This window comes from Corythoichthys intestinalis, chromosome 13 (assembly GCF_030265065.1).
Source record: "Corythoichthys intestinalis isolate RoL2023-P3 chromosome 13, ASM3026506v1, whole genome shotgun sequence".
Classification (NCBI taxonomy): domain Eukaryota; kingdom Metazoa; phylum Chordata; class Actinopteri; order Syngnathiformes; family Syngnathidae; genus Corythoichthys; species Corythoichthys intestinalis.
Genome location: NC_080407.1, coordinates 23,967,711 through 24,023,299, shown reverse-complemented (window position 1 = coordinate 24,023,299; position 55,589 = coordinate 23,967,711). Strand labels below are relative to the sequence as shown.

Genomic DNA, 55,589 nt, shown 5'->3' with positions numbered 1-55,589 from the left:
AAATTTCACACACCTTTGTCACACCCCTATGAGTAAATGTTCCACTTGATTTGGTGTGGTTGGAGTGACCAGATGTTTGCCGTCAGAGTGTATGACAAAGCGTTACGCACTTGTTTGTGCAACTCAGTGTGTCTGTTGTACACTTGTAATTGTGTGTTATATACCTTATCTAATTACTTCAAACAAAGCAAATTTGTTAACATAGAAAGCAATCTTTCAGTCTGCAAACAATAGTCAAGTCAATGCCGTGGCGCAAACCTTACGTAGTTCGCAAGTCAATTGCACAGCTACTAAGAAAGAAAATCCACTTTATTAGACTGAAAGACACTTTTATACAGATGAGAAGGTATCATATTTGATTTTTGCCTCATCTAAAGAAAAAAACAATACTTCGGATGACCTTTAAAGCTGTAGTGTGAACTAATTTCTTCACATGCCAAATAGGCTCACAAGTAAAGTAATTAAACATTGTCCACCAAATAAAGCATGAAAAAATAATTTATATGTTGTATATTTGACAAAATAATCGCGTTTCCGAAGTTCGAGCCTGAAAGGGGACGAACCCGGAAGTGATACGTCACACCGAGAACAGCGATGGGAGCGCTCCATACGGCCGCCCTACAAAGCCCTTCAAACAATGCTTCAAACAGCGATATAAGTGATAGATCAAGCGCAAGTGAGGAGACCCAAGTTTTTGAAGAGTTGGAGGAAGAAGAGGAGCTTGGAATTTTATGTTGGATCTAACATGTATTAGCCAGACGCCAATCAGAATGCAAACAATGTGCCTAGACGACCTGACATGGAATGGATACAAGACCCATCGAGATTACAACATTGGTAAGATATAGGCTGTTATTATTTTCATGATTTGAAGAGGCAGGCATTTGCACATAATTTTGTTTTTGTCTATCTGATGACATTGTTAAAAAAAAAATAATAATGAGACTTCATGTTCATTTTGGCAGATCCGGCAGCTCTCGTGCATATAAAATAATGATATAAAAACGTTGGGGGGAAAGAAGGAGATGAGTCTTCGATGGCTTTCTCCACTTTATTGTGGCAACAATAAGAAAACAAAATAATAGCGGACTGTCGCCACATTCGACCGCAAAGTTTTGCTTCTCGCCGATCTCCTCCTCGCCTCCCACTCCAGCGTCTCTTAAACGGATTGTGCATAGTGTCTTGTTATGAGCTTTTTGTTTACAAATGTATCAAACACACGACGCACTGACAAACTTGTCTCTTTATAAACACATGGAGCAGTTCTTATGGAAAAGTTAGAACACAGCTCGGCACAGCTCTCGGCAGGAATTGGCGTCTAATGGTGTGAGGAAATGTAGTTTTTTCACACAAGCGAACAGATTACAAAGCACCACTTCAGTGTTGTCCCGAGACTACATTTCCCATGATTTACTGCGTGACCTGCGCGCTCGCTGATTTGCTGCGAGATTGACTCAATGGCTACGCTAAACCAACACGCTATTTGTCATCTGTCACCTGTCAGTGGCTCTCATAAAACACAAACTAGAAGCCTATCATGCGATCACCGTGAACGCTGAACCGTCCAAAAGCAATGCAATGCTTGAAGCATGAAGGTGGAAATACATAATACAAATACAAATAAATGTGCACAAACTCAATGGCGGTGTGTGTCTCTTACAGCAACGTGACCGTGAATTACCGCGACGCCGACCCGTTTATATGCACATCCACACCAGTTTCCCGATTGACAGTGGATTAACCCTTTCGGACACGATCGTAGATGACGCACAATTTAAACACGCTTAACCTACATAGGCGTGGCCACAAGGGTGGCCGGGGGTGGCATTTGCCACCCCTGAAATTTGGTTGGCCACCCTAAGTGCCCCCCCAACCAACCACCACCTCAGCAAAGCTACGTTCACACCGGCCGCTTAATTTGCTTGTCGCGCCGCGGGTTCCCATGAAAGTCAATGTGAACGTGTCACGCATGTCGCGTCGGGGCGATGCGATGACGCCAAATTGACTGTAGCTCGTCAAATTTAACGCACCGCCAAGGAGATGGTTTGGTTGAACTTTCTGCGACTGAGTTCGGCGTCGAGGAGGAAGCAGCCAATCAAATACTTTTTCCTCATTCACGTGACTTTAGGCGAATAGGATGCACGGGAACGTCAATACCATGCATTCACAACAGACCAAGTTGGACAATTTGGTGTTTATATTGTTCTTGAGAACACTACTACCACGGCGGTGGTTAAACACCATTCATAATTGAGGTAAGTGAGAATGTCCAAACTGTGAAAAAAATGTGAATGTTGATGTTTAATGTATAGGCATGTCACAGGTGGTTGGGTAACGTTTGTGTAGCTGAAGTTAAGAAGCTAATGTTAGCAACACTAGCTCAAATCGTTTGAAAGAATTTAACTGATTAGAACTTGGTAGTTTTTTTCCTTTTTCTTTTTGCCTTTTTCTTGGTTGGGGTAATTTTCACTTGAGTTTGTTTGCGTTTGCTGTGATTTTAGTTTTTTTTCAACTTGACACATGATAAATGCCTGAGCATTATGGCCTCATTTTCTCGGGCAGATTAGGGAAAGAACAATGAAGAGATCTCAAAACATTGAGACATTCTTTATTGTCAAGAAGAAAAAAAGATCAGCTGCTGGAGACAGTGGGGCTACAGCATCCTCCTCAGGACAGCATTCAGCAGGTAAATATATCATAAAATTAATAGTTCTCAATGTGTACTTATCTGTAAGACAACAAGTTGAAATATATTCCTTATGTTTATGCATTAATTGAATATTTCTTTGTGTGGTCAGAGATTCTCATCAGTGAGGGTGACAGCCATTCAGATGAGGATCCACAAGCGTCTATATGTGAAAGTGGCAGCGAGACATACGAGGCTCCACATTCTCCGCTCCCCACATCATCCCAGTCATCAGGTATTTTTAACTTCTAGTTTTGTTTGAAGATTAAGGAAAACTTGTACAAAAAATATGGATGAAGCAGTTGGGTGCATTATTTAATTGCTGACCCAGGATTAGGTCACAACAACACTTACAATTTATTATCATTGCATAAAAACGTTCAGTAATTAAAAAAATAATATTTTTGCTTTATTTATTTGAGCTTTGATACTTGATTAAAAGTTCTTTAAGTATCCTCTGTTTACATTTTTTGCACTTTATACTTGAAAGAAGCTTTTAGTTAGTAAGTTGGTCATTACTTCTGTTTGTGCAATTCATTTGTTTCAATATATGTACAATATCTGACTCTCTATATACTTTATTTGTTGTTTGCTGTTGTGATATTTGACTTTCACTTTATACAACAGTTGTGTACTGTTGTACTGGTTGTGACTGTACAGTACATTGTGAGACTGTGAAATTGTTTAATTTATATTCTATTTTGTTTACTACAGTTTGCTTTATTTGACTTTTGTGAGTATTGATCCTTGATTAAAAGCTTAAAAAATAAAAGTTCTTCCTTAACTTCTTTCTGTTCCTCTTTTAGAAAAACGTTTTGCGCCATCTACTGTAAGTACTGACAATCATTTGGGGTGAGAGGTTTGAAGTATGCAGTGTAACAAAATCTGATTAATATACAAAATATGGACGTATGGGTTGGATTGCATGTATGGGTTTCACAGTACACTGTGATGAAATGGTGGGACAAAAATATGGGCCCCTTGGCATTATTTTGCTAAGGGCCCCCAAAAGGCCTCGGCCGGACCTGATGAAGTCATTACTTGTAATCTAGTTTACTGGTTATTATTGTCATCACCTAAAATCAGAAGCTGTCATTGGAAACTTTAAACCATTTTATGTCAATACAATAGGGGTGTAAAAGTACATGTATATTTACCAAACCGCTCGCAATCGAATGTTAGGTTCAATACAGTGCTGTATTGAACGCTGGCCTGCAGTCAGTTTACATAGGCTATGACTGCATGCTGCCACTACATTTGCAGTAATATTGGGTATTCATTCATGATTGGAGTGATTAGGTAAGGATTTTAATCAATCATGAGGAAGCAAATCCTTGATTTGTGCTACTGTGATCATGTGAGTTTTGTTTTAATAAACAACATGCTGAGCAAGCAAATGGTTTAACATGTCATTCCTGTACTTTACTGAAACGAATTGTGACCCCAAAACCGAGGTAATCGTGACTTTTTTTTTGTATCGTTACACCCCTACAGTAAAATATGCCACCCCTCTACAGATTGTGACCCTGTTTGGCCCCCCCAAGAAAAAAATCCTAGACAAGCCCCTGTTAACCTAGCGAACGCAACAACAACTATGATCGGGGATTGCCACAAGTTAACTTTCGGCTAACGTCGCTAGCTTATACTGTTCAATTCAGCAACAGTAGGCAGCTATGCTTTGACAAAGTCATCAGTCATCTATCCAAAAATCACACTTACTTTTTGGCAAATCCTTGATCATAAGCAGACCGGTTAAGGAAGCAGGCATCTTCGAAGTGTTTGCAGCAGAGAACACTACTCGATGATGGCGTTAAATTCATTTGCTTCCTGCGAACGAAAGATGTCCATTTACGTGCCCTGCTATCCTTTGGCCACTCATAGAACTTTTCGTTTGAGCGAGAACAAAACATCGCCACACACCACTGTGGCATCTTACCAAGAAGCAATGCAACAAAAAATACTGTTCTATGGTGGACTTCCCTCGCACGTCTAGGTGTGACGTAATTTCCGAAGATTGCCGAAGAAAAGCATTTTCGTTGTCAAGGGCGTTGCTATGGGTTAAACAAAGAATCTGGAAGGGTTGCGTTAAAAAAAATAATGAAAATATGCTTATAATTGTTTAGCCATTGATATTATTCAAAAACATGGTTGGCCAACCTTACTTCAACCTTACTTCAAAGTTTCCCTTTAATGTGAACGGACTCTTCCTCCTCCCCCTTGATGCATGCAGACTCCTGGTTCTCAAGACGATGGGCATGGCTGACATATAGATCTGAAAGACCGCAAACACACGGGCCAAATCTTATTTCTTCATTTTCAAACTTGTTCAAACTTGATAAACTCAAACCTCGTCCATTGAGTTTGATGAGCCAATGACAGATAAAATTATTTTATGCAGTTACAAGGGGAACGAGAGTGCAAGAATGAAATAAATGTTGAAATAAATGAAAAAAATATTGAAATACAAATTTAAATCAATGAATAAATGTTAAAACAAATGACTAATCTGACTAGTGATTTGTGTATGTCGTCCTCTAGTGGTTGACTGCCATTACAGGGATGTTTGCACACCTAAACCACTCCAACGTCAGTCAATGAAGTCACCGCCATACCATAATAAAAGCCGCCACGTCTTGCAAATGAGATGGTAGTTTTTTTCTAGATTTATAAGATACATTAATTAATCATTTTTAATTTGTATAGTTGAACATGACGTCTATCTGAATATACACTCACCGGCCACTTTATTAGGTACACCATGCGAGTAACGGGTTGGACCCCCTTTTGCCTTCAGAACTGCCTCAATTCTTCGTGGCACAGATTCAACAAGGTGCTGGAAGCATTCCTCAGAGAGTTTGGTCCATATTGACATGATGGCATCACACAGTTGGTGCAGATTTGTCGGCTGCACATCCATGATGCGAATCTCCCGTTCCACCACATCCCAAAGATGCTCTATTGGATTGAGATCTGGTGTCTGTGGAGGCCATTTGAGTAAAGTGAACTCATTGTCATGTTCAAAAAACCAGTCTGAGATGATTCCAGCTTTATGACATGGCGCATTATCCTGCTGAAAGTAGCCATCAGAAGTTGGGTACATTGTGGTCATAAAGGGATGGACATGGTCAGCAGCAATACTCAGGTAGGCTGTGGCGTTCCAACGATACTCAATTGGTACCAAGGGGCCCAAAGAGTGCCAAGAAAATATTCCCCACACCGTTACACCACCACCACCAGCCTGAACCGTTGATACAAGGCAGGATAGATCCATGGTTTCATGTTGTTGACGCCAAATTCTGACCCTACCATCCGAATGTCGCAGCAGAAATCGAGACTCATCAGACCAGGCAACGTTTTTCCAATCTTCTATTGTCCAATTTCGATGAGCTTGTGCAAATTGTAGCCTCAGTTTACTGTTCTTAGCTGAAAGGAGTGGCACCCGGCGTGGTCTTCTGCTGCTTTAGCCCATCTGCCTCAAAGTTCGACATACTGTGCGTTCATAGATGCTCTTCTGCTTACCTTGGTTGTAACGGGTGGTTATTTGAGTCACCAATGCCTTTCTATCAGCTCAAACCAGTCTGGTCATTGTCCTCTGACCTCTGGTATCAACAAGGCATTTCCGCCCACAGAACTGCCGCTCACTGGATATTTTTTTCTTTTTTGGACCATTCTCTGTAAACCCTAGAGATGGTTGTGCGTGAAAATACCAGTAGATCAGCAGTTTCTGAAATACTCAGATCAGCCCTTCTGGCACCAACAACCATGCCACGTTCAAAGTCACTCAAATCACCTTTCTTCCCCATACTGATGCTCGGTTTGAACTGCAGGAGATTGTCTTAAACCATGTCTACATGCCTAAATGCACTGATTTGCCGCCATATGATTGGCTGATTAGAAATTAAGTGTTAACGAGCAGTTGGACAGGTGTACCTAATGAAGTGGCCATGAGTGTATTTAGCTCATTATTTATGCACTATTTGCCGGAAGTTGTCTGAAATAGCACATCAAATACAAATACCTTTTTCCTGCTCAGTTTATGGCGCGTCTTTAACCCGAATCGTCGCGTGCTATTAAAGCATTTGTTTTAGCCATTCCGACGGAAAAAAAGACGGCAAATAAGACGAAAGTTCAATGTGTTTGAATTAGGCTCGAGCGTATGACGTGGCACTCGCGAGGTTTCCGCCCCTATCGCCACGTTGGAAGCAGGAAGTTCAGTGTCAGAACTCCGGGAAACATAAACAGTGAGGCATTTTGACTCAGGTCGCTCTTTAAAAATAATTGGAAATTATTGTTCGGTAAAGGATTGCAACAACCGATCGAATAGAAAGGAGATTGTACAGCTCGACGGAACCCCATTGAGTTTCTTCCGGATCCCTACATGGAGAAAAGGCGAGGGAAAGCTCATATCGGAACTTACCAAATGTCGAAGAATGACATGGGTGGCCTCGATCAGAAGGAAGGGCATAACGTTTGATTCTCCAGTTACACACAGAGTTTGCTCAATGCACTTCCACTCTGGTAAGTTAATTTCGTTTGTCTACGCAAATTTCGGTAACTTCATGCCCTAAGTCGGCCTGTTGTAAGCTATAGCTACAGCTAAACAACTAGCATGCATACATGTGCATTGTCTTCATAAGACATAATTCCTGTTGTTTCTAAATGAAAAAGCTGTAACATGTTGCCGTGAGAATTTGTACACAGGCTACATTATCTGCAACAAATCTGTTTTCTAAAACACAGTATTGATTTGTCACTTAACTATCACAGCTCAGCACAGCACAAATTCAGATGTTCATGACAATGAAAATGTAAACAGACATTGCCTACCTTTGCAAGAACGATGGTGTTGCCGTTTGCTACGGTCATAATGTGCAGGTCCTGCACCCATCCGCAGCAAAACTGTCCGTTGCTTTGTAGCGATTTGTAGTTTTGGAATTGCTGATGAGTGTAGTAACTTACACCAAACATTAAATACAGCATGATGTCCATTTCGTGTAGTGGTGGAAGCTTGTCGACATCTTTATTCCATTTGTGTTCGGCTTGCTCGTAAGGGTCAACATTGTTCACATCCTTAAATTTGCTCACATATCTGTTCTTCGCGGTGGTAACAACTTTGTCTCTGTATCGAAGTGGCATGTTTTCCTTACTTTTTTCCATCTTTGGCACTCGTAGTTGAATTGTATTTGCCGTTAAGTTTAAATGTCCCGTGATGCAGACGTGCTTCCAATATAGCTGCGTTGTCCCAAATCTCGCATGATCCCGTGTTGCTGTGACGTAAACGCTCGAGCCTAATGGCGTACCGCAAGCAACACGTCACTTATTCATTAATATTCATGACATTAGCTACTGTTGCTAATGAAGGACAAGCCACCGTTTGTCCCTAATAGGAAATGAATGGAAATCGTGTACGAAGGAGATGTTTACAGAGCTAAACCTTCCAATTCTCTCCGAAAATGATGTGCCTGGTGCCAAATTCACTGGCAAAGTGAAGAAAGGAAGAACATAAAAATGTTCAGTTAAAGAGATGGCTTGAGTGTCGAAGGCTGAAAAAGACGAAAAAAACGAGCCGACCTAAGCTTAGCTTTAGCTTTTTTATCGACGCGACTGACAATGACATTCTCCTGTTTCAACGAGCTATCCTTTACCATCAGCCCTGTCTTTCTTATATATCCTCTGGTTGTCCTACGTCTCTTACCGTTCTTGGGGGTAATTTAGTTAGCTTTGTGTAGTGATCGCAAATGCTACTCAGTGACAGCCAACGAACACTTTTAATTTTTTCATTGATAACACATCTTAATTCTGTAATTTATTTACACTTCCCCCTTACTAAAGTTGTTATATATATATATACAGTATATATAACAGAAACGGTAACAGTGGCAGTCAGATACCATTGTAATTCTTTTCAGGTCATTCGTTGTCAGAAAGAAGCAGTACAGCACAACGTTACGCTAAAACAATAAGTTAAAAATATAAAAATGGCTTACCTCGTTGTCCTATGAAAGACCATGCCAACCCAACATAATGTTTACTGCATATGAAATGTGAATGGATTCACCGAGCTGTTGTTAAAGTCCGCGCAAGTTGATTCGGTCTTCACATTTTTTCCTCCCGAGTTTTTGGTTTCCAGAAACGTAAGAAGAAACATCCTTCATGTGTCGTAATGTCTAGAGTCGTTTCTCCAAGTTCCAAAAAAGCAATGCGTGATCGGCATGTTCGTTTTTGAAAGATTACCGGCGAAAAGTAGCACAAATTACGTTAAGTCTATGCTATAATGTCCCACTTCGGCATTACTTTCACTTTACGATGCAACGTCACGGTCTAAAAATAGCCTGCGTGCGGTACGCCATTTAAAAAAAAAAAAAAAAAAAAAAAAAGACTCGTCTTTTACCCCATTGTCAATAGACCCTACTCACCAACGTCACAGAATGACGTGTCACTGTATCCGGCCCCCATATTGTTTGTCTTTGTTTATCCGTATTCTCAATGGTTTCAATTTGTCGTGCAATTTATAGTGCAATTCATGGAAGCCCCGGTGCTTTCAGACACTATAAACTCATTGGATGCGTTGCATAAAAGGCGTTATGTGGAAAAGCTTCAGTCTATCCATTCGCCAGATCCATATTTGATGCATAAATCGATATTTTTTGACCCGCTGTCTTCGCCCTCTCTGCCTGACATCTGCTACCCTGATATCTACAACTATCTTGTCCACACAAAATCCGCCTATTCTCACGAGAGTTTGAAAAACTTTAAGAGCAGCACTCTAACCAACATTACCCCGTGTGACCCTTCTAATTTTCTAAAATGGCGACAATCAATTAAAAAAAAAGTTGACTGCGATGGCCGACACTTCAAGGATAGGTGGATATTGGACTATTTCTTCAATAAAACACGCAACAACTGTGTCTGCCTCATTTGCAAAGAGACAGTCGCTGTTTTCAAAAAGATGTGACGCAAAATTACCAAACAAGACACGCTTAGATGTACGACAACATTACAGGGAAGATACGCAGCGAGAAATTATAGCAACTTGAAGCTAGTTTCATTTCACAGCAGCAGTATTTCGCAAGAGCCCGAGTGTCAAAAGAGAACGCCACAAAGACGAGACTGTTGAAATTATGAATTTTAAAAAATAATAATCAAGCAAATGTGACACACAGAAGGGCTTGCTAAAATTTGTTTAAATATATTGTTCTATATAAATCAGCCAAGGTAGCCCCCCGCATTTATACCACACCAAATCTGGCCCCCTTTGCAAAAGGTTTGGACACACCTGTTTAACTGATGATCCGTAGACGAGGCCAGCTGCTTTCGCTTGGTACCACTTGGTAAATATTATCCACAATGTAATGATGGTGGAAGAAATAAGCATCTTGAATTTGAAACTGTATGTTGTCGGCGATTAGCCTCGCTATGATCTTAATTGTGGTTGTCAGCCCCAAACCCTCTAAATATATATTAAATGCATTTTACCAGTTATAAAATGACTACTACATAATCTGTGGTAATCGTTTGGAGCCCAGTTTTCTCGTCGAATTGCAGCAGTCCATCTCGCTCTCCGTCTCTCCGTCTATCTTCTCTGTTATTGCAACCAACCGCCACACACGCCGTCACCATTTTGATTATTAATGTTAACGAGCAGAAAAACACGCCATAATAGGAGGAATTTACGTCGCGGTAATGCGTCAACACGACGAGTAGACGGACAATATGGCGCGGAGGCGTGGTTGTGACGTCATGTGAGTAGGGTCGATATGGCGACGCTTTGTTGTGGCTGGTGACGTCATTAAATGCCCGGATGTCCGACTGCCTCTATTTTTTTTTTTTTTTCTTCCTCAACAAACTTTATTTACACAAAAACAAATACAAACATACAGTGAACAATTCACATTCAATCAACATACATACATTAACAACAACAAAAACAATAAATAAAAAGGTGGGGGTCAATTTTAACACAAGCTGTACTGTTTGCAAAGTCTCTTGGTCCTTATAGCCTTGGGGTTCAAACAGGAACTTAAATCGGCCAAATATAAAGAAAACATTATCTCAAAAACTTGAAAATTTGGTCTTTGATTAGCATATTTAACACAATGAATGTGAAATTTTGCTAATATTAAAATAAGATTCATCACATATCTTTTATCCATTTCTGGTTCTTCAACATTGGACAGGCCAAACAAAATATGTCTAAAAACAATTTTCAAGGATGGCTCAACTTTAGAATTAATATAATTGTTCAGGTCAACCCAAAAGATGTGGGAGTAAGTACATTCCCAAAACAAATGGGAAATAGTTTCCTCTGCATTTGTACAAAACGAACATAACGTATCAATATTAATTTTAAATTTAACCATTGTTGTCTTTACAGGATAACACCTGTGAAGTAATTTGAGTGTGACTTCCTTAACTTTATTTCTTAATAAATATTTTCTAGGCAAAAGCCAAGTATGTTTCCATTCAATAGACCCTACCCACGTGACGTCACAACTCCGCTCTCCTGAATGGTACCGCCCAATTGACCGTCAAAACATAGTGTTAACCTGTTACGGCTACGTACATTCCTCCTATTTACGGCGTGTTTTTCTGCTCCTTAACATTAATAATCAAAATGGTGAAGGCGTGTGTGGCTGTTGGTTGCACTAACAGAGAAGATGGAAGGAGAGACTTGAAGTTTTACCGTATTCCGAGGGATCCAAAGAGGAGAGCGAAATGGACGGCTGCAATTCGACGTGAAAACTGGGCACCAAAAAATCACCACAGACTATGTAGTAGTCATTTTATATCCGGTAAGATGCATTTAAGATATACTTAGAGGGTTTTGGGCTGACAAATAACCACAATTAAGATCATTGCTAGGCTAATCGCCGACAACATACACGTATGTATGTAGTGAGAGTGCTATCGCTAAACCATATAAACATTAAAAGCCTTAACTCCATTGACAAACGACATGAAATACATTAGACTTGACAGTGGATGTTAGCAAGAACAAAAGATTTTGAATTGAAAATTTCGTAACTCACCTTTCCAAGCACAAGATAGATTCCTGCCGAATTTTCGTGGACGAGGACCTGTTTCACCCAACCAGCAACGAAGTATTTATAAGCCTCCAAGCTCTTGAAGTTTTTCAAATTTTCGTGAGAATAGGCTGATTTTGTGTGGACAAGATAATTGTAAATATCAGCGTAGCAGATGTCAGGCAGACAGGGCGAAGACAGTGGGTCGAAAAACATCGATTTGGGCATCAAATATGGATCTGGCGACTGTATAGAACGAAGCTTTTCCACATAACGCCTTTTATGCAACACATCCAGTGAGTTTACGGCATCAGAAAGCACCGGGTCTTCCATGAAATGCATTTTAAATTCCTCGATCAATTGAAAACAATGCTAATACAGAGACAAGATGACGGACAAGTGGGCGGAACCATACAGCGAGCACGTGGTTTTGTGACGTCGGTGTGTAGGGTCTATATCTTCGTATAAATTATTTGTCCGACTGCCTCTATGTGAGTACCGACAGGATGTGAGTGACGCATGTGCAGTAGCGGAGCTACTCACGGAGTGAGTGACGTCGACATCTATCTGCACATACGCGCCTCCATCTGGTCTCCACACGCTCAGTTCGGTTGCCCGTGCTAAGAAAAACGTGCTCAGCAACAAGTTGCTTTTTGTGCGAAGTTAACCCACAAAGTTCGCGACACAAGAGGTCCAGAACTACTTGACTGGAACCAATTCTTAGGATTTGGCCGTCCATCTTCAAGTAGTCTTTGTGTGCGTTGAAGCTTCGCGGCCTAGTTAGCTTAGTTTAGCTTAGCTTGCGAACAAAGAACAACGTGAACATCAAGTAGGAGCCTCCTAAAGTGTGCAAAATGCCTGCAAGAAGGACGCCAGCCGCAGAGTTCGAGGCGGAACTTTCTGGCCCAAAAGCTCAGCGACGACATCAACTCTTGACTGCTTGCAAAATGCAAGTAAAAGTTATTCTTCGCAGACTAGCAGGTTGGTTCACCGATTCGCAAAATACTATTCATTTTTTTCCGTCCCAATGGTGTTGATTTTGAATTGAAAGATGAGCATTCAAGGCCAGCCCTCCCTCCCTAATTGCATTGGAGGTCTATGGTTTTGAATCATAAAGATAATCATTTATTGACCCCCAGTGGCGTCTTCAGGGGTGACCGCGCTGACTGTGTTTAACTTCCGCTTTACCTGGTATAATTCAATAATCAGAATTTGGATATTTGTGAATCGTTCTCGAATCTTCCACGGCCGAATCGCGAATAATCTAAGAATCGGAAATTTCGCACGCCTCTAATAATTAGAGGTGGGAATCTTTGGGCTTTCAATTACGATTCAGAGGCTCCGACTCGATTATAAATCGATTATTGATGACCCCCTCCCCCAAGCTATTAGCTGCTTTTAATGTTTCGTACATTAGTTGGAAAAATTGTACAAAAAGCCTCTGAGGCTGGACAAAAAAACCCGACTATTTCAGTATCAAGTTCACATTTTAAAACAGTAAATAAAATACTCAAGTCCCCATTCTGTATCAGTAGCTTTAAACTACATTCAATTAATTTAATGTTGTGAATGACCCGTTAAAGTTGTTAAAATTGCTCCCATTATTGCATTAGTTCCTTTCTGTCTACTTTCGGCATGTGAAAGTTTTAAAATCATCATTTAAAGATAGATTCAAGTCAAGATTTTGCCTATTTAGGAGTAATTAAGATAAAAAGTTGATTAGGGTTGCTCGGAAGGTTTGCTACAACAGCCTTCCAGGGAAGTCTACTGCTTTAAGATGGTGGCTGATTTCGAATGCTGGCGAGTCTGTCATATCGCATTTAGTTTTCTATACATGTGCTCCTAATGCCGCAGAGTCTGTCATTTCGCATAGCGACCCCAATCACCCACGTCACACAATCACGTGATCGCTGTATTGTGCCGCCATATTGTCCGTCAATGTGTGTCCGTATTGTCAATGATCGTAGTTTCTAAAGGTGGATTCACTTGCAAATTATGGAAGACCGGTGCTTTCAGACGCTGTAAACTCATTGAATGAGTTGCATAAAAGCCGTTATTTGGAAAAGCTTCAGTCAATCCAGTCGCCAGATCCATATTTGATGCCCAAATTGATGTTTCCTACCGTCGGGTCCCGTCCCGGGCGTCAGACCTCGTCCTGAGACCACAAAATTTCCAATCATACTCCAGTTTATGTCACGATGAGCAGTCGGGTACCCAAAATCGGCACCGGTCCGAATATAAACCGACATTTGGGCAGCTGAGCGTCACCGTGGTCACGATTGTATGAAACTTGATCGGCGGTTCGACAACGGGCCGGTGTGTGCCGAAAAATAGCCGCCCAGCGTGAAATGTCCCCCCTGATGGGAGCGCTTATTTATAACGCTTTATTGAAGTGAAAACATCAAATGTTTTCATGGATGAAAACATCAAATGTTTTCATGGACGCATTACAGTAATGGAGTTACGACTAGGAGTGGGAACCTCAAGGCACCTCACGATACGATACGATTCGCGATACAAGGCTCACGATAACGATTATCTCACGATATCACGATACAGAAAATATCGATATATTGGTCAGAAATTTGATACATGATATTCTACGATACAACTGTTGAAACGAAAAAAAAACATATTTCAAAATAGAAAAAAATACTGTTTATTAAGTCATTTATTAAACAGTGACACCTTTTCAGTGCAACATTGCTGTAAAATATAAATCTACTGATAATCGTGTACCTGCACATATAGAGGAAACAAACCACAACCACTGATATTTCTTGGCGAAATCATGATGAATGGCACCCTTAATTTCTTAAGTTTTAAATCTTTTGAAAAATTTTAACAGTGCTGTAAGTGTCAGTCAGCAGTTGAGCTTGGAGTGGGGCAATGATAAAATTGGTGGGTCTTTTCTTTGTATATGACCTTTGTTGTCAAAAGCATTGGTTTGAGCACTTCCACCATCTGCTTCAGCGTTTGTGATGTCAGACTCAGTCAGTTACATTCTTCCTCACCTTAAAAACAACAAAATAAATAAAAAATATTAGCTACTCAATAGCTTTTGAGTTGAAATTCTGATTTTTTGTGTGTGTTGGAAGTATTGAGTGAATTAAAAGATATATGAATTGAATGAATAGAAATTAAAAATGCAATACTTACCTGTTTTTAATATGTAGGACACATTAATTATCATGCACGTCACCTTATATATCTTTGAAGCTATTCAAACCGTTTTTATAGCTTATTGTATCAAAATGGCAGTCATAACAGTTTGTGTAGATGAAAAGTGGATGGAGATGGAAAGTGATGGAAAGTGGTTCTCAAATATGTAATCAAAATAATACATTTAAATGAAAAAATCAATTACTAGTACTAAGAGTGTGACAATATCTCGATACAGCGATATATCGCGATATTTTGCAACCCGATGGGTTATCGATATGCTCCCGCCAAGAATCGATACTTTTATTTAACATATTGGCCATACAATGGAGTATGGATGCTGTAAACTGGTCAATGTTTGTTGAGCAATTCCTTGGTGGTCCACTAGGGGCGCTCGGGAGTGGCGGTGAGGGTAAAGTGCGCACAAGTTGTTTAGAGAAGAAGAGAGGAAGCTCCAAGTGGGTTGAAAAAATAAAAAAGCTCCGTGAGAACGGTGGAGGAAAAAATGAGAAAAATATTGCTACAAATCACACATGGGGACACACTTTAGATTTTACACCAACAAGAAAGGAAGTAAGGTGAACAAGGACTTTGCTGTATGCAAGAATTGTCTAAGAAAAATAAGTGTCACTGGGAGCTGGTGACGTAGTGGATACCGTAGTTTGTGAGCTTCGCTTTCATCACTTGAGGTAAGAAAGTTTTGCAATGTAATTGACTTTTTAATTTACATGTATTATTTTGATGACATTTGGTGTTGAATGATATAAAATAAACCAGGACCCTAAACTGGATGAAAATGAATATCGAACAAGCCCACATGAATTTACCGAATTATTTGATATTATTTGAGAATCAATTTCCATCTAGTTTACTACACAAACTGTTATTACTGTCATTTTGATACAATAAGCTATAAAATGGTTTGAATAGGTTCCAAGATAAGTGATGTGCATGATAATTAATGTAGCCTACATATTAAAAATAGGTAATTATTGATGTAGCCTACATATTAAATTTTTTAAATTTCTATACATTCAATTCATGTTTTTTTTAATTCAATACTTCCAACACAAAAAAAATCAGGATAATATTTTTTGTTTTATTTTGTTGTTTTTAAGGTGAGGAAGACTGTGACTGAGCAAATCTTACATCTTAAATGCTGAAGCAGATAGCGGAAGTGCTCAAACCAAGCAACAAAGGTCATATACGAAGAAAAGACCCACCAATTTTATCATTGCCCCACTCCAAGCTCAACTGCTGACACCTACGGCACTTTTTATTTATTTATTTTTTTAAAGATTTAAAACTTTAAAGAAATTAAGGGTGCCATTCATCATGATCTCTCCAAGCGATATCAGTGGTCGTGGTTGGTTTCCTCTATATGTGCAGGGGCACAATTTGCAGTAGATTTATATTTTACAGCAATGTTGCACAGAAAAGGTGTCACTGTTTAATAAATGACTTAAACAGTATTTTTTCTATTTTTAAATATCTTTTTTTTCTTTTTTCTTTTTCGTTTCAACAGTTGTATCGTAGAATGTCATGTATCCAATTTCTGACCAATATATCGATAATCGCTGTATCGTGATATAATCGTTATCGTGAGCCTTGTATCGCGAATCGTATCGTATCATGAGGTGCCCCGAGGTTCCCACTCCTAACTAGTACATTGCAAAACTTTCTTACCTCAAGTGATGCTCCATAGAAATCCGGTGTCCAATTAGTCACCAGCTGCCAGTGAACCTTTTTATTAGACAATTCTTGCATACAGCAAAGTCCTTGTTCACCTTACTTCCTTTATTGTTGGTGTAAAATCCAAAGTGTGTCCACATGTGTGATTTTCAGCAATATTTTTCTCACTTTTTCCTCCACCGTTCTCACGAAGCTTTTTTATTTTTTTCAACCCATAGGGACCGCTCTTCTTCTCTAGGCGACTTGTGCGCACTTTACCTTCACCACCACTGTTGAGCGCCCTTAGTGGACCGCCAAGGAATTGCTCAACAAACATTGACCAGTTTACAGGATCCATACTCCATTGTATGGCCAATATGTCAAATAAAAGTATCGATGCTTGACGGGAGCATATCGATAACCGATCAGGTTGCAAAATATCGCGATATATCGCTGTATCGAGATATTGTCACACTCTTAGTTACGACTGTCAAATCAGTTTTAAATAATTCATTCATTCATTTTCCATGCCGCTTTGTCCTCATGAGGGTCGCGGAGGAGCTAGAATATTACACAAAATATTAGTACTGTATTTTAGTAACAAATAGTGGACTGGGCCACATAACCATCTTTGAACAGAAATCTATTAGTCTACAGGTTTTCATGACCATATCCCGATGACAATCACACAGGTATGACATTTATTAGTAGATATATTTATTACAAGCAGAGTAAAGTAATGCATATTCACAGTACAAGATTTATTAGTTCAAGCAGAGTAAAATAATACATATTCACGGTACAAGAAAGTCGTTTCCGTGTGGGCGCTCCCGTCAGGGTGGGACATTTCACGCGGGATGGCTATTTTTCGGCACAACACCTGTTGTCGCGCTCACCTTCTTGCTGCACGACTTTGGCGACGAGCTTCTTGGTCTCCGTCTGATGATGTCTGCGATCGTGTTGGCATCACGACAATTGGTGTTTTTGCCACCGTCTGACTGCTGTCGACACAAACGCATCATGGACTGAGATAAACAAACCGTGCTGCTTTAGAGATTTGCCCTTTTAACAATGGGCACACAGTAACTACAAAAATGACCGTTTATCTTCTCTGTTACCGCAATCAACCGCCACACATGCCTTCCCCCATTTTGATCAATCAATGTTAACGATTGTCAGGAAGGTTTTTGGGTTTGTTTACTAGGCGATGATTCCTTAGACAAGCAGAAAAACACGAAGTAAGAAATAAGAGGAATGTATGTAGCGGTAATAGGTAAACACGATGAGCTGACGGACAATATGGCGGCACAAGTCAGGGGGGCGGTGTTGTGACATCACGTGAATGGGGTCTATACAGGCATGAAAATCACTCACCTTTCGGCGAAATTCGCCATTTTGAAGTCTAAAAAGGGTGACCTACGTGAAATGTGTAGATTCAAGGAGAATTTTTTTTTTTTTAGGCCGGCCCGACGAGTGGTGGGCATAATTCTTGCTTCTTCAAGCTTTTCAGAAATACAGTGATCCCTCATTTTTCGAGGTTAATGGGAAACAGAACCCGCGGCGAAGTAGTGCAGCCCCCCCTCAAACCAATTCATTTTTTTTTGCATGTCCAACGTATTTATTCTGATTTAGCATTGGAAAATAGATGCATAAAAGACGTTTTTTTTCTCACTTTTTTGGTCCACTTCAATGCAACTTGTTCCGTTCAAACTGTAAAGTTAATGCCTCACTCGAGTCGGTAAAAACACGAAAAAAATTTGTGCATTAAGACCTGCAGTATGAACGTAGCCATCGTGAGTCTACTGAAATCCTTTCAAGCTGCTCACTGAAACGATGATTGACGCAAGCGTAAGCTTTCTCGATTTTTTTTTTTGATTGAAGCAAATTTTTTTTAAATATTTTTTTTATTGAAGTAACTTATTTTTTGAATGAATAATAAAGACACAAATCTCCTAGTCAAAATGTGGCCCAAACGCGAAACAACATTACTTCAATCAAAAAAGTTGTTTCAATCAAAAATAAATAGTTTTAAATAGTTTTCAAATCCTTTTTTCGCTCAAATTTATTTTTGCATTCACACTTTTTTTTTAAATTTTATTCAAGTGACTTTTTTTTTTTTTTTTTTTTTGATTGAAGCAAGTTTTTTTGGTTGAATAATAAAGACACAGGTATTGAGAGAGAAAGAAATTAAGAAAGCTTTAAAAACAAAAGGCACCTGGGAGTCTTATTTATTAAACTTAAGATTTATATTTCATTATGTTGGAAAGGAGAGTGAGGGATAAAAAGAGTTGGTTGAGGCTGCTAAAGGCAGTGGATACTCCATCAGCTGAGTGAATAGCACACTTGGTAAGAATAACAGTTTGCAAGGATAGTCGGGTATAAAATACAACTGTAAACACAATTACAATGTTATTTTTCTATAAGATTTTATGTCATTGCTTTATTAAAGAGTATGTCATGCCCTGGGAAAATGTTAATATTCCATCATTTATCCATAAACGCATGCCTTTTGTATTCATATCATGCCACTTCGTGTAATTACACACAAGAAAATGAAAGAAATTTGGTTCGATTGTCAAGCTAAAACAACCGGCGCCCGAGATCTGGCAGATTGTGTGTGTGACGTCATTACAAGTGAAGAGAGTGCCACCGGCCACTAGGGGGGCAGCACCTGTCTGCATCAATATAATTCCTTCTAGTGAGGGGAGAATTAGCGGTGTTTTGAGCTGTTTATGCTGTTGCATTGTGTACGTCCTGCACATATTCCAGGTTCCCTCATGAAGAAACACCCCTCGTTGTCAATAAAAGAGAATTCAGAATTGACAGTGAGGGGTGTTTCTTCAACAAGAAAAAGGCTCAGTGCTTTAATACTGAATGGCGGCGATGATGGCAGACAATTTCGTTTCTAGTTTCAGCGACGAATCCGACGTAGAAGGACGTAACGAATGTTCATCTAATGGTGACGAGGAGAGTTACGAAGCTTTAATTGGTGTTTTGGGTTACCAATTTGAGCCCAAACGAACGCCAATGCAGCGTGATGAAACGGTCATTGAGGGGAGCAATGACACTGATGAAACATCGGCAGCAGATCGTGTGGGAAACAACGAATGATATTTTTAGCATTTCTTTTTGTGAAGCTGACACACCGTGACCGCAAAATAAAGTAATGTATAGATTAATTATCATTTATTGCGCTATCATAGTTTTTCGCTCTGCCAACAGACACAAATATGAATGGGATCAGAGGATTTGTTCTATATATTTTACGAGCGATAATTTATACATGTGTCCAGTCCTGTATCCAATGCGTGACATTTTTTTATTATAAAAGAGTACTCACTCTGGCCATTTCGAGCTTGGCTGCTCCCCTCCTTTGCTTAACCTTAGCCTCCTTTGCCAGTCATCGTCCTCTTTCTTGATATCTCGGGACATTTAGGTGGCTGGTGTATGGTGGGCACCGCATCTGCTTTGAGCAGCAATCATGCAGCAAAACCCGATTTCACTTGTCCATAGTTCGAGAAGCTTTCAGGTGGAAAATAACAGAAAACCGTGCCGGAGGCTGGGTCTAGAAAATTAGCCCTCTTTGCACGGATGAACTTTACCCATTGTCTGCGTAGTCCAGCTTTTTTTTTTCGCGTTCGGGAACTCATGGATACAATATTCCGATAAAAAGCTATTTGTACACAGCATTGCACAGCAGTTTTGAACCATTTTAGTGATGTTTTGGTCAAACAAACCCGAACGCTACTCTCTCGTCTATAAAAAACAATGGCACCTGGCTCTGCCTCGACTGTCAATCACTTGTTGTGACGTCACCGCCCCATTCGACTGTTTCCGGAACACTTTCGGAAATGTTCGTCATTTTCGATAATTGCTCATTAATGTGATTGGTTTTTTGTTAACTTTATCAATATTTGTTATTTTGGCACATAACGGTTCTATTGATGTCTCACACCCCCGTTGCCGTTACATACCTTTAATTATTAGGTGCTAGAGTTGTCAAATATGGATAATAATGGAATAATAGTTTTGAAAAAAACTGTGCTGTTGGTGGCTCAGTGACCATCTGATGTGGTTTGTTCTCAGATGAACAAGTTGAGGAAGGAAGTTTTGATGTAGAGGTTGAAGGAAGAAAAGGTAAAGACTGACTGAGTCACAGCCAGAAAGTGTGGATGACAGTGTTGATTTTTATTCACTATTGCCCCCTGCCAATTAAAGTATGTCACAGTCACAGCCAATTATAATGTAAAGCTGATTAAAATTGACGTTATGTTGTTGTAAGGTGTATTAACTACTTGTTCATGTGGCCCTTTTGATCTATGAGCACCTGCCCCTCCACCGGTCTCTGCACGGCCCTGCTGAAACACAGTGTGGGTCGACAGAGCTCAATATTTTGTTGGGTTGTACAGTGTACCGGAACATATTTCCTCCACACCCTTCTCACCTTTTTAACCCCTGATCCATTTTCGTGCCAGCATATAACTCCTTCAACATGTGATATCTACCATAGCATTATGTGGACGTAGTTTGTAGCGGCTGTTGGCAGCAGTCGGGTATTGTTGTGTTTTTTATCTAGCAGCATGAGTTGTGCCAGAGCCATGAGTTGAGCATTGTCATTACCCTGGTAATGACAAGCATGCTGTTTAGTCTCGGTCAGTTCCTCATTGCGTCCCGAAGACCGCGCTGACTGTGTTTTAGTTCGGCTTTACTTGACATATTTCATTAATCGGAATTTGGATATTTGTGAATCGTTCTCGATTCTTCCAAGGCTGAATCGCGAATAGTCTAAGAATTGGAAATTTCGCGCACTTCTACTAATAATAATAATCACTCTACCACCTTTATTGACCTGTAGCAGTCATAGCAGAGGAGCAAAAGGGTGACGGGGGAGAGAGACCTCTACATAAAAGGTCAGTTGGAGAGTAATGATTAGAAAATGGAGAAAGCCAAGATGATGATTATATATAGCATACATCCCCCCACCCACACACACACACCTCAACACACACATGTACAATACAGGCCAAACGTTTGGACACAACGTCTCATTTGTGCGTTTTCTTTATTTTCATGACTATTTACATTGTAAATTCTCACTGAAGTTAATAAAACTATGAATGAACAATAGTGGGATTTTGTACTTTGCAAAAAAGGTGAAATGATTAAAAACGTACAATATTCTAGTCTCCTCAAAGTAGCCAACCTTTGCTCTAATGAGTTTTTTGCACTCTTGCCATTCTCTTGATGAGCTTCAAGAAGGGGTCGCCTAAAAATGGTTTTGGACTTCACGGGTATGCCTTTTCAGGGTTAATTGGTGGAATTTATTGCAATGGGGTTGGGACTTTCAGTTGTGTCCAAAATGTTGGCCTTTACTGTATGTATGTATGTATGTATGTATGTATGTATGTATGTATGTTTATGTTATGAATCATTTTTGGACATGTGTGTGTGTGTGTGTGTGCGTGAGTGCGTGTGTGTGTGTGTGTGTGTGTGTGTGTGTGTGTGTGTGTGTGTGTGTGTGTGTGTGTGTGTGTTCAAGTCATCTGCGTATCAAACGTGCGTTTTAGGAATAAAACATGGACTGGCTCATTCAGCAAGTGTAAACGGGGCAAATTAAGCCTGAAAATAACGAAAATAATTCACTTAATAATGGTTGGGTCAATTCTATCCTTACAACATATGGGAAGACAATCTAAATGACCTGTATACCTGAACACATTATATAATGCAAATGAGGTTGCTTAAAAGTTGGGACAATTTGAGCATCCTGAAAAGTTGGTAGTGTTTTGTCCTTACCGTCCCAATGCAAACCTACGCCCTTGCTTTATCACTTTACTATATCGTGTTTACTTTAATAAACTGTATTCATTTTAAATACAGTTGTCTACTTAGTCAGCAGACATTTTTAACGATTTGTCAACTATTCTATTTTTTTTTTTTTTTTTAAACTAATCTAGTAATTGAATTTTTGTTGACACTTATTAATTCACAAAAACATTTTGGAAGACTTAAATTCTCGGCATTTAAGTAATATTATATAATATTGGACAGAATCTTGTCATAGTATTGTGAAACTATAAAATATAACTATAACAATATATATACACATATTCAATACTCAATATTCAATAAACTACACAACACACTTATATACACAACTATTATATGGATACCACAAATTGCTTGAGCTGCTAGCATTAGCATAGGCTGGCTTCTATAACACAAGAACAACTTAAGATCGTTTTGTATATACAACTTTTCATGTTCATTTACCCTCTAATCATGTTATTATAAACATAAAATACTTAGACATATATTTCCGGGGCAGTAACGTAACAGAAAGCATTCACGAGTGTCAATGCTACCGCTAGACATCAGACTATGTACAGGCATGCAAACTTGCCACCTTTTGGCGAAATTTCGCCGTTTTGAAATCAAAATGGGTCATTCTTCTGAATCACGTAGATCCAAGGAGAAAAAATGGGGCGGGGGGTGGGGGCTGTCAGCGAGCGAGTGAAACCGTTCACTTCAAAACTGTAGTCCATGCTCAAAACGACACTCTAGTCCGATGACCTAGACCTATCACTGCCACTCTCTTTCGTGACAACAAATGACTGACAATAGTGAGAGACGGGAGCACAGTTATCACCAATCAGCAATGAGGAGGCGGAACCCCTCTCTATCCCAGCTTTTCACCCGGACCCGTTGGAAATTGCGGCAAGGTAAGGGATTAATGTCAAAAAGGATTAACTTCTTAAAGCTAAAAGTTTGAGTGATGGCCTATAATAGTCTTCATAAATCATTCACACGGGCCTTTGTTAGTAAAGTTGGCGAACGTCAGTTGGGATCTGAATTGTCGCCAGTCGGCGTTGTGACGAGTTATTTAAGGCCCGTTTGTAAAGCGCTTGTTAACGATTAAAAAAATGAATCATGAGCAATGAGGTAACTAGAGTGATGAACTAGTTCCTTTCATACAAGTCATGTTCAGGGCTTTGTTAGTAAAGTTCTGAATGGTCACCAGTTATTTTTGACGACGAGTTATTTAAGGCCCCTCTATACTCTCTGATAATTACAGAAAGGGAAGAGTTTTGCCTTGTTGTGGAGGTCGTTTCATTCGTTTAGCCATCGAGAGTTTATCAAACCGAATCGAAGTTAAGGAGCATGGGACTAATTGCTTTGGTTGTATGTACATAAAGTTATGATCACTACAGTTAATGCTTTTGAAGACTTGTAATTTTTTTTATCTATCTATCTATCTATCTATCTATCTATCTATCTATCTATCTATCTATCTATCTATCTATCTATCTATCTATCACATAATAGTTAAATGAATGGAATTTATACCTGTAAATTCATATTTTATGCTGTACAGCTGTTCTGTTTAATGCAAATGGGACATACTGTATATTTTATAATATAATTTGCTACTTAACGTGTCTTATATGTTCTGATTTCAGGATGAATTATTATGTACTGTGTTTAAGTCGAGATGTCTCTGCTTGCACTATGAAATGCACTTTTCCGCGCATGCCGTGTGTCCATGTTACTTTGTCACCTTTTTCACCCCTAACCAGTTTGCATGCCTGTATGTAAGTGAATGACCCAAACTGTGACAAAAAAAGATGTAGCGAATGATTCTGACTGGCAGGTGGCACCAACGCATTGCTAATGGACAACTGATTTCCCATACTGGTGCATATGGGCAACACGCTGTGACTTCACCTTTCCAGCATGATTCTAAAAAATTCTTTAAAGAAAATACATATTTAAAATATGTAGCTTTAATATTTTAGTATACTACATGTACAGTTGTGTAACTAATTATTGAACCCCCAAAGTATATGGTGTTTTTGCAAGTTTGACATTCATTTTTCATCTTGTTTATAATCACATCAAATAATGACACGTCAAATTGAAAAATACAGCTGAAATAACCAAAATATTTTTGGGAATATTCCAATTTATGGCCTTTGTGTGATTACTTCCTTGACAAAATTATTCAACCCATTAGGTGTGTAGACCTTTACTACTTAGTATAACATCTTTTGCAACAACAACATCCTTTAGACATGAAGCATAACTTGACTCAAGTTTCTTGCAGTGATCCACATGTACCATGGGGAAAACAAGTATTTAGTCAACCACTAATTGTGCAAGTTCCCCCACTTGAAAATATTAGAGAGGCCTGTAATTGTCAACATGGGTAAACCCAGGGGTTAATTTGTGCCGGAACATGTTCCGGCTCCTCTTGATTTTCGCCTCCCTGTATTCCGGGATTTATTTGGCGAGATCCGTTACCTCTCGTGTTTAGAATGTTGTGTATTTGTTACACTTAGAATGATCAGGCCGTTGTTGGTGAACACCGTGTAGCACACGTCTTTAATCTCGCTACTCTTGCAGTGCCGCATACATCAAACATAAACATATATTCCCCGCATACCCAGACATTACATGTCAAACAAGGATGTGCTTCCCAGGGCGAACCAATCGATCTAGGATGACATAGATCATCCTATCAATATATTACACAGAACATAATAATAATATAAAACGTTTTTAAAAAATGTATAAAATAAAAATAATCTGCTTAAATTCATTTACAGAAATAATCCCAAGAAGTGCATGTTGTTTATGAAAAAAGTAACGTTATTTGAAAGAGTCGGAGATTTGTTGATGACAAATCACGCCCCTCCCCGACATCTTCAAAACTTCGGCGGCATTTGGGCAGCAAGCAGCCAGGATTAAAGTATTAAACATTATTTTAACATGCCAAAAAGACAATTGAATTTAGTTTGTTTTTTTTTTTAATGCGGTAAATGTGGTTATGTGGGCAACTGCCCGTGCTGTGCAGAGAAAAGCCAAAATAATTGTAAATTGTTGTCATAACATTTATACCATGGATATTATCTGAAATTGAGGCTTGTAAGTCCCACAGTATGGCAAGTGGGCATTTGCGTGTTGTTTTTGATACCAGTTTTTGCCTGTGTTCCGGGACCTGTGCGTGTCTAGTCATCCCTGCGCTGTCATATGTACTTTGCGTTCCGGCACCTTATGATTTACAAATTAAGCACTGGGTAAACCTCAACCATGAGAGATGGAATGTGGGGGGAAAAAAAACAGAAAATCACATTGTTTGATTTTTTAAAGAATATATTTGCAAATTATGGTGGAAAAGAAGTATTTAGTCAATACCAAAAGTTCATCTCAATACTTTGTTATGTACCCTTTGTTGGCAATAACGGAGGCCAAACGTTTTCTGTAACTCTTCACAAGCTTTTCACTCACTGTTGCTGATATTTTGGCCCATTCCTCCATGCAGCTCTCCTCTAGAGCAGTGCTGTTTTGGGGCTGTCTTTGGGCAACACGGACTTTCAACTCCTTCCACAGATTTTCTATGGAGTTGAGATCTGGAGACTGGCTAGGCCACTCCAGGACCTTGAAATTTTTCTTACGAAGCTACTCCTTTGTTGCCCTGGCTGTGTGTTTGGGATCATTGTCATGCTGAAAGACCCAGCCACGTTTCATCATCAATGCCCTTGCTGATGGAAGGAGATTTTCACTCAAAATCTCCATGGCCCCATTCATTCTTTCCTTTACACAGATCAGTCGTCCTGGTCCCTTTGCAGAAAAACAGCCCCAAAGCATGATGTTTCCACCCATGCTTCACTGTGGGTATGGTGTTCTTCGGATGCAATTCAGTATTCTTTCTCCTCCAAACACGAAAACCTGTGTTTCTACCAAAGAGTTCTATTTTGGTTTCATCTGACCATAACACATTCTCCCAGTCCTCTTCTGGATCATCCAAATGCTCTCTAGTGAACCGCAGACGGGCCTGGACGTGTACTTTTTTCAGCAGGGGGAAACGTCTTACGGTGCAAGATTTGAGTCCCTGGTGGCGCATTGTGTTACTGATAGTAGCCTTTGTTACTGTGGTCCCAGCTCTCTGTAGGTCATTCACCAGGTCCCCCCTGTGTGGTTCTGGGATTTTTGCTCACCGTTCTTGTTATCATTTTGACGCCACGGGGTGAGATCTTGCATGGAGCCCTAGCTCGAGGGAGATTATCAGTTGTCTTGTATGTCTTCCATTTTCTAATAATTGCTCCCACAGTTGATTTCTTTACACCAAGCATTTTAGCTATTGCAGATTCAATCTTCCCTGCCTGGTGCAGGTCTACAATTTTGTCTCTGGTGTCCTTCGACAGCTCTTTGGTCTTGGCCATAGTGGAGTTTGGAGTGTGACTGAATGAGTTGTGGACAGGTGTCTTTTATACCGATAACGAGTTAAAACGTGCCATTAATACAGGTAACGAGTGGAGCCTCGTTACACCTCGTTAGAAGAAGTTAGTTGTTTGTAGATGACCAAATACTTATTTTCCACTCTAATTTGGAATTAAATCCTTTAAAAATCAAACGATGTGATTTTCTGATTTTTTTTCCACATTCTGTCTCTCATGGTTGAGGTTTACCCATGTCGACCATTACAGGCCTCTGTAATCTTTTCAAGTGGGAAAACTTGCACAATTAGTGGTTGACCAAATACTCTTTCGCCCCACTGTATCTTTGCCCATTCCTCATGGGCAAAGGCCTCCAGTTCATTAACATTTTTGGGCTTGCGTGCTGTTACTACCTTCTTCAAGTACCAGATTTTTCAATGGGATCTAAGTCTGGTAATTGCAATGGCCACTCCAGAATCTTCCAGCACTTCTTTTGCAACCAAGATGTGGTAGATGTTGAGGTATGCTTAGGATCATTGTCCTGTTGGAAGGTCCTACGAACTTCTTTTGCAACCAAGATGTGGTAGAGGTTGAGGTATGCTTAGAATCATTGTCCTGTTGGAAGGTCCAACCTCACTTAAGCCTCAGCTTTGTCAATGACTGCATGACATTTGCATCCAAGGTTGAACTGAATTCATAATACCTTGCACACGCTGAAGATTCCCTGTAGCTGAAGAAGCAAAACAATCCCAGTGCATGACTGCCCCCCCCCCCCCCCCAACGTGTTTCACAGTAGATAGGGTGTTCTTTTCTTCGCAATACTTCATTTGGGGACATTTTTGAGTCACATGTCAGCAGAGGAGGGTATGGTAGACAAAAATTTGACTCAAGAGTAGCGTTACTTCAAAATAATATTACTCAAGTAAAAGTAATCATCCCCCAAAATATGTACTAAAGTACAAGTGAAAAAGTATTTGGTGAAAAAAAATACTCAAGTCATGATTGAAATTGTAACCGCTTACATTTGTTTTTTAATCAATAAATAATAATAATAAAATAAATGAATAAAATTGCCACTGATTGTGCCTGAAGGATGAGGACGTGTCAAAGCACAATGACTAACAACCTATATAGACCCTACCCACGTGACGTCACAGCTCCGCTCTCCTGAAAGGTACCGCCCACTTGTCCGTCAAAACATAGTGTTAACCTGTTACGGCTACGTACATTTCTCCTATTTACGGCGTGTTTTTCTGCTCCTTAACATTAATAATCAAAATGGTGAAGGCGTGTGTGGCTGTTGGTTGCACTAACAGAGAAGATGGAAGGAGAGACTTGAAGTTTTACCGTATTCCGAGGGATCCAAAGAGGAGAGCGAAATGGACGGCTGCAATTCGACGTGAAAACTGGGCACCAAAAAATCACCACAGACTATGTAGTAGTCATTTTATATCCGGTAAGATGCATTTAAGATATACTTAGGGGGTTTTGGGCTGACAAATAACCACAATTAAGATCATTGCGAGGCTAATCGCCGACAACATACGACGTAGTACGACATAGTTTCAAATTCAAGATGTTTGTGACTTCCCTTTCTTCCACCATCGTTATTTTTTGAATAATATTTAGCTGGTACCAAGTGAAAGGAACTGGCCTCGTCTACGGAGCTGACAAATAACCACAATTAAGATCATTGCGAGGCTAATCGCCGACAACATACGACGTAGTACGACATAGTTTCAAATTCAAGATGTTTGTGACTTCCCTTTCTTCCACCATCGTTATTTTTTGAATAATATTTAGCTGGTACCAAGTGAAAGAAACTGGCCTCATCTACGGGGCTGACAAATAACCACAATTAAGATCATTGCTAGGCTAATCGCCGACAACATACACGTATGTATGTCGTGAGAGTGCTATCGCTAAACCATATAAACATTAAAAGCCCTAGCTCCATTGACAAATGACATGAAACACATTAGACTTGACAGTGGATGTTAGCAAGAACAAAATATTTTGAATTGAAAATTTCGTAACTCACCTTCCGAGCACAAGATTCCTGCCGAATTTTCGTGTACGAGGACCTGTTTCACCCAACCAGCAACGTAGCATTTATAAGCCTCCAAGCTCTTAAAGTTTTTCAAACTTTCGTGAGAATAGGCTGATTTTGTGTGGACAAGATAGTTGTAAATATCAGGGTCAGGCAGAGACGGCGAAGGCAGCCAGTCAAAAATCATCGATTTAGGCATCAAATATGGATCTGGTGACTGTATAGAACGAAGCTTTTCCACATAACGCCTTTTATGCAACAGATCCAGTGAGTTTGCGGCATCAGAAAGCACCGGGTCTTCCATAAAATGCATTTTAAATTCCGCCATCTATTGAAAACAATGCTAATACAGAGTCAAAATGACGGACAAGTGGGCGGAACCATACAGCGAGCACGTGGTTTTTTATTTATGGGTAGGGTATAGAGCCTACCCACCAACGTCACAAAACCACGTGCTCGCTGTATGGTTCCGCCCACTTGTCCGTCATTTTGTCTCTGTATTAGCATTGGTTTCAATTGATCGAGGAATTTAAAATGCATTTCATGGAAGACCCGGTGCTTTCTGATGCCGTAAACTCACTGGATGTGTTGCATAAAAGGCGTTATGTGGAAAAGCTTCAGTTTATCCATTCGCCAGATCCATATTTGATGCCTAAATCGATGTTTTTCGACCCGCTGTCTTCGCCGTCTTTGCCTGACCCTGATATTTACAACTATCTTGCCCTCACAAAATCAGCCTATTCCCACCAAAGTTTGAAAAACTTTAAGAGCTTGGAGGCTTATAAATGCTACGTTGCTGGTTGGGTGAAACAGGTCCTCGTAAACGAAAATTCGGCAGGAATCTTGTGCTCGGAAGGTGAGTTACGAAATTTTCAATTCAAAATATTTTGTTCTTGCTAACATCCACTGTCAAGTCTAATGTATTTCATGTCATTTGTCAATGGAGCTAGGGCTTTTAATGTTTATATGGTTTAGCGATAGCACTCTCACTACATACATACGTGTATGTTGTCGGCGATTAGCCTAGCAATGATCTTAATTGTGGTTGTCAGCCCAAAACCCTCTAAATATATATTAAATGCATCTTACCAGATATAAAATGACTACTACATAATCTGTGGTAATCGTTTGGAGCCCAGTTTTCTCGTCGAATTGCAGCAGCCCATCTCGCTCTCTCCTCTCCGTGTCTCTCGGAATCCGGTAGAACTTCAAGTCTCTCCGTCTATCTTCTCTGTTATTGCAACCGACCGCCACACACGCCTTCACCATTTTGATTATTAATGTTAACGAGCAGAAAAACATGCCGTAAATAGGAGGAATGTACGTAGCCGTAACAGGTCAACACAATGTGTTGACGGACAAGTGGGCGGCACCAGTCAGGAGAGCGGAGTTGTGATGTCATGTGGGTAGGGTCTATAGGTGCATCTTTGTCATGGGAATGACAGCCCAGAATGCATCTGTTACACGCGCTTATATCCACTTTCGCTCTCTCAGCCAGTCTAACCTCACGGCCTACTAGCTGGGTAGACGGTCCATTAAATATATCATTTGTCTTCTTGTGTGTTGCAGACTTCAGCAAATATCTTGCTCCTGACGCTCAACAGCTAAAGAGAGAAGTGCAACTTCCAATCAAAAAGGAGGAGGTAGAGCTGCCATGCATTAAAGAGGAGGACGATGTCACCGTGTCGACTGGTGAGCCCTTGAATAGCGAGGATGGTGAGGCAAGCAGAGGGACGGAGCCTCCAAGCAGCAGTTCAACTGAAGGATCGCAAGCACACATTTTCATCGCACCATCAGATGGAAATTCATCTTCCAAAGATGATGGTCATAAAAAACCTCACCATGGGAAAACCTTTGCTAATAACTATACTTGTCGTATGCATATGAGGAGCCACACTGGTGAAAATCCTCTTGTCTGCTCAGTTTGTGGTCAAAAATTCACTCAGAAGAGCCACTTAGACAGACACACAAGAACCCACACTGGCAAAAAATCTTTTTCCTGCTCAGTTTGTGGTCGAGGTTTCGCTGCAAAGAAAAACTGTCAAATGCACATAAGAACCCACACTGGTGAAAAACCTTATACCTGCTCAGTTTGTGGTAAAGGATTCACTCAACGTCCCCACTTAAAAGAACACACAAGAACCCACACTGGTGAAAAACCTTTTTCCTGCTCAGCTTGTGGTCGACGTTTTACTGCAAAGAAAAGCTTAAAAATACACATAAGAACCCACACTGGTGAGAAACCTTTTTCCTGCTCAGTTTGTGGTCGAGGATACATTCAAATTTACAATTTAAATGTACACACAAGAACACACACTGGTGAAAAACCTTTTTCCTGTTCAGTTTGTGGTCAAGGATTCAGTCATAAGAGTACCTTAAACGTACACACAAGAACCCACACTGGCGAAAAACCTTTTTCCTGCTCAGTTTGTGGTCAGAGCTTCAATGTAAAACATTACTTAAAAACACACACCAGAACCCACACTGGTGAAAAACCTTATTCCTGCTCAGTTTGTGGTCAAAAATTCGCTCGCAAGGATCGGATTAAGAGACGTGTGTATTGGGGTGAGAAGCAGTGGCGAATGACTGTTTTGCCTGTGATCCACGCTGCATTCATCAGATTGTGCACACAGGTCAACTGTAGTCTGTAGTGTTTCCTCAAATCCTGTTGAGGATTGGCAGTATTGGTGCCTTACATGTGCTTTGTCTAATCCTTGTATGATGTGGAGCCACAGTATTGCCAAAACTATTGGCTCACCTGATTTAACTCTCAAGTTGAGTGGCAATATTTATACAATACTCTCTCTCTTTCAAACTACACTTTTCACAGCTAATATTTGAAACAGTAGACCCCAAATTACAAAAAATCTAAATCATTCATCAATAATATAATGACATAAGTATGGAAATTATGATTGGCTCACAAATACTATTTTTTGGGGGCAGGGGGGTTATATATAATCTAAAAAGTTACTACTCTAGATTGACAGTGACATACAGTGCCTTGCAAAAGTATTCGGCCCCCTTGAACCTTGCAACCTTTCGCCACATTTCAGGCTTCAAACATAAAGATATAAAATTTTAATTTTTTGTCAAGAATCAACAACAAGTGGGACACAATCGTGAAGTGGAACAAAATTTATTGGATAATTTAAACTTTTTTAACAAAAAACTGAAAAGTGGGGCGTGCAATATTATTCGGCCCCCTTGCGTTAATACTTTGTAGCGCCACATTTTGCTCCAGTTACAGCTGCAAGTCGCTTGGGGTATGTTTCTATCAGTTTTGCACATCGAGAGACTGACATTCTTGCCCATTCTTCCTTGCAAAACACCTCGAGCTCAGTGAGGTTGGATGGAGAGTGTTTGTGAACAGCAGTCTTCAGCTCTTTCCACAGATTCTCGATTTGATTCAGGTCTGGACTTTGACTTGGCCATTCTAACACCTGGATACGTTTATTTTTGAACCATTCCATTGTAGATTTGGCTTTATGTTTTGGATCATTGTCCTGTTGGAAGATAAATCTCCGTCCCAGTCTCAGGTCTTGTGCAGATACCAACAGGTTTTCTTCCAGAATGTTCCTGTATTTGGCTGCATCTATCTTCCCGTCAATTTTAACCATCTTCTCTGTCCCTGCTGAAGAAAAGCAGGCCCAAACCATGATGCTGCCACCACCATGTTTGACAGTGGGGATGGTGTGTTCAGGGTGATGAGCTGTGTTGCTTTTACGCCAAACATATCGTTTTGCATTGTGGCCAAAAAGTTTGGTTTCATCTGACCAGAGCACCTTCTTCCACATGTTTGGTGTGTCTCCCAGGTGGCTTGTGGCAAACTTTAAACGAGACTTTTTATGGATATCTTTGAGAAATGGCTTTTATTCTTGCCAGTCTTCCATAAAGGCCAGATTTGTGCAGTGTATGACTGATTGTTGTCCTATGGACAGACTCTCCCACCTCAGCTGTAGATCTCTGCAGTTCATCCAGAGTGATCATGGGCCTCTTGGCTGCATCTCTGATCAGTTTTCTCCTTGTTTGAGAAGAAAGTTTGGAAGGACGGCCGGGTCTTAGTAGATTCACAGTGGTCTGATGCTCCTTCCATTTCAATATGATGGCTTGCACAGTGCTCCTTGAGATGTTTAAAGCTTGGGAAATCTTTTTGTATCCAAATCCAGTTTTAAACTTCTCCACAACAGTATCTCGGACCTGCCTGGTGTGTTCCTTGGTTTTCATAATGCTCTCTGCACTTTAAACAGAACCCTGAGACTATCACAGAGCAGGTGCATTTATACGGAGACTTGATTACACACAGGTGGATTCTATTTATCATCATCGGTCATTTAGGACAACATTGGATCATTCAGAGATCCTCACTGAACTTCTGGAGTGAGTTTGCTGCACTGAAAGTAAAGGGGCTGAATAATATTGCACGCCCCACTTTTCAGTTTTTTATTTGTTAAAAAAGTTTAAATTATCCAATAAATGTTGTTCCACTTCACGATTGTGTCCCACTTGCTGTTGATTCTTGACAAAAAAATTAAATTTCATATCTTTATGTTTGAAGCCTGAAATGTGGCGAAAGGTTGCAAGATTCAAGGGGGCCGAATACTTTTGCAAGGCACTGTATTACAACAGTATTGGGGGCCAAATAAAGGGAGGGAAAAAAGGACTACGAAATTAAAGTTGTACTGTTACTACAAGAAAAAAAGTAGTATTACGTAGGGGTAATGTAGCTGAATAAGTGGCTACGCACTTTATGTTCATGTTCCTTAGCTGGGAGCTCCGACAAGGCATCAGGAAAATCCTTCCATTCATTATAATTTGATATAGATGAGCTAAAAGATAACTTTTATTATTTTGGAAACTGATTCTAAAACAGCCTCACGAGAGTCTTTCATTATTGTTGACTTTAGTGGAGGCGGCAAAGTGCTACAGAAAGTACGTGGCTGCTTATTCAGCTACATTACCCCTACGTAACAGGACGACTTTTTTTCTTCCTACTAATAGTACGACTATAATCTCGTAGTCCTCTTTTCTTTATTTTGGCCTGATACTTTTTCAGACAAATTGGACAATGATGATAAAAATTGTTAGTGCTTTTTAATCATTCCGGCCCACGTCGATGAAAATCTCTCGACTCTGCTTCGAGTTTTAAAGGGCTTGTATTTCACTGTGCTTGTTAATTTTATTCATTATAAACAACTTTTTATTCAGGCCTAGCGTCCTCTTGCGTTTATTCAGAACAAGCCTAATTATAATATTAAAACTAAAAACTAGGGTTGTAACCAGTGTTGTCATGATTAAAGTAATATAATTACTGATTACGCCTCAAAAAAGTAATGTAGTTACTTTACTGATTATTATCAAAGTAACTAAGTTTCTTTTAAAGTAACTTATCAGTTACTTTTTACCAATTTTACAAAAACTATTCTTCTCAATGTGCAAAACAGGCCATAAAATGAAAACTATATACATTTAGTCTTTGTTTCCTCAGAAGCCTTGGTAGAACTGCCAGTGGCAGTTCTTCTCTGGCTGGAGACACAGGCCCACATTGCATGTCTCAAACATCCAGTCAGTTCTCCTCTGCAGAGTTGGCGCCCCATGCTGGCTCTCTACGATTTCGGTCTATGACCACACTGAAATCTCCACAGTCCTCTCCAGGAAGTGACCTGTGTATAGCCTTAGGTTGGGATTCGACTCAGTCTGGTGATTTTTTTTTATACAAACTCACACTGTACATGGTATTGATAAATTCATCAACCGATTGGTACTTGTTTAGATTGAGGAAATCAATATTATTAGAAATCCCCACAACTTTTTGAATGGCTTTTGAAAACATTTTTCCTATCCAGTCCCTGAATGTTTTAATACTATACACAGCGGATTATGATATTTTTGCTTTTTTTCATCATCTAATTCAATTGTTATACATTACAACAGGTTATCAACCAACTTTCTACAAGTTTGTAGTTCAATTTTTTATCCACATACAAGGTGACACCTCCTCCACTCTTATTCTTTTGGTTTAACCCTTTAACACCGAACGTGTCGGCAGCGACGCGTTTATGCATATCGTCTTTGAAGCTTCGTCACGCAGTAATTACATCACCCACGTGCTGCTGGTTGGTCTCGTTTGAAAGTGCGGAAGTTGATGTCCACACCAGTTTTTATTTGAAGTCAATCGGCTAAGAAAAACGGGAGATAATGTCATTTGAATTTTATAGTTTTATTGCACTCATAAATATACATTAAAACGCTGCATGGACCATGTATCCATCTCCATATTGTCATCATTTCTTGTCCTTTTTCAAAAGCGACAGCTGCACAAAATACTACTTATCCCAAGAGTCGTTGTGATGTCAGGAAAGACGAACCGAATGTGATCATTTTTAATATATTTCCGAGCGAGGCGCCAACTATTGAAAGGGAGGCATGCGAAGCAAGCAGCAGCCGGTGTCGTGCCGAAAAATACACAACACCGGTTGGTTTGAGCGAGCGACTTTGAAACGTGCAGAATGAATCTAAAACTACATTTAGCACAAGCTAATGCATTATTTCATTAACTCAAGGAAGAAGATGAGTCGTATTTGTCGTTGTTTTCCTCTGATGAATCGGCGTCTCGGCGAGTAGAAGTGACAGCAGCACGCTAAAGAGTTGGCTGTGTGACGTTGTGTGTGACGCAGCTCCGTGACCTGTTCAAGATGAAGCTTTATTGAGTGCGCAAAAAAAAAAAAAAAAAAACAAACTATTGGGTCGCATGCCTGAAAAATCCAAGAAATTGAACTACTTGTCAATATTTTTTAAAATACTTTTTTTCAATGTTATATATATTTTTTCTTCACTATAATCTTTTCAATTTTTATGTAGATGTGTGCGAGAAGCTTGATTGCACGTATATACTTTTGATAAGGTGATGGGTACAACACCTAACTTCACAAAGAGATATCTTCCAAACCCTTTTTGTGTTAGATGATATATGCACATTTTTTTCTCACTATTTTGCACACTATATAGCCTGTTTTGACCATAGTATGTGTAAAGGCCAAAAACGCCTATGACCATACCTGCTGTTTGTGTTGAATTGTCAAACATAAAACTATTCAATCTTATTTTTTTCTATTGAATGTTTATCCTAACAAGTTGAATAAATATTATCAAGCTTCAAAACGGTTGGTCGAGCATGTTTGGTTGTCAATGGGACGTCAAATTTACAAATTTTGAAAAAGATTTTAGGATTTTTTTGTCGTTTTGGGTCCAAAATGTGGATTATAATTGGTCAGTGAAGAAAACAACAGTTTAGACATGAAGTTCAAGGTGTCCTGAAAAAAGGGACCCAATTTGGCCATTGTAAACAATTTTTTCTTTGAAATATAAAGGCAACATCAAATGCATGCAAATTCGGCCAAAATAGGCTTAGGTGTTAAAGGGTTAAACAGTTAAATTCATAACCATCCAGTTCAAAATTCATACCTTTATCTACTTTGAGCAATGTTTCGGATATGGCAATTATTTTGAATGGTTTTATAAATAAATTCAGATATTCTCTCATATTACTGAAGTCAGCATACATACTTCTGCTGTATTACTGATAATTTACAGGTCACTTTAATGGTAGAGTTGTACTGTTCCTCCATGTAATAGCAGCAGTTGATGTTGGTATTATTGTATGGATATGTTGCATTGTGCCCTGCGACTGGCTGGCAACCAATTCAGAGTGTACCCTGCCTACTGCCCATAGTTAGCTGGGATAGGCTCCACCTCCCTGGTGTGCATATGTATTGGTTCAGGTGATCCACCGTTCGATTCAAACCTTTGTTTTTAAAAACTAAAGTAACATTTTCAAGAATAAATGTATGGATTATATGAGCAAATTTAAATTGCATTATTTGAACAAAAATTATATTAACATACACAAGAAATACAAACTTGTTAATCGTCTCTTAAGCATCCAGGAATGCAAAAAAGTAAACATTTGTCTTAATACCACTCAGAATTGTCTGTATAAATGAATTAAATACAACAACAAGAAAATCTTCTTAGTCAGGGAATAACATAAATAAAGATGAAGCCTTCCTTCAGGTAAAACACGACTGCTTTTGTCCACAAGCAAAAGTCAACACATGCTCACTACTAAGCTATTTTCGTAACTGCTGCTAATCAGTACATGTAATGTCTGAGTAAGATTGATGTTCAGTTTGACTACAATTCTGTTTTGTGTCACAGCTGAGACATCATTAGCTTTGCTAAACGGTAGTTACACAACGATAAAGAAATGGGAAACGCTCATCTACTAAAAGTCACACAAAATGCAAGTGTTCCAAGTTCATTGTTTACAGGTGGAAACGCTGTTAGGCAAAGGAAGGCAATTTGCTGTGCCACGTTGATGGACATATATCGAGACTACGTGCATTCAACTTTTTGCACGTGCTGCCTAAAGTTGTGGATGACTGATGATAGAAGGTTCGAGGTATGCTCCACATACGTTAATGTTTTTCTAATAATTTTATCAATTGTGGATTATTGACCTGTTTTGCACATGCACAAATTTTTATAAATAAAATAAGAAATGGAATCATGTTGTCAAAGGTTTTATTGTGACCGATATCCGCAATAAATAAAAGACTGACATATTGCTTGTGTTTACAGTGCTGCTCAAAAGTTTGTGAACCCCCTCAACATTTTGGAATTTTCTATTATTTCAACCTGATTTCCTAATCAATCAATTCAGTAGTTTTTTTGTTTTGTTTTTTTAACAGTTGTGTTGTCGAGACTAAATTAAAAAGAGTTTTCATCAACTGATGTAGGTGCAAAATTGAACTGTTTGGTCACAACCAAAACCGCCATGTCTGGCGAAAAGTCAACACTGCATACCACCAAAAGAACCTTCTCCCAACAGTGAAGCATGGAGGTGGGAATGTCAAGATCTGGGCTTGCTTTTCATCCTCAGGACCTGGACAACTCCACATAGTCCAGGGAATCATGAATTCTGAGGAATATTGTCAAATCCTAGAACATAACCTGACGCCATCTGTTTTGAAGTTAAAGCTTGGCAGAAGGTGGATCATGCAACATGATAATGATCCAAAGCATTCCAGCAATACAACCAAGGAATGGCTGAAAAAGAAGAAGATTCGTGTTCTGGACTGGCCCAGTCAAAGTCCTGACCTAAATCCCATTGAAATGCTGTGGCGGGACCTGAAGCGAGCAGTTCATGCCAGACGCCCATCAAACCTCTCTCAACTGACTGCGTTCTGCAAGGAAGAATGGGCAAAAATCCCCCAAAGTAGATGTGAGAGGCTGATTAGTCACTACAGAAACCGTTTGGTTGAGGTAATCTCTGCAAAAGGAGGCGCAATATCCTATTAACTGAAGGGGTTCACATACTTTTGCACACATGATATCTGAGTTTTTCTTAAATCAACCACTTTTGTTAAATAAAGAATGACAATATAACTATTTCTTTTGTTTCAGTCCATTATTTGGAATGTCAGTATTGTGGATTTGGGTATAACTTAACATTTAATAAGGTTATTTTAGTTTTTTTTTACAAAAAATCTGACCATCGCTGTGGGGTTCACAAACTTTCGAGCAGCACTGTATATGGATCCACATGGGTGATGACCTCATAATATCATAAGTATAATCTATCTCGTATTATTTGTAATTTCGCCTCATTTTGGTCACTCAGGTGCCAAGGGTATCAATCTCCACCTCATGTTAACACAGGCTGCGCAGACTGTTAGAATTTTGTCCACGAACGATCAACGAAGTGATAACATTTTAGTTGGATCCTTTAAGTTTTAAGCGAGCCACATTTTCAACTTATTATCTACTGCTGCATTAGATTTAAGGCGTATGGCGAGTTCGATCCACACTGGCCCTTTTCTAACAGCTGGTCACTGATCAAAACATTCTGCTTCTAACCATGTACTGTATCTAGGCACTTCCAGGAGTTGACACAACCATGCAGAGCATAGAAAGTTGAGTAGCCTCATCTACGTCATGCTGAAACAATTTTTTATGATTCTGTGGGTTGCTGTGCTTTGATTTTACATTTTAAATTTGTCTAACACCACTTACTTCAGCCACACTTCATGTTGTTCTGCCTAAACCGGAAGTCTGTGGCAGAAAATGTCAAAGATGGCACCGCCCATGTTTCGCTCCGGAAACTTGTCTATACTGCTATCAGATAAGACATATTCAAACGGACACAAACCTTTCAGCTGCTTGCTTGCCAGGCACAGAAACAGCAGATTTGGGAGTAGTTCTCCAGGGCCCAGGCATGATTTTCTTTTATGATTTTAATCAATATTTTGGAGAAGCCTTGTCAGATGGATGATGGTGGGAGTACAGCTTCAATATGTGGGCGATTTCATGTGTTGACAATGCTGTGACAGTTCAATTCAGGCTAACAAACACAGCTCAATCATCCACTACCTCCCAACGAGGTACTCCTCTTTGGTCACATCGATTACGCTGGCAAAAAAGCACACTAAAACATCCTTACAAAACGTATGTAAAAGCAGAGATGAATTCATCAGTGCGCCTGTGATCAAATGCAAGTTTAATGGGGTCGATGTTCGAAGCCCACTTGAGTCCATGTTATCCAATGATCTATTCACAGTGCTGCGAACAGAGCTGTAAGAGACACCGCTGTCAGATGTGGCCTCTTGGAGGAACAAATGCAGGGCTATGGTTTTAAATAAGACAATGAAAGGTTACAATATGAGAAAAATTTGATTGTAATTACACATACACAAAAGGTTTACCATAAACAACAAATATGGATAGATTAATAATCATAATAAAAATGCCATTCGTGTAAATTAATCTATTGATCAATCCAACATTCTAAACTGGGATTTACTATTTGTCAACCTACTCATAAGCAGTGTTGGGCAGATTACTTTAAAAAAGTAATTAGCTATTGTTCCTCACTACTTCTTCCAAAAAGTAATTGAGTTAGTAACTGAATTACTCTATAGTAAAAGTAACTAATTACCAGGGAAACTAACTATTTCCGTTACTTTTAAAAGAAGTTGTTGTATGTCAAAGAATTTGAAATTTTCTGAGCAGTATTTGAGTCAGTTGAATAGAGAAGAACAGACAGGTAGTTGTGTTATAGAACCTTGTAATATTTATTGCACCTCACCAGCAACAGATTTATCCTACAGTTGAAGTGCAACAAAAATAAACAGTAAACAATATAATAAAATAACAATCAGCAGTAAACAATATAAAGTGAGTTCAATAAATTAAATCTAACTCTCACAACCTGAGACAACTGGTCAAGTAGACATAGCCAACTGCACTTCAAGTATTTTGACTTGAAATAGTGTTTATATCTCCACCTCGTAAAGGACAAATTTTCCTCTGAATGCTCTGCCATCATATCCCTCTGATTCTGTTTTGCGTGTGTGTGTTTGCCACACGCACTGCTCCGGTTTGTGTGTGAAAACACCGGCTCTGATTGGCTTACCATGGCACATGACTCTAACCCTCAGCCAATCACAATCACTTCCATCGCATTTATCCAGGTGGTGCATTTAGGTAGCCTCGTCCCCCTACTACTCCCGTCACCCTCAAAGCGTCTGTCGTCCTCAAGATGGAAGCAGCATTCTTGCTGGCTGACAGTGGGGGATGGGAACGAGGCTAGCATTCAGGTGTAGCAAACACAGAAACGTTAGCAAGCTTTGGAAAGCATTGTCTAATTGAATGAGCAGGGACAAACAGCCTGGAGTCATAAGAAGTACGTGCCATAATATTCTAATGAGGAATTATCCGAGGCACCCTAAAGTGGACACGGCGCCAATATTGTTTTGCTCACATGATGAGGGAGTGAGTTGGAGACACGGCCTACCGAGAGCCGTACGTTTGTGTTAATGTTGAAGTTATATGTGCTATTAAAGAAACAGCGTACCAGCACGTCATGTGTGCATAGGCGGATCTACTATTCAGGTGAAGTAGGCGAACGCCGTAGGCCCCCAACTAGTTGGGGGCCCCCAACCAGCTGCCCTTGCCCCAACGAGCAAGAGCTTGGGCCACCGGAGCCAGCAGCACCCCCAACTATTCGTCATGTATAATTATGTCTGCATACTAAACAAATAAATAACAAAACCAGAAAGAAAGCCATTTGAATGCTGCATTTATATCATCTCTACCCCACACACATGTGCACTACAATGGACGGTTCCATGACGATGGACTGAGTATAAGTCGCTTAGCTTCATTTAGCACCGTTTAGCATCGCTTAGCTCCGCTTAGCTGTTTGTTAGCTTCACTTAGCTCTCCTGCGTTTTTCATGCGACTAAGCTCGCTATTTTTACAGCTCACTTGCTACTTTGCACGTCGGCTTTCGTTTATTTCGAACACATGAGTGAACATGCTCTCCATGAGAGCCAAAGTGCAGTGAGGGAGAAGTTGAGAACAGGCCGCTAATGCCTCTTTTAACTTTCTTTTTCTTCACACCAAACATTAAATACACAACAGCACACCCTGTGGCGAAACAATGCAGTACAGTTCCAATCAGTCATACAATAACACTCAACAGCTGGTTAACAGCATTTGCTAACGAAAAAAAAATTAACTCTATTAGTGACACCACAAGCAATGACGAAGAATGTTTTTTTACGGTGTGTAACGCTTTCGGTTAACGGTTTAGCAAACGTACCTCTGGTGAACATTTCAAAATAAAAGCACGTCATGTTCGTCATATAAATACGCTTTCTGGAGTTAATCCCACATACTTCAGAATTAATATAATATGTTGAGTAAATACTACAGAATACAGATTCTCCACTAAGAATAGCTTTCAAATGCCATTTTTTATGACAAATATGATTGGCAATGAATAATTATTATAATTATTATACTACTATTATATATAGGAGTATACTATAATAATGCTAGAATTTTTTTAAATAATTGTTTTGAATAATGTTGGAAAGGCAAAGTCAGAGTTCTGAATCTGTTTACGTTCTTTTGCACTAGTAAATTCTATCAGCATTTAACCTCATTGTTTATTTGTGATTAATTATTGTTATTTACATTATTATTTGTACTTTAATAAAGAATTTAAGTGTTCCAAAATGGTTTTGTGAATTAATAAGCGTCAACAAAAATTTCATTGCTAAATTAGTAAAAAAAAAAAAAAAAAAAGAAAGAAAATTGTTAGATTAGTCGACTAATCGTAAAACTAGTCGACTGACTAATCAGGAGAAAATTTGTCGTTCAGGACAGCGCTAGTGTACTGGAACATATTTTCTCCACACCCTTCTCACCTTTTTAGCCCCTGACCCATGAAGAGGGCCCCTGGATATGTTTGCCTTAGGCCCCCAAATTGCCAAGTCCGCCACTGCCTGTGTGGTATATCTTTGCTAAGAAAAAGCACAAAACAAAACACGCGCGCTATTCTCGAACCTGAACGCACCCCAAGTCTTGGATGACAAATAAAAAGAGCAGAGTAGAGTGGCCACAGCTGGTAGTTTCTTTAATTTATTCAAAGTAATGCACCGCTTTTGACCGTCAGTAACGATAACGGCGTTGTAACGGCGGTAAAAAATAATTAGTTAGATTACCCCGTTACTGAAAACATAACGCCGTTAAGTAACGGCGTTATTTATAACAGCGTTATTCCCAACACTGCTCATAAGCAGTTATGTGTTTAATAATAATCGTTTTATTTAGCGGTTTTCATGAAGCTCAATAATGCTTTAGAGCAGGGGTCTCCAACCCAGTCCTCAAGGCCCACTGTGGGTCCTGGTTTTTGTTCCAGCCGATCCAGCAGAGACAGTTGAACCAATGAGGCTTCTGCTAAAACAAGCCACACCTGACTGCAATCAACTGATTGCTCTTGTAAAACACCAGATTGGGGAAAAAGTGTTGTCATCTTGTTTGGTAAGAATGAAATCCTGCACCCACAGTGGGCCTTAGTGGAATAGGTTGGGGACCCCTGCTTTAGAGGAAAGATAGAAACACAATCACAAAAATGACAATAAAATATAAAAATAAAACAAGCATGGAATTATAAGTTAAATTTGTGTATAAAAATCACATAAGAGAGGAAGACAGAGACACAATAGTTAGAATAATAAAGTATCAATACATTAAAAGCAGATAAGAACAGATGAGGTTTTGGAGACATTTAAAGGGAAGGAGAATTCAAATAAAACGGTTACTGTTCTTGAGGTGACGTTAAAGGGCTAGTTCGTCGGAAGGACTAATTGTAAACAGGATGGTGTTCCGATCGGAGCACAGGTAGAAAGGTGACGTGAATCCACTGCTGAATTCAAATGGCTTTAATTTGTCTTATATTCACCCAAATCTTCCTTGATGTGCAAAATATGAGGAATTGTAACTCCACGGGGCATAAGGTATGACATCAATCTGTGAATAATACAACAAAATAGGAATACACTAAAATACTATCATAAATTTCAATTTAATCAGGAAAATACAGTGACGTGTACACATTCACGAACAAGCATACATTTTGACTGAATTCGCTTACAACAAATGGACGAAGGCTGTCATCTAGCGGCCGTAATGGAAAACTACCGTACACAGCAAAAAATATAGATCATGCGACATCAATATTGAATATGCATCGCGAAGGCATAAAAAATACATACAATGCACATAAACAACTCCATTAGCTACCGTTGGCGATAGAGACCCATGCTAATATGTTAACGAATTCACGAACGTAAATCTTTAAATATTTAAAGTGCTTTGACAACAATGAAAGGCCCTCCTCTTCCGCAATCGGACCACGCTCGTGATTGGCTACGCAGATTTTGACTTGCTTGTCGCTAATCTCGTGATTGGCTGTGCGATGTTGAGTCGCTCGCAACAGCCGCTCCCCGGATTGGCTTTTTATAAGAGAAAGAGATCAAAGAAATAAAGACATCAAGAAGATAAAAGATTAAGACTCGCCGTATTTCTTCTCTTTTCTCGACGACGTGTCCGCCATTATGGTCTAAAAAAGCCATTAGCCAATCTTCGTCTCAGCATTCAGAAATCAAGTGGGAAAATGTCCGCGAGACCGGAGGAACTTTGTGGAGTGAAAGAGGAGCCCCCACGTCACCGACACTCGACTGTGTGCAAACTAATGCACGCTAAGGTTCTTCTTCACAGACTAGAAGGTTGGTTCACTTTCGATGACAAGTACACTGTACATGACAGATTGCGGTGATGAGAATTCATTTTTAATGTTAACAATAGTGCTGTCAAGGCATTCCAAATTTTAATCGCAGTTAATGTGATGTCAAGCACTTTGAAATGATTTTTGTGCTGGATTAGATGACAATAAAACACGAATAAACAAAATATGGCAAGGATGAATTTTGTCCAGCAGAGATCAACTTTAGGGACACAAGTTTGCGAATGAAGAAACAAGATTTGTTTGTGGTCTTGCAGATCTATATGTTAGCCAAGCCCATTATCCTGAGCACTCGGAGTCTGCATGCATCAAGGACGAGGAGGAAGAGTCGCCATCCATTAAGGAAGAAAAAGAGTTCGTACACATCAAAGGTCATCCCAAGCATTGCTTTTTCCTCATTAGTACAGAAATGTTTTTCAGTCTAATATAGTATTTTTCATTCCTTTTACATCGTGGTGTTGCTTACTTAGTAGCCGTGCAATGGACTCGTTAGCCAACATCAGGTTTCACCTCTGCATCGATTGAAAGATTTCCTTCAATGTAAATGATTTGCTTTGTTTGAAGGAATTACATGATGTATATTTATATATTTGGTGGAAAACACTCAGGTGACTTTAAGTTCTGCTCTGAGACCCCCAATTTGGCCAAATTTCAAAATGGTCCTATTGACCCCAATCACGTGACGTCACAACTCCGCCCCCCTGACTGGTACCGCCATATTGTCCGTCAGCTCATCGTGTTTACGTATTACCGCTACGTACATTCCTCCTGTTATTGCGTGTTTTTCTGCTTGTCTAAGGAATCACCGGCTATTAAACGAATCCAAAAACCTTCCTGACAATCGTTAACATTGATTCATCAAAATGGCGAAGGCATGTGTGGCGGTTGGTTGCAGTAACAGAGAAGATATAGGGTCATTTTAGTAGTTACTGTGTGGCCATTGTTAAAAGGGCAAATACGATTACTTACCTTGTTTTTACGGCTAGGTTGAAACAAAAGTGGTTGCGCAACGTCTGTAAACGAGGGTTTCCAGGGTAAAACGGAAAATTAAAAAATAGTTCGGGGGCTTAATGCACCATGAATCTGTTCTTTTGGCTTAAAATACAGCAGTTTATTTTAAAGAGAGGTGGAAGTGCAGAAACTGCTTTTTCAGCCTTGTCTGTGTTTATATATATATATATATATATATATATATATATATATATATATATATATATATATATATATATATATATATATATATATAATATACTGGGGAGAACAAGTATTTGATACACTGCCGATTTTGCTGGTTTTCCCACTTGCAAAGCATGTAGAGGTCTGTAATTTGTATCATAAGTTCTATTCAACTGTGAGGGACGGAATCTAATACAAAAAAACAGAAAATCACGTTGTATGATTTTTAAATAATAAATTTGCATTTAATTGCATGAAATAAGTATTTGATACATCACAAAAATCAAACTTAATATTTGGTACAGAAACCTTTGTTTGCTATTACAGATGCCAAACGTTTCCTGTAGTCCTTGACAAGGTCTCCACACACTGCAGCAGGGGTTTTGGCCCACTCCTCCATGCAGATCTTGTCCAGAGCCTTCAGGTTTTGGGGCTGCTGCCGGGCAACACGGACTTTCAGCTCCCTCCATAGATTTTCTATCGGGTTCAGATCTGGTGACTGGCTAGGCCACTCCAGGACCTTAAGATGCTTCTTACGGAGCCACTCTTTAGTTGCCTTGGCTGTGTGCTTTGGGTCGTTGTCATGCTGGAAGACCCAGCCACGACCCATCTTCAGGGCTCTCACTGAAGGAAGGAGGTTGTCAGCCAAGATCTGGCGATACATAGCCCCATCCATCCTCCCCTCAATACGGTGCAGTCGTCCTGTACCCTTGGCAGAGAAGCAGCCCCAAAAAATGATGGGATGGTGTTCTTGGGGTTGTACTCATCCTTCTTTTTCCTCCAAACACGAAAAGCCGAGTTTAGACCAAAAAGTTCAATTTTGGTCTCATCCAACCACATGACCTTCTCCCATTGCTCCTCTGGATCATCCAGATGGTCAGTGGCAAACTTCAGACGTGTCTGGACATGCACTGGCTTCAGCAGCGGGACCTTGCGTGCGCTGTAGGATTTTAATCCACGACGGCGCAATGTGTTTCTGATGGTTTTCTTCGAGACTGCGGTTCCAGCTCTCTTCAGGTAATTGTCCAGGTCCTGCCGTGTAGTTCTGGGCTGATCCCTCACCTTCCTCATGATCAGTGATGCCCCACGAGGTGAGATCTTGCACGGAGCCCCAGAACGAGGCAGATTGACCGTCAACTTGAACTTCTTCCATTTTCTAATAATCACTCCAACAGTTGTTACCTTCTCACCAAGCTGCTTGCTTATTTTCCTGTAGCCCATCCCAGCCTTGTGCAGGTCTATTATTTTATCCCTGATGTCCTTACACAGCTCTTTGGTCTTGGCCATTGTGGAGAGGTTGGAGTTTGTTTGTTTGAGCATATGAACAGGTGTCTTTTGTACAGGTAACAAGTTCAAACAGGTGCAGTTACTTCTGGTAATGAGTGGAGAACGGGAGGGGTTCTTAAAAAAGAATTAAGAGCTGAAATATTTACTAGTTGGTAATCTATCAAATACTTATTTCATGCAGTTAAACACAAATTTATTATTTAAAAACTATACAATGTGATTTTCTGGATTTTTGTATTAGATTCCGTCCCTCACAGTTGAAGAGAACTTATGATACAAATTACAGACCTCTACATGGCTTGCAAGTGGGAAAACCAGCAAAATCGGCAGTGTATCAAATACTTGTTCTCCCCACTGAATATATATACAGTGGTACCTCTACATACGATCGCTTCAACACACGAACTTTTCGACATCCGACGTAAAATTTGACTCGCCATTTGTTTCTACATCCGACAACATGCTCGAAATACGACGACAATGGCAGCACCGCAGACGAATGCACGGCGGATTTTCTTGTGTGACAAATCAACACAGGTTTCAGAAAAGGTTGGTACAGGTGGTGAAACAAGGAAAAAGTTGATGCTTACCTTCTAAATGAAGATGCAAATGACAGAAAAATATGAGCGTGGGGTGGGCATCCGTGAAATGGCTCAACAATACATCTCCACGGTCCTCCGACGACCATCGTTCGCCAGTCTTTATAAGTTAAGCTGACAATTCTTATTGTGGTAACATCTCCAAAGAAATCGCCAGCTTCGCCACGTTTTCATCATTTCTTTCACAACTTATTCAACACAAAACGCCTGCTGTCTGCCGCAACTGACGGTGTTCTCAAGAGAACATTCAAAGTGAAAGTGAAACTCAAGCTCACCGGTCCAGGCACATCAGCTCCGCGGTGCGTTCAGGTACACAAAAAAACGTCCGTCTTATTAGAACCCGATTCGTTACACTATTACAGGAATTATTATTATTATTTTTATTATATTATTCCAATTTTGATTTATAATTTATTTGTTTTGCTACGTGTAATTGCCATTTGTAATAGCACCAGCAGTATTTTTTAAGGATTTAGTGCAGGTTTTTGGGCTGTAGAACGAATTAATGGAATTATAATGTATTCCTATGGGAAAATCCTGCTCGACATACGACCATTTCGACTTACAAACAAGGTCCTGGAACGGATTAACTTCGTATGTAGAGGTACCACTGTATATATATATATGGCAAAATATTTATTTTTTTAAAATGCCCTCCTGTTCAAAAATTTTCTTCCCCCAGAAAATTGAGATTTTAAGCTTTCCAATGATGTATCACACATGCGTATCGGACAATTTTGAAAGTTGGCCAAATTGGGGGTCTCAGAGCGGAACTTCAAGTCACCTGAGTGTTTTCTGCCATATATATATATTATGCGCAATACACTGTCGAAACTGTGAACAGGGTTAAGTAATATTTGTAAAATAAATATGAGTATACTATACATAAAAACGGAACCGAACTGATTTCACCAAAATTGAATAATTAATGAAATGCATTCAAATCTTTTTTTTTTTTTTTTTATTAATTAAATCGTCTACGAACCACAGAGTAGAATTTAATTAATCTTATCAAAAAAGTCAAAAGTGCACAAAATTGATCAATTTTACTCATTAGGAGGTCTTAGTTTTAACCACCTGACCTACATTGCCGCCCAAAGCATTTTTCATCAAGAATTTTGTAAACTTGGCATTAAAAAAAATTAGTACTGGTATTGGTCTGGATTATATTTTAAGATTTTTAGTACAATAATAGAGTGTGAAACAACAGTGTGAGGCTAATGATGGTAGGTAGATATCAAAATACAGGTACTTTAATTTTTTAATTATAAGCCGATACTTTTTTCCCCTCAATTTGAATCCTGCGACTTATAGTCCAGTTATTTGTTAATTTACTGGGTTAAGAGGTAACATTTTATTTGACAGCGGTGTCATAAGAATGCTGTAAGACCGTCATAATTATGACATGACACTAACATGGGCGTTAATGAATACATATGACGGATGTCATTAGGTCTTATCCGGCAATTTATGTAACTACTGTAGCTTTGACATCCATTCAAAAGTGAGATCATTTGCCGGATGACACGAAATGATATCTGTCATAAAGGGGAAAAAAAACTGTGCAGTTAGCATATATTTTACGTAAATATTGCGAACTATGATGCTTGTCAGTCAGTAAATGGAGCGGCAGCCTTATGTAAACAAAGAGCTTTTTCCGTTAAAAATTCTTGTGAATAAATGCTTAAATCCCTGAATCCTATATAGATATGGACGTAAAGCGGTCTTGATTCTTGACTAAAAGCAAAAAAAATACGCAGTTAGCATTTATTTTACGTAAATATTGCGAACTATGACGCCAATGCTGTACCGGCTAATTTCTCCTATTGATTTTTTTCACAATGTTTCAAAATGCATGCATAGTTTGAAAAATATAATAATTACCTTGAATGCTTGAACAAATCACTACTAAAACAATCATTTCTGTTTGTATGCGGTACAGCTTTCATACTTGTTCGACCTAAATCTGGCTATGGATCACTGCATGTGTTTTGAGAATAACTGCGACCGATTGAAGTGGAGTGTAGGACGGCCCCCTACTTGAAGGCGTGGAGCAGTGTCTGGGGAATGTGAATTCTATGATAGATCAAATTGATTTTATGTAAAACACATTCCACGACTACTATTAATATTAAGTAGTTGAAAAGGAATGGAGAGCGAGAGTGAGAAACAGAGTGCATGTGTTTGACATGTATCATTATTTACACATTGTACACACCCACACACACACACATCCCCACCCTCTCTCAACACAGAAAGTCGCCAGAGAGAAAAAACACACTTTAGGCTGTATTATGAAAATGTGATTTTGAACAGATGTTTACAATGGCGGAAGACTTTACAAAAGTAGGCTAACGGTAGAGCGGAAACTAGTTAGCCGTCTTAACTAGCCACGTTATCTGCCTCGTTAACAAGCTTATGTTAACATATTTGTTTAACCATCGCAACTGAGCTAAATTCACCAAATTTGAATAATTAACTGCCTTTATATCAGTTTTATAAAAATAAAATCAGCGAAGAACCACTGAGTATAATTTAATTAATTTTATCAAGAAAGTCAAAAGTGCGGAAAATTCATAAATTTTACTCATTTGGAGGTCTTAATTATGACCACCTGACCTATATTCCCGCCCAAGACATTTTTCATTAAGAATTTCTGGCATTAAACAACATTTAGTACTTTCATAAGACAGCAATAATAGGGTGTGAACCAACAGTGTTAGGGTAACGGCGGTAGGTAGATCTCACAATTTAGGTGCTACATTTTTCCCTCTTTTTGAATCCTGCAGCTCATAGTCCAATGCGGCTTATTTGTTGATTTATTGGGTTAGTAGTTGGTCCGTCACAAACGACAAATTTTTTCCCGATTAGTCAGCAGATTTTTTTAACGGTTAGTCACCTATTCTTACACTTATATATTGTTATTTCATGTATTTTATTTATTTATTTATTTTTATTACTAATCTATCAGTTCAATTTTTGTTGACACTTATTAACTCACAAAAAACATTTTGGAAAACCTAAATTCTTAAAGTACAAATAAACACAAATAACAGTAATAAATCACAAATAAACAATGAGGTCAAATATTGAAAGCATTATCTAGTGCGAAAGAATGAAAGGATGAACTTTTCCAACATGATTCAAAACACTTCTTTAAAAAATCTACATAATAAAAATACGTAGCATTAATATTATTGTATACTACTACATGTACATACATAATACGTTATAATATGAAGTAAGATTAGTGCAGTCATGGACTATAACAGGCCAGTGGTTCAATTTTTTTTTTCTTTTTTTTTTTTTTAAATCACACAAGGTGGATACGTCATTCTTCAAGAAAAGTTTAGGGCAAGAGACTAGTTTGGTAATAAAAAACAAAGTAATTATTATGTATCCACAAGGACAACGCCCACTTGGTGATGATCATACATACTCAAAAGAAAATTTGTCCAATATTTTCAATTAATTGTACCCACCTGAACGCCACGAACTGTATCAAAAAAGAAAAAAAAAAAAATTTTTTTTTTTTTTTTAAAGTTGCCCGAGAGTTTAAGATGACGTTATGATGACATTAAGTGTCATCTGGCAAATTATGTCACTAACTCTATTTGTGTCCAGCTCTGATCCTTTACATCCATTCAAAAGTGCAATATTTTGCCGGATGACACAAAATAATATCTGTCTTAAGCACTGATTCATGCTCATGGCAGTGTCATGCTATAATTGTGATAGTCTTTTGATAGTCTTATGGCACCACTGTTAAATAAAGTGTTACCAAATAACATAACTAGCAATTAATGAAACAAGTGGAAGAGTAACTGAAGAAAAAAACTGACACAGAACATTAATTTTAATTGTCATTTACATCTGTGTCGCTTTCAATGCATGCGAGGAGACATGTTGGACGACAACAACAACAGTGTTGACAGCAGGTGGCAGCAGGGGTTGACTGTCTCCTTCAAAGATGGCCAAATGCATCTTCTTGAAGCAATGAAGCTTCAAGAAGATTGGTTCAAAACTTCATGGTGGTTCATTTGGTCTTAAGATGCCGCTGTTAAATAAGGTGTTACCAGTTAATATTTTTTTGTGTAAATACCCCACAATACAGTGAGGACAGCTGCTGCTTATAGTTCAGTGTGGGTTATCTAAGATCAAATGCCATTTTTGTGTCAAATTTGGTGTATGGTGGCTTCTAGTCAGGTGCGCCTTATAGTCTGAAAATTACGGTAATTGGATGATGAATTTTATCCTTTAGAAATATTTTATAAAGATAATAACAATTACACCAACATACACAGAAATAGTGCAGTGACAATAGAAAACACTATCAAATGCTTATATCCAACCAATAAATATTTGACAAACACATTAGTGACTTTAAAGGTGATTCATTGCTTCCAACTAATAGGTTAGCGCAGCGCACTACAATGCAGTCAGCCAGTTTTGTTGTTTCGGCGCATGCGCCGTTAGAGGATCGATTAGTTTTCCCCAAGACCGACAAGACGTCATTTTAACGCTTTTGATGTGTAGCCGTAAACTGAATTAGTCCACAGATAAGATTCAAAGTCATCGAAAAGAGAATTGTATTCAAGCAACCGCAAAAAAAATCTGACATCAGAATTTGGTGGTTACCGATACAAATGCCTAAATACGAACACGGATGCGAAAATATGAGTACAATTTTAAAAATAATATTAGTACATATAGTAAGCACTGATTCCACGAAACCGCAACGGATCACTGTACTTGTTTCCGACGCGGTGGAAGTCCAAAAAATATATCAATAGTTTTCTTGTGTCTTGCAGGTTTCAGAAAATATCTTGGTGCTAAGCGGCAGGAGGCAGCATGTTCTAGCGTAAAAGAGGATGTTGAGCTCCCCCAAATCAAAGAGGAGGAGGAGCCAAAGCCCTGTCAACACAAGCAACTTCCAATCAAAAAGGACGAGGAGGAGCTGCCATATGGGAAAAAGGAGGAAGAGGAGGAGCATATCACCAGGTCTACTGGTGATCCCTTGAAGAGTGAAGATGGTCTAAGTGAGGCCGGCAGAGGGGCGGAGCCTCCAGGTGGCAGCAGCTCAACAGAAGGATTGCAAGCAGACATTTTCACCGCTCCATCAGACAGAAATGCCACCGCATCACACTCACCTTACAATGACGATTGTCATAAGAAATCTCACCGTGACGACAAACTCTTCAAATGCTCTCAGTGTGGGAAAACCTTTGCTAATAAGTATACTTGTCGGACGCATATGAGGATCCACACTGGTGAAAAGCCTTTTGTCTGCTCAGTTTGTGGTCAAAGATTCATTCAAAAAAATAGTTTGAAAATACACTCAAGCACCCACACTGGTGAAAAACCTTTTTCCTGTTCAGTTTGTGGTCAAAGATTCGCTCGAAAGCAATACTTTAAAGTACACATAAGAACCCACACTGGTGGCAAACCTTTTTCATGCTCAGTTTGTGGTCAAAGATTCTCTCAAAAGCAACACTTACAAAGTCACGAAAAAACCCACACTGGCGAAAAACCTTTTGCCTGCTCAGTTTGTGGTCAAAGATTCTCTAAAAAGCAAAATTTACAAAGTCATGAAAAAACCCACACTGGCGAAAAACCTTTTGCCTGCTCAGTTTGCGGTCGAAGATTCATCCAAAAAATTACCTTGAAAATACATACAAGAACCCACACTGGCGAAAAACCTTTTTCATGCTCAGTTTGTGGTCAAAGATTCTCTCAAAAGCAACACTTACAAAGTCATGAAAAAACCCACACTGGCGAAAAACCTTTTGCCTGCTCAGTTTGCGGTCGAAGATTCATCCAAAAAATTACCTTGAAAATACATACAAGAACCCACACTGGCGAAAAACCTTTTTCCTGCTCAGTTTGTGGTCAAGGATTCATTCGGAAGGATCGGATAATGAGACACGTGTGTGTTAATGTGAGGAGCAGAGGCCAATGACTGTTTTGCCTGGCATCCATGCTGGCTTCATCAGATTTTTTTGCACATAGGACTATTGTATTCCGTTGAGCTTCCTTTTAAATCCTGTTGAGGATTGGCACGTTTGGTGCCTTGCTTTGCCCAATTGTTGTATGATGTACATCCACCCTATTGCCTAAACCTCAGCCGATAGAACTCTCTCAAGTTTGTCATGTTTGTGTGCTTTGTCAGGCGCATTAGGAGCACTCATTATTTAAAGACTCCTGCCACCATATGCGAGTGTCGGACCATTTCATTAGTTTGTTTTACCTTACTTGTTTACTTTGTTTTTTTCCATTTTTCTGGCCATTGACGCCTTTCCCTTGGTTCTCCCACTGACTCCGTTCGCACTTCTTTTTGTTTGTATTTTTTCTCGCGTGTTCTGCGTGCTCCCTTGTTTTTTTTGTAATAAATTCTACACAAACTTCCTTGTCTGTGTTGGATCCATATTATACGGCTCACCGTTTCATTACAAAGTGGCATTATTGATACAATACTTTCCCTTTCAAACTACATTTTTCACATTTAATATTTGAAACAGCAGACCCCAATTTCCAAAAATTCCAAATCATTCATAAATAAAGTCATCAAACAAATATGGAAAATTAGAATATATTGTTCAATATTGCTAAAATACTAATCATGAAAAAAAATCAATTCTGGCTCACAAATGAGTTTTTTGTGGGGGGATTAATGTACAATTTTTCAAAATTACTATTACTACTTGTGGTTGACAGAGACATGTTGCAACAGAGTATGAGGGCCAAATAAAGAAAAATGAAGACGTAAAAAAAGTTCCATGACAGTAAAGTCGTATTTGTACGACAAGACTTTTTTTTTTCTCATAGTAAGTTAGTTTTGGTATATCATCTATGTTCAAAATAAATACCTGAATAAATAAAACACTGAAATATTTGTATATGTAACTTGGCAGATTATATATCTGTCGAAAATGTTTTTGTTAATAACATGGTCACCACTTGACACCTTGCTTGCTACAAAGGTCACATTGAATAAGGTGCTTTTGGAGCAGAAAAATTAACTGTTGACAAAGGAGGCGTTACCGTGGCGCAAAACTATTTTTTACTGTACAAAACAGTGAAATTTTCTAATATTGAATTTGAGGTCGAAAATGAAGATGACTTTGATGATGGTTGTATAATAGCGCCCAATGAGGAATTAGATTTAGACAGTGGAGTGGAGTGGTTTAGATTTTGCCGCACGGTTTGATAGCTCGCTAACACCTCTGGCTACATTCAAAATGAGGGTGTTTGAAGAAGAGTTGTGATCAGGTGAGAGTCTGGATAGTTTGGAGGGGGTTTGGAAAGTGAAAGGTTAAGGAGTGGTACAGTAGTTGATAGGATGGAGTCAGTCTGTGTGGAAAAACTTCTGTTTTTGAATTAAAATGAATGAACGGGGTTTCATTCATTTTAATTCAAAAACAGCTCCCCATGCTGTACATCAATGTTCAAGTTATACTTTTACTGTTCTCTCCCTGCCTACGCTCATGTCAATTTCAGAAAAAAAATACTGCACAACCTGTCATACGATGATAATACCATTTGAGGAATCATTTTCACTCGCACACACTACACAGTATTTATTACAGTAATCCCTCGCTACTTTGTGACTCAACTTGCGCACAGTCAGTGCATCACAGATTTTTTGATCTTGTTATAAGTATCGTGTTTTAGGAATGAAAAAGAGTTCTAAAAACATTTATGTGCACTTGATATTCATCTACGTATTTATCTACACTTACATACACCCCCACACATGTATGAGAGAATGTATATACAGTACGTATTAGTTATACATTATTTTTTTGTGTTATTTGTATTCATAATATTTTATTTACGGATCGAACTATTCTTTAATGTTGTAATGATAACATATGCATTTTTAGGATTTCACTTATTGATATTACTTATACACCAAAAAAAGGTATGTTTAAAATGGGTGTGGGGCATGACCCTATTTCGCAGTTTTTCCAATTTTCTCGGTCGGTTCCAGTCCCCATTACCAGTAATAAGTAATGGTTTACTGATTTGTTAAAACAATATTTTGTAAATGAATTCCTTTCTAACAGACACACATACACACACACGCAAACATATATCCAAACATCAGTCATACATACATACATTATTACATACATACTGTTGAAATTTGCCTCCCCGGCCCAGACGCACCCGCGGACAGCACCAACCAAAACAAGTGCCGCTCAGCTGACGCTGCCCCGCGCGCGCCCGCCGGGAAGGCCGAATCTCGCGCGTCCTCTTATTTTAACCCTTTGTACTGACTCCATGTTTCAAAAGCTTGAAGAACACTCACTAAAAACAGGTTGACAATTTATTCGTCGACAATGGTAAAAACAAGGCAAAAACAGACGACGGAGGGACAATTCTGGATCCAAAACAAGGCTGCATGTTTCCGAGCAGAAAAAATCTGTCTTATCTCAGTGTCCATTCTTTTTAAAGTCTTTGCTGAGGCGGGCCTTGTCGAAGGCGTTTCTGGGCGTTGCTTTTGGGTCATCCCCTCTGTGGCCGGTTTTGGGCGGCTTAGGTTCGTGCGCGGATTGGGACGC

General features: G+C 39.3%; 2 protein-coding genes across 2 annotated transcripts; both read left to right on the top strand.

Moving 5' to 3' along the window:
- The first annotated feature begins 12,313 nt into the window (after positions 1-12,313).
- On the top strand, positions 12,314-31,807 carry LOC130928083 (oocyte zinc finger protein XlCOF6.1-like). The gene is made up of 2 exons (XM_057854310.1): positions 12,314-12,690; positions 30,379-31,807. Exons 1-2 carry the CDS (start codon positions 12,564-12,566, stop codon positions 31,458-31,460), a joined length of 1,209 nt encoding a protein of 402 aa, XP_057710293.1. The 5' UTR covers positions 12,314-12,563; the 3' UTR covers positions 31,461-31,807.
- An 11,098-nt stretch (positions 31,808-42,905) lies between these two features.
- On the top strand, positions 42,906-53,393 carry LOC130928068 (gastrula zinc finger protein XlCGF57.1-like). The gene is made up of 4 exons (XM_057854288.1): positions 42,906-43,175; positions 43,790-43,946; positions 44,221-44,334; positions 51,837-53,393. The coding sequence occupies exons 1-4, from the start codon at positions 43,095-43,097 to the stop codon at positions 52,982-52,984; spliced, it is 1,500 nt and encodes a 499-aa protein (XP_057710271.1). The 5' UTR covers positions 42,906-43,094; the 3' UTR covers positions 52,985-53,393.
- Positions 53,394-55,589: the final 2,196 nt, after the last annotated feature.

Coding starts and splice junctions, on each gene's coding strand:
- LOC130928083 (XM_057854310.1), top strand. CDS start 12,564: ATGCCTGCAAGAAGGACGCCAGCCGCAGAGTTCGAGGCGGAACTTTCT. Junction 12,691..30,378: donor TATTCTTCGCAGACTAGCAG/GTTGGTTCACCG, acceptor TGTGTGTTGCAG/ACTTCAGCAAATATCTTGCT.
- LOC130928068 (XM_057854288.1), top strand. CDS start 43,095: ATGGCTTTAATTTGTCTTATATTCACCCAAATCTTCCTTGATGTGCAA. Junction 43,176..43,789: donor GTAACTCCACGGGGCATAAG/GTATGACATCAA, acceptor GGTCTAAAAAAG/CCATTAGCCAATCTTCGTCT. Junction 44,335..51,836: donor AGAGTTCGTACACATCAAAG/GTCATCCCAAGC, acceptor TGTGTCTTGCAG/GTTTCAGAAAATATCTTGGT.